The sequence below is a fragment of the Eublepharis macularius genome, chromosome 19 (genome assembly GCF_028583425.1).
Source record: "Eublepharis macularius isolate TG4126 chromosome 19, MPM_Emac_v1.0, whole genome shotgun sequence".
In the NCBI taxonomy this organism is placed as follows: domain Eukaryota; kingdom Metazoa; phylum Chordata; class Lepidosauria; order Squamata; family Eublepharidae; genus Eublepharis; species Eublepharis macularius.
In genome coordinates, this window is record NC_072808.1 from 14360358 (window position 1) to 14432241 (window position 71884).

General features: G+C 44.8%; 2 protein-coding genes across 2 annotated transcripts in view; one reads left to right on the plus strand and one right to left on the minus strand.

Annotated features, from left to right (window-relative positions):
• Positions 1-14650: 14650 nt before the first annotated feature.
• Positions 14651-35519, minus strand: MON1B (MON1 homolog B, secretory trafficking associated). The gene is made up of 6 exons (XM_055003915.1): positions 35475-35519; positions 31453-31578; positions 29433-29891; positions 23790-24588; positions 19138-19285; positions 14651-17101 (listed from the first exon to the last, which is right to left on the minus strand). The coding sequence occupies exons 2-6, from the start codon at positions 31556-31558 to the stop codon at positions 16883-16885; spliced, it is 1731 nt and encodes a 576-aa protein (XP_054859890.1). The 5' UTR covers positions 31559-31578; positions 35475-35519; the 3' UTR covers positions 14651-16882.
• A 7962-nt stretch (positions 35520-43481) lies between these two features.
• PTPN18 (protein tyrosine phosphatase non-receptor type 18) overlaps positions 43482-71884 on the plus strand; it is a 54569-nt gene continuing 26166 nt past the window's right edge. Inside the window, exons 1-7 of the mRNA XM_055003541.1 lie at positions 43482-43596; positions 58677-58785; positions 61422-61498; positions 63616-63711; positions 67481-67519; positions 67667-67735; positions 70679-70741. Of these exons, the coding sequence (XP_054859516.1) occupies positions 43504-43596; positions 58677-58785; positions 61422-61498; positions 63616-63711; positions 67481-67519; positions 67667-67735; positions 70679-70741 (546 nt within the window). The 5' untranslated portion in view covers positions 43482-43503. The remainder of the gene's footprint in view (positions 43597-58676; positions 58786-61421; positions 61499-63615; positions 63712-67480; positions 67520-67666; positions 67736-70678; positions 70742-71884) is intronic.

Consider the following 71884-nt stretch of genomic DNA (forward strand, 5'->3'; position numbering starts at 1 on the left):
GACAGTTAAAACTGGTTGCAAGCTTAGTAATGCAAAGGCTTTAACAAATTAGCCCAACAAATTCCACCCATTAAAAACTGGCCTCTCTCCTATTCTCCTCCTTTGAAATGAAAAAAAAGTCATCTGCAACCAGCTTGAAGGGAGAAAAAACCAGCCATGCTGATAGAATATTGGCCAACTGGCCCTCCTTTTTCACATGCATACCAAAAGTGGGGAAAGGTCTTAAAAGTGCTTTCAGTTACTCTCCTTCTTCTCCCTTGCTCTTCCTCCAGTCGCAGCCTTTCCAGAAGAGTAAATGGGGATTTAGTGGAAGTCTTTTTCTCCAAGAGAGTTGAGTACCCCATTTTGTGATTACTGGCCCTGGGACTATTTCTCTTCTTAAGAACATAAGAACATAAGCAAAGCCATGTTGGATCAGGCCAGTGGCCCATCCAGTCCAACATTCTGTCACACACAGTGGCTAGAAATCCAGTGCTCACAAATGCAGCCAGTGTGTATTCTGCTTCTGTGCATGCCAAATGAATTCATATTGGGATTTTGCCCAATTAGCCCAGCCAGAGTGACACTACTGGTAATATTCTTTTGGAATTCTTCAGGTAGATGGCCATGTTGGTCTGCAAGAGAAGAGCAAGATTTGAGTCTAGTAGCATCTTAAAGACCAACTAGATTTCCAGGGTATAAGCGTTGGAGAATCAAAGCTCTTTCTTCAGATAGGGGCCGTTTCCAGACGCCCCCCCCCCGCCTCGCGAAACGTCACGCGTCGTTGCGCAGAAAACGCAAAATATCGCGTTTTCTCACGCGAGTTTTGCGCGACGTCGCGCAAAACTCGCGCGAGAAAACGCGATATTTCGCGTTTTCTGCACAACGACGCGCGACGACGCGCGACGTTTCGCGAGGCGGGGGGCCGTCTGGAAACGGCCAGGGTATCTGAAGAAGGGAGTTTTCACTCTCAAAAGCTCATACGGCGGATATGCGATGCGTGAGCATATAATACTGGCACCGCATCAGCTGCCCCAGTGGAGTACCAAATCAGGGTCAAGGTTTTAGTATTAATTTATAAAGCCCTATGCAGACTGGGACCGGCGTATCTGCGGGACCACCTCTCCCCATATGAACCCCAGAGGACTCTCCGTTCTAGTGAGAAACATCTGTTAAAGGTCCGCCTCGCATCAACCAGGGCCAGGGCCTTTTCGATCCTGGCCCCAGCCTGGTGGAATGCTGTCTGAAGAGACTAAGGCCCGGCAAGATTTGTTATCCTTTCGCCGGGCCTGCAAGACAGAGCTGTTCTGCCAGGCATATGGGCAGTGCTATGCGGAGTCCCCCTGGCCGGTTGATAAGCGATTGGGCCCTCCCCACCACCAATACCCCCCCTTTTAAAAAAAAACAAAACTCTTGAATGCAGAGATGCTCTGAGGTTGTTTTAAATTTGATCAGTGGAACTCTGTGCTGCTATGTTGATATATATAATTGTATTTTAACTGTATAAATTGGATGTTTTTAGAATGGTTAATTATAACAACTGTTTTATATATTTTAACCTTTGTGTGTTTTGTAATCTGCCCTGAGCCTGCTGGAAATGTGGGGAGGGCGGAATCAAAACAGAAAATAAATAAATAAATATCTGTTTAGTATTTAAGATGATACTGGACCCAAAGTTTGTTCTTATGTATATAACCAGTGCAAGAGATAGTGGAAGCAGATTCAGAGAAATGGCATAAAATTCAATGGTGTCATAGGAGTGCTGCCATTAGGTAGAAAGGGTTCTGTTTTTTATTTATTTTATTTTCTTTTTTTGTCTTTGTTGTTTGTGCTATCCTCCAATTAAGAGAGTGCTAGTGGTGCTATTTCTAAATCTCCTAGTGGCAGAGTCTAATTTGGCTCTTTGTTCTCCTTTGGATTCCCATTGCACATGTGCTATGCCACCCTCCCCTTCCCAGCAGAGTTTCCTCATGTCACAGCGGGCAACATTTTCTCTGTGGTTTTGGCAGATCATGAGATCTCTTTCCCTCTAGGGTGGAATAATGAGGTTCAATTGTCTCTTTCATTAAAGATGGAGCAGAGCCAAAGATGGGATGATGCCGAGATGCTAAATGCACAGGATTAAAAGAGAAAGACCAGGAGTACCTACTATTGATTTTTTTTCCCACTTAAAGTACCCCAACGTCTCTCCTATATTCAGATAATCAAACCTTTGGCATCTCCCTGGGGCTGTACTGTCATCATTTCCTCTTCCTTGTTCTTAGTCCCGTATAATATTCTTTTTTCCAGCTATAGATAAAATGAGTGAGAAGCACTGGAAGGCAAATGAACACAGAGCGGAGAGGCAGAGGACAATAGAAAGATGTAGGTATTATCGGTAATGTGTGATGGAAATGGGGCTAGCAGGAAAGACGCTGTGAAGAATAAAAGGGATACTTTCTAAAACTAACTTGAATATGCTTCTTTTGTACCGGCTTGAGTTGTTTTTTTGAGTCCTGATTGGGAGATTCAATTGCAGTATGTAGCCACTGGCTAACTGGTGGCACAGTAATTGTTATAATCAAGGATTAGCTGGTGCCCTCTTTGGTTGGGCAATTTCCCAGGGAAGGGGGCCCCTACCTGTTCTTACATCTTCGTGGTGCCCTCCTCTCCACCTGTTCTAGAAAATCGTGGTGCCATCTAGTTAGCCATCTGTTTAGAGTAAGGTAAATTGTGAAGATATTTTATCTCAGATGATCTCAGATTTATCTCAGATCAAAAGTTTCCATACATTCTCACCCCACTGCCTAATGGGAGGCATATTAGGTTTTTACAGTATGAGGCAATCAGAAATTCTGCTGCCAGTATCAAAACCAGTTCCTTTTTTAAGATAGAGAGGTAGTGAAGTTTTCTAATAAGACAATTAAGGGTTCATAGGGGACTTCATATTGTATGACTAATTCCAACTCTTTAAAGATCTCATCCCAAAATAGATTTAACTTCAGACACAACCACCAGCAGTACAGAATTTTAGCTGGGGTACCACAGTCTTTCCAGCATAGACCTGAATGCCCTGATACGATATGATAAAGACAAAAGGGAGTGAGATACCATTGACTTATACATTTGTTGGCTGCTTCTTTAATTGTGTAGAAACGGATTTAAGAGAATACACCTTTCAGAGAGATGCCCAGACAGCTTTAGAGAGATTAGATAGGATTGTCTTCTGCCACTTCTTAGTATATGAGGGAACCAAAGGAGATTTATCTTGAAAAATGAAGTATCTTTTATAAAGCATCCCCCTACTGTTCTTCTTTGAACAGTAGGCATTGGAAGATATTCTGCAGAGAAATTATTCTGGTAATTCTTATGAACCATCTTTTTATTTTCACAGGTTGCTTTAAATGAACCTACATAATAAATGACTCCTAATAGTTCTGCCCAAGTTGTGCATTGCTCATGAGCCCCATCTGATGTCTTTTCAACTTTCCTCCCTTGTAATTTCCTGAAAGATGACGGAGAAACAGCTCTTTTCTTTTTCTTGCAGTGAAGGCCGAACACTTGAGGTTTGAGGAACGATTGAACGAGAAGATAGGTGACTATAAGAATGGGATTCCTATGAAATGAAATATAATTACCTTCGTTAATTATATAACCTGTTAGAATTTCTTTAATTCTGCTTAAGAAGTTAAAATGGATCTTCCAGGCATAGTGTAATGTCATCTGTAAACAACCAAATCTTGATTTCCTGTTATCCCTACAGCTGCCTCAATTCTTTTTGCCACCCTGAGCAGTGGAACTGTGGCATAGGAGGGGCATGTGTCCTCTCGTGCTTCCAGGGGACAGGTAGCATGAGTGAGGGAGGTGCATACCACATCCACTCATGTGTCCCTCCCTGGGTCCAAAGCAGGACCCAAAGAATCTTCACAGCTCATTGGAGCCAGGAGGGCACAGAGGAGGAGGGAGCATGCCCTTCCTCCGTACTTGGGCTGCCCTGGCTCCAATGGGCTGCAGAGACTCCTTTGAGATTGGCTGCAGGAGTCTCCCCTCTCTACTTGGAGACAGCATGTGCTTCCCTGCTATTCCAAGGTGACTCTCCATCTTGCCTTGGCCATGGTCTGGGAAATGTGAACAGATGCAAACCACACAAATTGTGCTGATGAAAGAGGACAATCCTGACATGTACCATGTTGTATAAGAATTTCCTTAGGAAAAAAACCTCTATTATGCCACTTTACTCTATCTTCTTTGTTAACAACTCATCTACTATTTATGATATCTTTCTTTAACTCCTATTTTTATTTAACACAGCATTTTGATAAGCTCTTTCGATGCTGTCAAAAACCTTTTTTGGCATCTAGCAATGCTAACATCTAAGGGTTTTTTATCATTCCCTTTATTTTTAAAACTCAAGGACTTTTCCCTTCAAAAAATAGAGTAGATTATTAAGGAGAAAATTAAAAACATTGCAGGCATGACACAAGCCCCTCCCCCACCATGTATTACACAGATATGGTGGGTTGTAGCTTAGGCCTGGATAAGGGCTAGATCTATCTTTTTTATCTCAATGGGGACAGAAAGACCTTTATTTTTACATGACTGCCTTTTAATTTATTCTCCATACAAAGGGTTAGTATTGAATAAAGAGTGTAAAGAAAGATCCGTAACTGGACACTCTAGGACCAAATTATCTTCCTGCATATCATCATCTGCCTTTCCTCCACAACTGCTAATTAAAAGACAAAAGGAAGAAATGTTTATGGTGGCAATGGGAGCTGCTGGTAATTCCTTCTGGGAGAGGGAGGGTAGGGAAGGCTGACCCACTTCCCTCTAGCCTCTCTCCCTTGTGTAAGTGACAATGTCAGAAAACTAGAGGGCATTTTTGTCATAAAATGCCATGTATAAAAAGTGTAACCCCCTAATGTTGTCATTGTAGCAGCCAAAGAGAATATGGAGGACCACTCGGAAGAGAGAGAAGTAATGCTGAAGAGGTCAGAATCATTATGAGTGGAAATACCAGAAGTTAAAAAGTAATGTAATACTGGGACATGCTGTGCACCTTCTCCCTTTGGTCAGAACTCTGAGGGCGGACTGATATGGGGGGGGGAATCAGGGAGTTAGCCAAAAATCAATATTTAATAACCAGAAACTTCATCTGCCATAGATCCAGAGGAGTTAGCCGTGTTAGTCAGCAGTAGCAAAATAGCAGAGCCCAGCAGCATCTTTAGGACTAACCAACTTAATTGTAGCATAAGCTTTCGAGAGCCACATCTGACAAAGACAGCTGTTTTGCTCTTTGTACTGTTTTGCTCTTTGCTATTTTTCATCTGCCATCACATTCACATTGCAAGAAACAGGCAACATTTCTGGATCTATGACTGCGCCATAGAACAGTGACTTCTGAGTGTTGTATACAAAAGGAACCTGTGTCAGATGTGTTGAACGGCTGAGAAGCAATGGCTACAGTGCCACCAAATTCAACACCCAGGTTGAAAACTGGTTAGTGGAAAGGAAGCATTAAAACGAGCGTGTAATTCTGAGCTTTAACTTTGCCCTGTTTATCAGTCTGCAGAAAGAGTTCCTGAAAGTGAAGCAGAGATTTGAGAAGTGCAAAGCCAATATTGAGAAGACTGAAGTGCTGATCAGGAAGGGCAGGTAGTTACAACTTCAAAGCCTTACTAATTAAGAGTTCTGTGTTGCGTATCTGATTTCAGTTCACGAATGTATTGATTTATGAAAAATGCAAAAACAGTCCGCAACTTCAAGTGACATCGCAGGTGCTCTCTTCCCCTGCCTGCCTGCTTAGTAAACTACTTCTAGTAGTATACAAGTCAGTGCTTTAGCGCAGCATTCGTTCTACTCTGCTGTGAACAGGGGACAAGATTTGATCCAAGTGTAAATACTTCGTTAAGTCACTTGCAGTGAAATCCTAAACAGAATTACTCCAGCCTAAGCCCATTGATTTCAGCGGGCTTAGACTGGAGTAACTCTGCTTAGGCAATACTTAGTTTTCAATCCTTCCCTACCTTGAATTGTGCTGCCGTCCACACTGACACAATTGTACCTATCCCACACCTGCCCTACTTTATTTTTTGGTGCTTTCAGAATGATGTTTGAGCAGTCGCTTGAGAAGGTGGTGGAGGCGCTCAAGAACTTCTGGGAATGCCTAGTAAGAACCACATCCTTGCCTTTGCATGAGACAGACTGGATCGTGCTGTTGTCACGTGGCTGATTTCCGGGATATTTATTTGCAAGTAACAATAAGTGAACAGAGCAACAATATTCATGTACCCCCCACTTTTGTCAGTCAGGTAGCCATGGTAGGAGGTTTCATTATTTCCTGGCCATCTTCTTAATGTGTTACTCTTGCCCTCGTTATAAACACACACCCTTTTAAACCGTTGTTCACAAGCATTTCTTTTCCCATCTGTTTGATGATTGCCCGTTTAATAAAGCAGTTTGTCTTGCTTTGTCTAGATCCTCATGCTTCAAGCTCAACCCATCACTTGACAACACCCTCACCAGTAGAGCGGTGCTGTTAGGAGAGGTGAAGGGAAAGGGGGGTGCTCTAACCCACCCCAGCTGAATTCACGGACTAGAGTGATGGCAGCCAGTAAAACCTTTGCCTGCTCCAGAGCTGGAGGGAGAGGGGTGTGTGTGTAGGGCTGAAGGACCCCTGGGAGGGGACATCCATAATAGACAGGCCCCCACATGAACACTCTTACCTTGAACAGAACCCGGTAACTGATGGGCAGTCAATGGAGCGATTGCAAAATGGGAGTAATGTGCATATTCCACTTAGCTCCTGATAATAATTGAGCTGCAATATTCTGCACCAGCTGGAGTCTCCAAGTTGACTTCAATGGGAGACGTATGTAGAATTGCATTGCAGTATTCTAGTCTCAATGTTACCGCAGCAGAGATCCAGTTGTCCAGGTTGGCCATGTCAATGTGTGGGGCCATCTTGCAGGTTAGACTGGAAGAGGTTTTTTTTTTCAGCCGCGTTAATTTGGTACCCCATCAGACTTTTGGGCTCCTAACTGAGTCAGCAAGGGTGAGCTGTATCTGAAAAGGGGAAGCACGGCATCCTTCGAGATCACTAACTTCCCAATCAGCATCGCTTCCATTTTGTCTGAATTCAGTTTCAGTTCACTTTCAGACACTGGACCACAGTAGTCAGTCGGGGGCTCAAGACCTCCACTGCATCACCAGGGGATCTGGACATAGACCTGAGTGTCACCTGCCTATTGGTGACATCCAATTCCACGCCTACAAATGATTTCTCTTACAGGCTTTACATAGAGGTTAAATAACAGAGTGGTGGTGGGGGAAGCCCAAAAGACAGCTGCTGCTCTGAAGATACCTGGTCTCCGACAGCAACCCGAGTCCAATCCTTGAGGGCCAATTTGAGCCACTCCAAGGAACATCCCCCTAACAGCCAAATAGTAGCTGATTTAGATTGGGGCTGTGCATCACAATGGAGGGAGCTTTTCCCCAATCTTAGCAGCTCCCCCCTCGCTCCCAAGCTGCACCAGCATGCTCAAATGGCCAGAATGCAGGACTAAGATCTGGGAGACCCAACTTTCCAATCCTTATGCTGCCACGGAAGTTTGCTAAGGGACCTTGGCCCAATCAAGGTAATCTCACGTGGTGGTTGTTGTGAGAATAAAATGGAGAAGAAGAATGTTGCAGGTGGCTTTGGGTTGCCATTAAGGAGAAAAGCGAGGTAAATATCAGAATTAATATTTGTCCTTTTGGAGCCAATACATGGGCAACATTCAGGGAACGCGTGACTTGTGTCAACACGATTCACGTGCCTTGCTAGTGAACGCTGCTTGCTTCCTTTTAGGAAAGTGAGAAACTGATGGCGGAGGCAGACAAAGAGCATTTGCTGAGTGAAGGTGAGTGACTGCAGCTCTTTGGCTGTCTTGTAACATAACTAAGGGTTACTCCAGGCAATGACGTTTGACAATCATTTTGCAGTTGTTACTTATTTGTGTGGAATCCATGCCCCTTTCTACATGGCTGTTGCTGTGAGATATTGAATGTTCTTAGCGCTTAAAATGGATGCTCTCGTTGCTGGAAAAGCCTGATTCCTGCCATCTAGCTGGAATGCCAATTTCACTTCTAAAAACATTACATAGTAGGGATTCAAAACAGTCTCTTGGAGACTAGTCCACACTCTAACCACTACACTACATTGGCTCTCTAATTTAACTTGGCAAGTTTGCCTAGTGGGGAAAAATATAAAGTCTATTACAAAGCTTATGGCCTGTTTTTCAATTCTTCCATTGTTCAGAAGTAACAGCAAAGCAGTAAAACACATCTGTTCATAAAGATACAAGAACAAGCTGTAGGACTTTAAACAGTCATAGCCTACCAACAGCTCCTCAGTTTCTCTAGACCTAAGGCTTATCTAAAAAGAAAGACCTCTACAGCTGTTTTGAAAAGCTCAATTATATGAAAGAGTCACACAGGTTGAGAGCTGCCATCAAAAAAGTTTTTTGTCCTGTCGCTCAAGTGTACCTAGGTTGCCAGGTCCCCGTAACCTCCCAGTGGGAGATAGACCTGGTACTACTGGCACGACAATCTTTGCATGCGCACACTCCTGGCACCAACGCAATGATGTCCTTTTGAAAAGTGACATCATGTGCTTTGCGCAGGAATGCTGCTGTGCGTCGCTGTTTCGGACCAAAATAGGGGACCTGCGAAGTGTGGGGGCACTCCCGTGAGAAGTGCAATGACCCCACTTCGGGTAGTGATGTTGTTGCACTCTGCCAGGAACTCTCCCACCGTGCACTTGCCAAGGTTGCCTGCCAGTGGGGGGAGATCGCCAGGCAGCTTGCAACCTCCCACCGATCACCAGCAATCGGCGGGCAAGGGGGCTAACCGCTGGGAGATTGCCCACCACCAGCGGGCACCTGGGGACGTTAATTGTACCTCTGACTGAAGTGGCAGCTTTCAAAAAATTGCATTGCCAAACTTCAAAGCATAGGGAGGTGTGTATGGGAGGAGATGCTCCTGTGTGCGCCTTGGCCAATCTTTTCTGCTTGGGACGATCAGGCGGACCACTGTGAGGCCATCCTCAATGCCTCCCTTTCATTCCAGGGTCATTTCAAGAGGAAAACATCAAAGCAAAAGAGCATCTGGAAACAACCTCCACGGAGGATTCTGATTTGCAAGAAAGATGCAGCAAGTGAGCAGGAAGCGGGGAGTATGCATAGCATGAGTGATTTTGAAGCCCCCCTGGAGTTTAGCTCTTGGGGCTGAAAAGTTCTAGGCCAGTGGGGTTGGATTCAGGACTCATGCCTTCGATCCCATCCCTGCAAAAAGATGCTTGTTCGATTGATTAGCCATTTTACAGAGAAATACTAGAATCCGTACTTTGATTGCTGTAAGGATTTGGGATCTTAAACTAATCCGATTTTGGCCAAATGCAGCATATCTCCTCAAGTGTTTGCTTTATTTTTATAGTTCTGTACTTGTAGACAGCTGTGAGCGGCTCCCAACATGTTTTGCCCCTTTCACCCTGGAGAAGTGATGGTAATGATGTTGCCATTCTGTGCTGCTATGCCCTATTGAAGGCGCCTCCATGGAGCCCAAACAGACTGCAGTGGGGAATTTATGAAGTTCTAAAGTAAAATGTCAGGAGACCCCCAAGTAGCCACAAAGGACAGCTGTTTTGATCAGGCAGTGATCCTGGGAGAAGGAGTCCCTCTTTTGCTATTTCCCTGATTTCAACTCTTCACCTCCTATTTGCTATTAATATTCCTGGGGGGGGGGAATACGAGAAAGATACAAGCACCTTATTTTTCCCTAGCTGGACTAATAGCCGGTGCAGGGGGAAGGGTTAAATGCCCACTCTTCCCCAGTGCTACTGCCTTGATCCGATTAACAGCGCCAGATGGCTGTTTTGAAATAAGGACATCCGATCATGTACATCCCGAGTCTCCTGTGGCTCTTGCCTTTTCTAGCAAAGCAAAGGAACTGATCCCATCCACGTTTTGCTCAGAATGATGGTAAGGTGGGGGCAAATCCTGTTGTCGCTGCAACCTTGCAGGCCTGTATTTGGATACACTTGACTGACAAGAAAAGATTAACAGAGGCACCACGTAATCTTAAGAAAGGTTCATGATTCTGCATAAAAGGTAAAGGTCCCCTGTGCAAGCACCGAGTCATTACTGACCCATGGGGGACGTCACATCATGACGTTTTCTTGGCAGACTTTTTACAGGGTGGTTTGCCATTGCCTTCCCCAGTCATCTACACTTTACCCCCAGGAAACTGGGTACTCATTTTACCGACCTCAGATGGATGGAAGGCTGAGTCAACCCTGAGCCGGCTACCTGAACCCGGCTTCCGCCAGGATCGAACTCAGGTCGTGAGCAGAGCTTGGGCTGCAGTACTGCCGCTTACCACTCTGTGCCATGGGGCTCCTATATGATTCTGCATAAGAACATGTAAAATTTCAGATAAAAGGAAAACCACCCTGAGGTGATACTATGGAAGGAGACATTTGACCTTTTTGAAGAAAGCTCATCTTTTTAACTTTGAAAAGGATAAATGACATTTGTATTCCTTGTCTATGTACAAATATGTCCACTCTCTTAGCTGCCAGCTTTGCTGTATTGCCACTACTCAATCTCTCTTTCAGACTAAGAGCAGAGCTGGAAAACCTAAGGGTACAGGACGGCGGCCCCGAGGAAGACTAATTTGGGGTTCTGAGTGCTGCCTCTGAGGACGGAGTACAGGTTAATTTTTATGCAGAATTCGTCAGGCCACATCAAGTGGTTTAAGACACCATCCCCGTTTGCTAAGGGTAGGAACAGCAAACAAACTGGGCACTCTGAAGATGACAAAGTGGGGAAATGGGTGGCAAATGGAAGAGAGAAAGAGCTGGGCAGATCAAGCGACTGTGGGGTACCAGACTGGACGAGTTAGCCGTGTTAGTCTATAGTTGCAAAATAGTAGAGTCCAGTAGCACCTTTAAGACTAACCAACTTTATTGTAGTATAAGCTTTCGAGAACCAGAGCTCTGTCAGATGCATCTGACGAAGAGAGCTGTGATTCTTGAAAGCGTATACTACAATAAAGTTGGTTAGACTAGAGAAGGGGGATGTTTGTGGTTTTAAGGAGCCAGGAAACTGATGGGAGGTAGAACAGGTTGTGGGGGTGTATGGGGGGGGGGTCCCAGTCCTGCCCTCCTGGTTCCTTTGCATGTGGGCTGCCATACACATGGCCTCAGGGGGAAAGGGGAGGGGACTTGAGAGCACCTGGTTCCTCCTGCCCTCCTGGAGAGAATGGGGAAGGCCCTCACTGGCCTCCTCCCCAACTCTTCGAAGGTATACCTCCTGGCAGGTCTCTACGTCTTGCTGTCCACATGAGAGTCAGCCTTGCATGTCTACAAACCTGTCCCTGGGAGACTATCAATCAGCTGTAGTGTAGGTGGGGACTTCTTAGTCGTCCCTGACCCTGTTGGAGGTAGCACCCAGTCAGGGCCTCCTCTCCTTCCACCACAGCTGTGCAATGCATATCAAACACTGGATTGGAAAAAAAGGAGGGAGGTCCCTTAGTACAACTGGACTGCAGAGAAAATGGCAATTCATGGCTCAGGCCAGATTTAGTGATAACTGCAACTTTTCTTCGTCACCGGGAGGGATGCAAATACTACAGGAATTCCGGAACTAACTTCAACATGTTGTTGCCTCCAAGTGTAGGTTCATGGGATCAATAAGCATGCTGGAAGCTCACGGAAAGTTGGTGCAAGTATAGGACAGCTATAATGTTGACTGAGAAGAGGAAACCCTGTTGTTGGCATCCAGAAAAATCCGTGTCCAAGTAGAAAGCTGGGGTCCTTGCGTCATTTTCAAATATGATCATTTGGGAGGAATTTATTATCCCTCTTAATAAAGCAGTTTCACTGATGCTTTCTAATTGGGCTGAGTATTACTTGATACAAAGAAGCTCACCATTAAAAGAAACTACAGATGAAAACTCAAATGTCATTTGAGAGTTAACACAGTTTTGCAAGCTTTTTTTACTAGCAGAGCTACACTCAGCTCAGGTTGGGGATCTCTGGGCAAAACTCAATGTTACAGCAGTCACAGGTTCAATGTCATTTTACAGAAGAATCTGATCAGTTTAAAAATGCGAGGGTGCAGGGGGTCAGAGGAGCTTAGATGGTCCTCTTCCCTATGTTATCCTCACAACTGCCCTACAAGGTAGGTTAGGTTGAAAGTGTGCAAATGGCCAAGTTCATGCAGGCAGAGAAAAGACGGCATGTGAAAGTGCACCTGCGCACACTCATTACTCTACATGGGGTTTTTTTTGCAACGAGTTATGAAATCTTGGCACTTCTCCAAAGCCACAGTCAAGCTGAGGGAGGAAGAGTAGACTACAAAAAGAGAGAATCACGGAAGGACGAACCTGGCAAAAAAAGCTCACAGAGCACTGTGAAAACTACAAAAATTCAATCAAGTGAAACAGTCTCAAGAATATAATATATACAATGAAATATAATTCAAGGTCCAAACATTGCTTCCTTCCGGAGTAGATCCCTCTTAACAAATTCCACATTTGTGGCTTTACTCACGTACAACACAGTAAACAACTTGTGGACTCATAAACTTGATACTGTGTCTCCTAAAGGGCTTAATGTAAATATCGATTTAACTTGTTTTTTGGCTTAATTGCTTTCTGTGGAGGTATGTGGTATGTTCTCTTTAATATACTTAATTGTTACTGTGGATTTCCACAGCTGTTGGTCTTTATAAGCAACTGACAAGACATTACATGCAGCTACCGCTGTTCTTACTGGAGAAGGAGAGGATATGTTCCGTAATTCGCATAGGAAATATTGCTGTAAGTTATTCAACTGTCTCTAAACCTTTAAGACATTGGTTGTTGTGGGTTTTCCGGGCTGTATTGCCGTGGTCTTGGCATTGTATTTCCTGACGTTCCTGACGTTTCGCCAGCAGCTGTGGCTGGCATCTTCAGAGGTGTAGCACCAAAAGACAGAGATCTCTCAGTGTCACAGTGTGGAAAAGATGTTGGCAGGTAATTTATATCTACTCAGGAAGGTGGGGTTGGGCTGAGTCATCCTTTTCCACACTGTGACACTGAGAGATCTCTGTCTTTTGGTGCTACACCTCTGAAGATGCCAGCCACAGCTGCTGGCGAAACTTCAGGAACTACAATGCCAAGACCACAGCAATACAGCCCAGAAAACCCACAACAACCATCGTTCTCCGGCCGTGAAAGCCTTCGACTTTAAGACATTGTCTATGATTTATTTCAATGTTATTTATTGTTGTATATAGCATGGTAACTGCCAGGAAGAAGAAAGACAGGAACGGGTGGACATACTGGTGCCTCCGTCGCAGTTACTCCTTGATGGATTGCTTCATGCATTTCTTCAGCTTTACTTGGGAACTTCCCTTGCAATGAAGATGATGTCTGTTGAACATCTCCTATTGATTGGGTTATAAATGCTTTGTTGCTCTAGGCATGGTCACTTTAAAACTTTGTATACTGTTATTTATTACTCTTTGCAATTTGCACTTTATGGTAAATTTCCTGTTGACGCTGTGCTTAGAAGCATTATCTGGCAGCCACCTTGTTTTGTATAGTTGTTTTGTATCTTAACTATGTTTGGACCTTGAATTATATTTCATTGTATATATTATATTCTTGAGACTGTTTCACTTGATTGATTTTTTGTAGTTAGTTTTCACGGTGCTCTGTGAGCTTTTTTTGCCGAGGGAGGAAGAGTAGGCAAGCCAATGGCCGCTATTCATTTGTTCAGATGGGGAAGCAGGAGCACCTGCCATCTCTGCTACATATCCACGTAATGTCACTCAAAACTACACCTGGGAGAAGACCTGCTTGGCAGCATCTTGCCAAAGATCTCCAAAACCTGCACTAAGAGCTTTTGTGTGTTATGCCGTCAAATCACCTCCGACCTATGGCGACCCTGTAAATGAAAGACCTCCAAAACATCTTATTATTCACAGACTTGCTCAGATCCTGCAAACTGGAGGATGTGGCTTCTTTGATTGAGTCCAGCCATCTTGTTTTAGGTCTTCCTCTTTTCCTACTTCCATTTTTCCTAGCATTATTGACTTTTCCAGAGAATCTTGTCTTCTCATGATGTGACCAAAGTACGATAGACTCAGTTTTGTCATTTCAGCTTCTAAGGAGAATTCAGGCTTGATTTGATCTAGTGCCCACTTATTTGTCTTTTTGGCTGTCCATGGTATCTGTAAATCTCTCCTCCAGCACCACATTTCAAATGAATCAAGAGTATTTCCCTCTCTTTGAAGCAATGCTGTCCGAGTTGTGCAAATATGTTTATGACACTCCTTACAGCACTTGTCAGGTTTTTCCAGTACAGATGACTGAGGCCCACTTTTCATATAACCAGTCTCAACTCAGCACTGATCCAAAGAAAACTCAATGTAGACAAGCCCCTAGGCTTATAAGCCCCTTCGTTTGGTCACCTGTGAGGAGTAAGAAGCTGGTCCGGCAACAAGTCGCTAGCAAGAGAATGTGTGAACGAAGGAGGGCTAGAACTGCACAGCTGCCACAGATTATTCCTGGGAACACAGTACAGCTGCTCCTGACAGTTTAACGGAAGCTTCTCTGACAACTAAACAGCAGACGGAGAAAAAAGGACACTTGCCAAGATGGAATCGACTTTGAAACGGGGTTTGTGTGTATTTAATAAGATGGTTCCAGTTCTCAGTACAACAGATTGGCCAGGAACATAAACCCCTGTTGTCAGTTAGCCACATGAGGCGTGGAATCACTGCTGTTCTCTTTACCAGGGCGGACAAAATGTCAGCCAGAAGCAAGATGAGCAAGCAGCAAGGGCCAGAGGAATCCAGTAGCCGCTGATAAAACCTGCAGTGCAGCCTGAGTTCTCCAATCACTGCAGCACTGGCAATCGGAGAAAAACCCAATTTACTGTTCAGTCCCATCAAAACTGGCAACAGCAAATCATTACATAAGCTTTCCAGGTTAAATCAAAGCTCCACACACGACCATGAGGCTCAGCACAGAGCGGCAAGAAAGCCTCGCTGGTGGAGAACAAGCTCATTCCTGCTACCCCGTGGACACAAAAAAAGGAGAGATCTTTTCAGCGAGCAGGAAGGACGGGGCACAGACCCAAGGGGCAGCAGCACATTTATTCAGAGTGCACATTTGCACAGTGGAGCAGCACTGAACCAGCAAGGGAAAGGAGGCTTGTGAGTTTTTCGAGTCTCCCTCTGAGAAGTGCAGACGTCCCATCTGAGAGTGCAGCCATGAGTTAACAAGCATGTGAGGAAGGCAGTTTAACACGGACCCTTATGCACTCTCCTAGCTCCAGGGCCACAAACTGACATGCAGCTGCTTAATTTTTTTAAAAAATGGTGGCATTCCAACAAAAGTAAACAACAGTGCTCACGGGAGCAGTGAAGCAGTGAGAAGCAGGAATTTCCTGCTGAATTTTTGTAAGCACCTGCTGCAACTGAAGATGGGACTTCATGTAAAACAACAACACGCCCCCCCCCCAAAAGAAGAACTGGGGAGGACATGAAAAGTGACGGACAACAGCACAGCCGTATTTCAAAGCCAGTTAGGTTCCAACAAACAACATTTAAACATTTGTCAAAATTCCATCTGGGTTCCATAAATACAAACTGAGCCATCATATATTCTAGGCAGTAGTTGAGAACTAAATCTGCAAATTGCAGAATACCCTTCAAACACAGTTAATCTTTTGTGGCTTCAGTACCAAGGACCGAAACAGCTCCCTTAGGGGAAAAAAAGTCCAAAAAGAAGGGAAGTCAATTCTGATAGCCCCGGGATATTGGATTCGTTGGAGCTGGGCCTCTTTACTTACATTGCTCTCCAGTGGCATAAAGCTAAACTAAGTCAGCCCCTCTTAAGGATATACTCAGCAGTTCTATGTTGATCGCATGCTGTTCAGCAATTCTAAGTTGATTGTGTGCTCTTGATCAACCTGCAACAGTTACTAGTGTGTCTGATGGGCACCCACACCCAGGCCACCTTCTAGCACACTGTAGATGAACATTATATGTTTATCAAGGGCCAAGAATCTTTTGACAGTACCACGATTATCCCAGATCACCTTTGTTACTTAAAAGCCATACTCTCTTCAAAAAACGCACAACAGCTACTAGAGGGAATCCCTAGGCACCTGTTTTGACAAGCCACCCTCAATCACAATGAACTACTACATGCTTATCAAGGGTCAAGTATTTTCAAGCAAGTTATCCCAAATCACCTCCGTTGCTCATCTCTGAGATATCCCACTCGGGCCCCGTTGTTTATCATTTTGAGCATAGAAATGAAGCTAGCAGGACTTCTTTCCTTCAGTTTCTGTACCGGTGATAGAAGTTGTTGACGAGGAAGAACGTGAAAAGAAAATGCCCAATCATACCAAGAATGCAAGTATCCATTACCTGAAAATGCTGGAGGAATCTGAAACAGGCATCAGTGTAAACCATACTTAAACAGAGCCCATATGAAAATCCTTCACCTGCCTGTTAGATGCTATTTCCACAACCACAAGAGCCTTCGTTACGGAGCCATGTTAAAAAGGTAAAGCGAAAGCCCCTCTAGCCAACTCCATAATTTACCAGAGGGTCTCTAATTCAGGTCAATGCCTCCTTACAGGTACAGCATTTAAGAACCTTATTTTTAAAAAATAAAGCAGACCAAGTTTGCTGAATTTGTCACACACACACAAAAACCCAACTTGGCCTGCACAGTTGGCTCTCCTTTCACAATGGCGGCAGATTGCTCGCAACTTGTGAAGGACAAAGTCATTAGCCCTTCCACTCTCAGAAGTTCCTCCATCGAGAGTCTTCTTTAAGAAGGAGCACGCAGAACACAATCCAAGCAGAGGAAAGTCCTAAGCCTAGAGGCCTCCGAAGAAACCATTCTCAGCACCATCAGTCCGTACCCCCTTGCTTCCTTTACCAGGGTTGGGAGTGGTGGAGTACTTGGGTGGGTAGCGGATGAAGAGTCGGTCTTCCTCTTTCTTTATCCAGCGCAGCAACTTCGTTAGGATGTTGATGGCACCGGCCTTGGTCACCAAGGGACTGAAGCAGGTGTATAATTCAAACTTACTGGTGACCTAGAGGAAAGAGGGGGTGGGGAAGAATTCAGAATATCAGCTCTAGGTACTCCAATCTGTATGACTCAGGATAAGAAAAAGTAAATGATTTGCGAAGACGCAAGCAGCATTTCATAATCTGTCTGCAACCGTCACAAAGGTCAAGCTGGATGACTCAAGCCAAGAGACTGCCCTTCAGTCAAAACACATCTATCGTTACCTTCAAATATGTAAAGAAGCATTTCACATTTGTATAAATACATCTGTTTATTTTCAAAGGGAATCTTCTCAACACAAGGGAAATTCTGACTGGGAAACTTCCCCTCGCCGTCATTAGATCTACAGCTCTGCCTTATCTACAACTGCATTTTAACAGACTCATCTGAAAAAAACTAGGGAGATTCCACCACCTCTGCACTGGCACGTTTGCCATGTAACTAAAGGACAGGTGCCCTGCTCTGGAATGAAGAGAGCTGCTATAGCAATCAAGTTTCATATTCAGCCACTTCAGCCTTATTTCTCTTGGGTTCCTGAGCACGACAGTTATCAACAGAGTGGCTAAAAGCATGATACCGAAGACCAAATCTTGATGCACAATATAGAACTTTGATAAACCAAGTGAGACGCTTCCGTTAGCAGTCCAAGAAAACTGGTACCATAAGGACTCTAGAACCAAGCAGACTACTTAGAAGTAATCACCAAGGAAGTTCTTTTGCTTGTGATTGAAGCAACGGTGATTTATCCTTTGGCCTCCTTTGCTTGTTTCCTCGACTCTGATCTTCCTGGCAGACCTTTACCCTCGGCTGCACTGTCATCTATAGTTCTGATGTGTTTGTGGCTGTCATCAGATGGCTATTGTTGTTTAATCTGGGGTTTTAGATTCAGTTTTATTGTGAATTTACATTATGATATTTATTTTTGCATTTTTAATGTTGCTGTAATCTGCCCCGAGCCTGCTTGCGGAGAGGGTGGGCTAAACATCGAATAAACTAAACTAACTCTTGTTGCAGAATAGGCTGCACGTGCCTAGCGTGTTACCCCTCCAAAAACTATCCAACTTTTAAAATATTTAGTTTCTGCAAAAGGAAGTTACCATCACAATCAAAGAAATGTGTCCCCAGGGGCTGGGTTGATGTTTAAAGGGCCCCGCCGCTGCTTGCGGCCCTGAAGCTTTCCGAAGCATTACGAATGCTTCGGAAAGCTTTGGTTCGGGATTTCTGAATCAAGGCCAGCATGCTGAATCAGAAACCGAAGCGCACATCCTTACTCAAAACTCACAAATCTTATAAGTGCACCGCAGGGCTCCCAACTGATACAGAATCGCTTCTAAAAGAGCCTGTTCAAAACCCTTCCGGTGCAGGAACAGCAGTCATGCAAATGCAACTTATCCTCTGCTCTGATCTGTGGCCCCATCCTTAACCTGTTCCCTCTTGCTGTTCTTCTTACTGCTATACTTGAGAAGATGATGGAATTTGAGAACTCCTTTCTAAACCAGAGTTCCAGAGGACTTAGCCGTGTTAGTCTGTAGTAGCAAAATAGTAAAAAGTCCAGTAGCACCTTAAGACTAACCAACTGTACTGTAGCATAAACTTTCGAGAACCACAGCTCTCTGACGCATCTGACGAAGAGAACTGTAGTTCTCAAAAGCTTATGCTACGGTAAAACTGGTTAGTCTTAAAGGTGCTAGTGGACTCTACTATTTTTCTAAACCAGCACAACTTTTTTTAAAAAAATGAAACCCCTCACTTTCTATCACTGATCATTGCTTTTTAACCCACCCACCCCCCTTTCCACTGCTGTTAAGTACTTCCCATACCCGCTGCCATTTTGGAATGCAGCTGAGGCATAAGTGATTCAAAGAAGCAATGGGGGAAGGCTTAGACTGAAGGACTGGAAGGGTAAAAATAAAGAATTCTCTGCTACCCACCTATTCCCCCCTTTCCTAGGACATACTGTTTTATATGGAAAGCACGGAATTAGGATCCTTGTACTTTCTGCACAACAAGTAATTCCTTCGTGGGACATGCATACAAAAAGACCTCGGAGTCATTCCTCACCCAAGCCAAGAGAGTTTCCTTTTCAGCTACGTGGTAGATGAGACGCAGAGGGCGCAAGGTGCTGTGGATACGGCTGTGAAGGTAGTGATAGAGGTCGAAGAGCCGGTGGCGTTCGCTCTCACTGCAATACGGCCCCTCCAGTTCCGGACTGTAGCAGGAAAAGAATGACACATCAGGCGATTAAAGTGGTCCAAGTTCACCTCTGTGGTTTCTTGCTATGGATGAGGCCGCAGGTGCCAAACATCAAGTGCGCTGTTTTGCATCCGCTGCTGGTCCATAGCATGGCTCAACGGGAGATTGTCTGGCTTGGAGGCAGAAGATCCAAGGATCAATCCCAAGCATCGCCAGCTAAAAGAGTCAGGTAGTCAGTAATGTAAATAACCCAAGACCTTGGCGAGCCAGAGAAGAAAACACTGATCAAGATAGACCCAGAGCCTGATTCGGTGCTAAGCAGTTTCATGCATTCTTTAGAGTGGATGAGCAAGAAAAACAGACAAACCAAGCTCAGCCACTGAAAGCTAGCTAAGCTAACACCACCGTACAATGTTCTGGAAGGGGTCCAGGGCTTATTTCCATTAGACCAGCGGGAGTCATGGAAAGAATCCTAAGAACCATGTAGCAGGCTGGCTCCCAAGTGCCCCGACGCCATGCACAGAGCCCAAATCCAGTGCAGATTAAATTTCAAGCATTTGCAGGGGCGTTCCAAAAGCGAATCCCCTTGTCTACGCTCACAGCAGGCTGGCCACAGCATGGGAGCTGGTGGTGGTGGAGAGTGCTCTCAAGTCATAGCTGACTCATGGCGATCCCTGGTGGGTTTTTCATGGCAAGAGACTGATAGAAGTGCTTTGCCATTGCCTGCCTCTGCAACCCTGGTCTTCGTTGGAGGTCTCCCATTCAATTACTAACCAAGGCCGACCCTGCTTAGCTTCTGTGATCTGACGAGATCAGGCTCACCTGGGCTATCACCTGGGAGCCAGCGTGTGCCAATTACCCTCCTTCCTGCTACCCCCCACAATGCAAATAAATGGACCCTCAAATCTTCGCAAATCTCAAAGGCAAGGGAGGTACGAGTTGAGCACATCTGTTAAAAGCAATTCCACAACAAGAAAAGCTGCCATCTGCAACCGGAATGGGAAACTTCGGGATATTTTTATCATGGACAAAATAGCTGACCACCTCCAATGCATTGATAACCCACAATATCAGTCAACGTTCTTTGAACAGTGGTTACCCTTTCTAAATTACATAAGCAATACTAAACAACTGAACATCTCTGACCTATATGTTTACAGTTTTATTGGTGTAACTTGAATAAGAATGCTATGTGTAGTAAAGATAGGGTTAGCCTTCAAGTTATGTAATTTGCTACCTCTTCTATGACATGTTCAACCTTTTTTTGGAAAAAAAATATTTACAAATAGGTTTTTTCCAAAACTTTTTTATAACAAAATACAATAGACCATTGTCTATTTGGAAAAAAGTTACCAAAATATATTTTTTTAAAAAATGCAATTCCACATCAGCATGTATTGAACTCTTCCAGATGTATGCAGAAAGAAACAGCATCAGAAAAGCAGGTAAAGAGTAGGTGCTTCAGTCAATGCAAAATTTCATCAATCGCCAAGGCTCATCCAGTATCCCCCCCCCAGCACTTCTCTGAAAATCTTCTACTTCCATTCAGGTTCTTGTCAGTAACGGGAGAAAAACTCCACATGATCTGCTCTATTTAAAACTGTAATTCAGTAAGGCTTCACTCTTTCCACCAGCACTGGCTGGGAACTGTGGAGAGGGGGAGGGGGAAGGAGGAGGCATGCCATCTGTCAAGAGGCTCATCTGCCTCAAAAGCCAAGTCTAGCTGCGACAAATTTAAAAGAAGATTAATCTAACGGGTGGCACTCCTATTGGGAGTAGGATTTGGAAGACAGAGAACATGTGGACAACAGACACCGCTCTTGCATCATCTGACTATTGCCATACCACCAAAGCATTTCACACATTCGGTGGCATCAGACGTGGATCTTCCACAAAACACTGAACAGGGAATGACAATCTAGTCTGACTCTCTAAGAGTCTCTCTACACGAGACATCTTATACAAGGATGCTCAAGTGTAATGTAATGTTAACATGTGTAACATTACACATTATGTGTAAGTGTAACATGTAATGTTAGCCGGGAAGCATTGTTTATAAAGATAGAGCCAAAGGCTCTGTCAATTTCACCTCTCTACACAGAGCTGGCAAAGATCACTCCTCAGAGGGTTTGTTAATTTCATCTTCACCTCCCTGGAGGCTCTGTCAATTTCACCTCCCCTTCAGGAGGCAAAGATAAACTTAACAAACCCTCTGAGGAGTGATCTCTTCCTGCTCTGCACAGAGAGGTGAAATTGACAGACCCTTTGGCTCTGACTTTTTAAACTATGTTTCCTGGCTAACATTGCGTCTCCCTACACTTGAGCATCCTCATGTAAGATGTCTCATGGAGAGAAACTCTAAGAAGCGTACCTGTATTGGTGTGTGTTAACAAACAGGTCTGAATAAGACATTCAGGGGCATACCTAAAAATGCCTCCCCAACACTAAGAGAAGAGATGAAATGTGTAAGTAGATACAGCAGATTCAAGCTGGATTCCTCGCTCACATAACCAAGATCATTCACACATTTTGCTTTTTTAATGAAAAAGCCCCATATTTGGTTCCAAGAAATGTCAACTCCCACACTCAAAATAAGCCTCACAAGCAAGCAACCATTTGCTTATTTTACAAGAATCCGCTCAATCTACATGACATATTCCAAGACAAACGTTCCAATTTCTCAAATCATTCAAAAGTTTCACTGCTGAGGAGTAGTGTGTTGGCAGAACTGAGGTATTGGTCAACAAAGAACCACAGTGACGTGTGATAAAAAGCAACTGAAAGACAGGTCATACCGCGGGAGGCAATCACCCCCTTTCCTGAAAAAGACCAGTGTTTGTGTTTTGAGAACTCATTTCCAAAAGAGAGGACAAGAACCGTTTTTTTACCGTTCCAGATGAACTCCAAGATTCAAGACGCCTTTTTGAGGCAGAACCCAGGCAACATCCTAAACATAATAAACACGTCCAACCGTATTTGCTAGAAATGCATTGCAATGCTATGCAGAATATTTTATTTCTGCTGGTTAATGTGGGTTTTTAAAAAATATGTTACTGTGGGTTTAAATGCAGGTTTTTGAGGAAAGAAGGAGAGGAGCTGGACAGGTGAACGGAGTGCAGTCTGATTGGACTGTAGCTGTACCCCAGGGGGCAGAATGAGCTGCAGTTTTTGTTTGAATGCTGAGGGAAAGTATTCATTCTGTCTAAGGGCCAAACTACAAGTGACGCCTGACACAGGTTGGACACTTGTCAGCTTCCCTCAAGTTTTGATGGGAAATGTAGGCAGCTTGGCGGAATGTTGGACAAGTGAGAGTTGAAAAGTCCACTGGACTTTGTTAAAGGAAAAGTTTAAAAACTAAGAAAACCATTACATGCATGGATACTTCATCTGACGGAGTGAGCATCAAGAGAACATTCAAGTGTGGCCCACCCAAGTGGAGTCTGCATAGACATTCAGATGAATAAGATAGACACACAATACAAAATAGCTTCAGAACCATCAATTTCTATCAGTGCCTTTCATATCTGCAGGACCGTCTTTATATGTTCCCCACAGGGTGCTCCATTCAGCCGACAAATAGCTGCTGGTCATTCCCGGCCCCAGAGATACTCACTTGGTGTTGACCAAGGCTAGGGCCTTTTCGGTCCTGGCACCAACCTATCTTTCCACTGGGCCTGTAAGACAGAGATGTTCTGCCAGGCATCTAGCTGAGGTTGAGGTACAGGCAGGCTTCCATGCTGGTCTCCTGTTAGGGGGGGGGGGATTGGTAAAAACCCCTCACCCCAGTTCCCACTGGAATATTAATCTATTCTGCCCGTTCCCACCTCATGGAATGTTTTTGGATGGGGGTTGAGCAACTTGGGTTGCCACCCAAATATATTGCTACTGTATTTTATTATTTTAATGCTGTTTTTATTGTAATGTATTTATCCATGTTGCAATCCGCTCTGAGCCCATTTACGGAGAGAGCGGTCAAAAACAGCCAATAAATAAAACAAAATAATAAACAAAACAACAAATAAAACAAAAACAATAAATAAAAAACAAAAACTCTACTCCCTATACCACTGAGCCCTCCTGATTCTAAGAACAACCAAGAGAAAATGCCAGTTGACTAGAAAGTGATCTTGGGAACATATCTGTCAGCGGAAGCCCATTTGGGCCAAGCTTCTCCCTTCCCCTCTACCAGTATTTAAGCATAGGAACAGCCAAAGGGTCTTCCAGTCTGGGAGGGAAACCTTGGGAACATGTCTGCCAGCAGAAGATCAGTTGGGTCGAGCTTTCTGCTACAGGTGTTGGCCGTATGAGCCAAATGGCTCCCTATTTATGGCCCTCAGCGAGCTGGCCCAATGGCTTCCACTCCAGCCCAAGAATTGGAGTCGATAATTTTGGTGGTGGTGGTAGTGGCAGTCTGTTGAAATTATATTTCTGTGTTTTCTTTAAGCTATCCTGAGTCCCCAGTGGAAGGGAAAGACAGTCATGTACACGTGAATAAACAGACAAACAAAACCCTTATTTACCTGGTGAACTGCGGGAGCTGCCGGTAATTATCAGGTATATCCAAGGGCTTGTAGATAAAGTGCCGGAGGTCCGGTGCACCAACCATCCCGACACTGTAGGATGGGCTTTTCAGGCCGCTGGAGAGTGCCTGAAGGTAATTCTGAGTCCTCATGCCTTCCTCGATGCGCTTCTTGCAGTCCGAAACGGAGTAGAACGACTCCTTGTCGGTGGAGAGGAGGATCAGGCAGACGGTACAGTCGGCATCCAAATAGGAAATGTACGCGTAAAAGTAACAGTCGGGGTTGAAGCGTGGCAAGCAAATAGGCGTCCAGATCTCCCCCGTTTGGAAGGCCGAGGTCGCCCCGATGAGGTTCAGCAACAAGTGCAAGTCGGTGGGTTCCAGCCGGCAATCGTCAATGACCGTTTTCTCCTGCACCGTGGTGACTAGCTGACTACGGGCCACTAGAATGGAGAAGACCAAATTAGGAGTGATCGCTTTCTGGAGCAGAGAACCTAGGGAGTCACGCAGAGGGGGCTGGAGGGGCAGGCAGCGCACCGCCCCCAGCAAGAAGCAAGGGTCCGACTCCACCAGGTTCAGGAGGCGGTCCAGGATCTTCTCCGAGCCGGTCAGCAGGCGCCGGAGGTCGTAGTTCTTTTTCCGCTCAAAAATGCGAGTGATGCTGGCTTGCGTGAGCATGCTGATGATCTGGTCGTAGACGTACAGAAGTTCTTGCCGCAGCTGCTGCTCTGACTGCAGGGTGCTTGACACGGACACCAGCACCAGCGGGCCCTGCTGCACAAAAACGAGTTTGCGATCGTCTGTAGTGGAAAGCCATAAGGAAAAGACCTGTAAGGAGGTACCACACACCAAGATCCCCACAAATATGATACAACTCGATTTTACCATTTACTCAAGTTTCTCTAGAAAGAACGAGGCTGTGTTTAAGATAAGGTTTTTCAGGAGCACAGAAGGTACGTATTTCAGCTTTGCAGAGAGTCTCATCTTTTATTTTTAAAGCTCTTACGATTACAACGGTACACTTAGACAGCAGAAAAAGCCTGTCCGGTGTAGCAGTCTTGAATTAGGATCTGGCAGACCCAGGTTCGATTCTCCACTCTGCCACAGAACCTTGTAGGATTATCTTGGGCCAGTCATGGACTGTCAGCCCAACCAACCTCACAGGGGTGTTGTAAGGGAGGAGAGGAGAATGTTGAAAGCTGCTTTGGGAGAAAGGCAGAGTATAAATGAAGTTTTTAAAAAGGCAGAGTCTGCTAGAAACGTTGCCAGACAAGAATTCCAACAGTCAATGGCAAGGCATAAAAAGTCCCACAGTAAATTCTCTTCCTTGACTAGCAAAAAAAATTTTTTTACACCAGAGGAAAGGAAACGTGCACTTTTCTCTTGTTTGCATAATGTTGCAGACGGGGCTTTCCTTGAAATATAAACGGTATTACCTTAGTAAAAATACAGATAAAAATTTTACAAGCAGGGAGAACACACGCCCTCGGAAAGAGGCCTGACAGAAAAGGACTTTTCATTTGAGACTGAACACAAGAGAGCACACTAGAGAACTTTAAAGTAACAAATTTATTGAGGCATAAGACTAGGTTAATTTAGTTGCTGCAAACTAGGACGGCCAGTCCTCCAGTGGGGACAGGAGATCCCCCGCTCCCAGCCTCTGCCCTCCACCACCGTTTACCTGGCCAGCGGGGGGGAAAGGCATGGGGAGGCAAGGAACCTCCTGGGAAAATGCATAGCAGATGCACTCGCTGGAGGGCACGACGACATCACTTCCTCAAGTGATGTCATTGTGCCCAGTGGAGGGCATGCTCCCATGCTTCCCAGGGGCCAATTTTTGCCCCCAAAGGGCTGAAATGGCCCTGCACAAAGTGCAGGAGTAATGCCATTGCCAGCCCTTCCAGGAAGTGACAGCATTGCATCATCGCTGGGCACATGCGCACATGATTTAGCCCCAAGGAAACTGCCCGGTCCCCCCTGCTCCTGCCAGGAGGGCACAGGAACCCAGCAACCCTACCACAGACTAACATAGCTATGCCTCTGGAATCTACATTTTATATTGCTACCGTACCCGGTTGCATACCCCAAAGGGAGTAAGAACAAGGGAACAACACATCCAAACCCCACAATTTCCTAGACATGACTTCAACTCCTGGATGTCTGTCTTTCCTCTTTAGAGGCAGCTATCCTTAAGATCTCCCCTTCCTTACACAGCATGAAACTCTGCTGAAAAGAGGTCTAGTGAGCAAACTTAGATTCCAATGCTAACACTTATTTTTAAAAGACTGTTAGGACTCCCCGCTGCTCTTCAAATGGTAATCCCATTGTTTTTCTCTAGGGGGGAAACCTAGGACACTGAAAATATCACACAGAGCATACTGTACAAGATGTGCGTGCTTAATGACATCTTTGATCAAAACTTTGCACCGAAGTAATCCGAACTCTGCTGCACGTGTTATTCAGATGTGCATGGTTTTCTTTGTACATTTTATAGGTTTTACTGCATTGAATAATCTTATTTTGTTCCTGCCGATCAGGCAGGCAGGCAGGAGGTAGGCAGGGCACCGAAGCCCCAATCTTCTAACTGCAAGGAAAATATTTTGCAACAAGAGATGTGAAGGCCAGGCGGGGAGTGGGGGTGGTGGGGAAAAAGTCAGCACATCCGTTCCCCCAGCCTCCTTTTCCCATTATAGCAATGAGAAATTTTTGAGAGCCCTAAAAAAACTCCTATGAAATGCTTTCTCTTTTGGAACGACTTAAATGCTCTTTATTAAGACAAAGGATTTACACACACAGCTATATAGCTCGAAAAATGTTAATTAAGGCAATGAACAGCAATAGAGAACAATTCCTCTGTGTAATATAGACATAAACATTCTTGGAAATACATTGGGTATTATTCAAACATGATTAATTTTGGTAACAATTAATATGCCATAATATGTTTAATGAGTGCAGCGTTTTCAATGTTATTAAATTTAATGTGATATTCAACATTCTGGTAGTCTTGCATAAGAATGCTGGCTGTCCAAATAAGGCATTCTTTTGTTTACTGCAAAATTTGTTTTTTGAGTTTCAATTTAAAAATTTTCTAGTTGTGTTGTCACATATTTTGAATATACTTTTCGGTTGTAGTTCAAATGCAGTGTTTGGAATTCTGTTTCTATGCACTATTGTCATTTCTATTTTTCTTTTCAAATAAAACATATAAAAAATAAACTCTCAAACTCTACCATGACAAAAAATACACACGTGCTAAAGAAGTATATCCCAACCAATGAGCAGTTTTACTTGTAGAAAACTAAGGCACATACTTTTAAATTCCAATAATATGTGAGTTAGTACAATTTTATATGTGCTATAAATTATGCATTTTACGTTGTTAGCACACTAACAGTGCAATTCTAAACAGTAAAGATGGGCACAAACCGGGGAAAAAAGATCCATGCGGTTCTTGGTTCGTTGCATTTCACGAACCACGAACCTTCATGAACCAGCCCCGGTTCATTTGGTTCGTGAAAACATCACTTCCGGGTCAGAAAATCATCACTTCCAGGTCAGCAGAAGGTCATTTCCGGGCCAGGAGAAGGCCACTTCCGGGTCAGCAGAATGTCTGCAGAAAGTCCATCCCCTGTTGCCTAGGTAACTGATTGATCAGCACCAGGCTGTCTGCAGTGACTAACCAAATAATGAACCAAACGAACCAGCCTAAAGTTTGTGGTGCTTCGTTAGAAATGGGCTCTGACGAACTGCCGGTTCGCAAAACACGAACCAGCCTGGTTCATGCTGAATTTTGGTTCATATTTCAGTTCATACCCATCTCTACTAAACAGATTTACTCCAGTCTAAGCCTACTGAAAACTTGATAGGCAAATACCTATTCCATTTACTTCAATTTCCCCCAATATATCCATTTTTCACATACACAAAAAGGTTTTTGTCCACAGCTAAAAATTTCCAGAAATTTAACTTCCGTATCTACAACCCATCATCTAGCATTACCCACAAACTTTCAAGCATATCTCTACAACCACATGTCCTAGAAGTTTGCTTTAAATTACAGATTCTCCAAACAGTGGATTTTGAAGCTAATACCTTATTTGCACTTTTCTATTGTTGTATGAAAATCACAACATATGCAGTTCAGTTTATTTGTGACAACCATAGATCAGCAATACATTGTCAGTTGTCACCATGAATACCATAACCTTAATCTACAGCCCATGAACCCCAACTCATTTGCACAGCCTATGCTTCTAACTATCAGTGAAAAATGCAACTGTCTAAGACAATTAGACACTGTTCATAGCCTTCAGAATTAGCCCAGTGAATGGTATAATATGTTTTTTAGATGGTATACTACTCCCAAAGACATTGTGAGAACCAGTAAGGGCTATAGTGGACAGTGTTGGAAATGTCAATGCATGGATGCAACATTTTATCATATGTGGTGGCAGGGCTCATTTCGAGGGGGAACGTGCCAGAACACAGTTCTGGCAGTTCCCCAAAGAGGTCACATGACAGGTGGCCCCGCCCACCTGACTCTCAGCCATTTTGGGCCCATTTCAGCCTGGATTGGGGCCGAAACAACCCAGATCGGGCCTCTGATGGGTGGTGGATCACTCTCCCACTCAGCAACAGCCCGATCCTGACCATTTTGGGCCCCTTTTCAGCCCCTTTTTGCCATTTTGGGCCCAATTTCAGCCCTGAACGGCCAGGATTGGGTCCAAAACAGCCAGGATAGGTGATGTCAGGGGGTGTGGCATAAGCAAATCAGTTATGCTAATGACATATTTCCAGTGATGTCCAGCGTGACATATGCTAATGAGTTCCTCCAGCTCTTTGTCTACAAAATGACCTCTGTGTGGTGGACATGTAAGAAAGCATGAAAATACTGGATAAAGATACACGAAGAGATGCAGAAGATTTTTAAGCTCAGGTTTGAGCTAAATCCAAAAAACATGCTATTAAACATTCTACCAAATAATGTTACAAAAAACACAGGGAGACTTTTTTTGTTACATGGTGACAGCAGCAAGAGTGCTATATGCAGCGAAATGGAAAACAGGTATGTGCCCTGATTTGTCAGAGTGGATAGATAAGATCTACGAATATGCATCAATGGCCAAATTAACTACTTATGTACATAACAGACCAACAGTTGAATTTTGGGAAAAATTGAAGGATTTCTTTGACTACTTAGGTTAAAATTAAGATTGATTAATTAATTAATTAAAATCAATTAACCTTACCTTTAAGGTAACTCAATATAAAGATAAAAAGATAAAACACAGATGAAATCATTAATTAAAATAGTTGATATTAAAGTTTGAGTATAAATAACTAAGGAGAGGCAATGAAAGCTACCGTACAACTAAGTTGTGTTGTTATATATTCTGATTGTATCTTTCTATTAGTTTAATCTAATTTCAAATGTAGCGCTTGCTTAAGTTTTCTATGCATTTTCTACTGTTATATTTTTTTCTTTTTAAATAAAATTTTCAAAAAATAAAAAAAGAATTAGCCCAGTTAAAAGGGGTCTAAAAATGTATACAATTAAATAATTCTAGGAAATTCTGTTTGAAGAAGGGAACAGCCCCCCCACACACAATTCCACTCCCCATTCTCCAATCTTTTACCCTACCGGAATAGATGGAGCGAATAGAATTATCCCCGCTCTGGATGAACGACACCAACGCCATCATGACACCCATGGTTGAACTGAGGGCCTCCTCGTTGCCGTAGCGGGAATAAATGGGCTTGCCAGCCTCACTCAAGACAAAGACATGTTTCCTGTGTGCCCGCCAGCTCTCAGCCGTCACATCCTCATCCCGATGCGTGGCAGGGCGCGGCTGTGCCGCGACCTCCTCCTCCTCCGAAGGACCACCGCCCATCACCAAGGGCCGGCTGAACTCACAAGAGTCCTCTAAGGTGTTGTCCGTGGAGGCGGAGTCCGACAGATCCTTCTCGCTAGACTCTTCCCGAGCCTCACTTAACTCCTCCTGCACGTCTACTTTGCCATCTGCCACACTCAAGGGTCCGTTATTTTGGGCAGCAGATAACTCCACCTGCTTATCCAAGGCAACAATGAGCTCATCTTCCCCTGGAAAAAAAATGTAATTAAAAAAAAATTATTTATTTATGTCAGTTATAGTCTGCCTTTCCCACTGAGACTCAAGGCGGATTACACAATCAGAATCACATACATTTCCATACAGTATCAAGGACAATTCCATAAACAATGCCATAGGATGAATAGATACAAGTTTACAGAGACATAGCATTAGCAAGGATCCAATACAGAGTAGAAAAAATACTGAAACTGAACTGTATCTTACACAGTTGCAAAATTTTGTGTGATCACAATTCTGTGCGGAATCACTTGACAAAGGAAATGTCAATTGCTGGGAAGTGAATTAATGAAGTGAGTTTTTCTGTTAGATATATATACATATATATGATTTTATCTTTTATGTATTTACCCATTTAAAGTATTTAAAAACTGCTCTTCTTATCTGTACTTTACTTGGCTGGTCTTGTGACCGTAAAAAACCTTTGATTGATTGACTGAAACAAAACATAATTCTAGGACTGACATTAGACCACATAAATAGGAGTACATATTTAAAGCAACAGATAATATGTAAGGCAACATAGTGGTAAAGTCTACGGTCCCCAACATCTAAGACACCCTCCCTACAATACAGCCCTCCTCATTTGAGTAAAAAGCCTTTTTTGAATAATTCAGTTTTACATTGTTGGCGGAAAGCCAGGAGAAAGGGGCTCTCCTGACCTCCTCAGGCAGGCCGTTCCACAGGGTAGGGGCCACCACAGAGAAGGCCCGTGTACAGGCTGCTGTTGATTTAGCTTATGTGCAAGGCGGCACATGCAAGAGACCCTGTTCAGATGCACGAAGCTGCCATAGAGGAACATAGGGAGGGAAGCAATCCCGTAGGTATGCCGGACTAAAGCCTTGCCGAGTTTCACATATAATAACCAATACTTTGAATTGAGCACGGTAACTGACAGGAAACCATCAGGAAAGAATTCAAGAGTCCTAGATAAGCTACTATGATCCGCAAGGAAATACAGGATATAATTAAATTCTTGTACTTCCTCCACCACTTTTAACTATTTGAGAAATTATTTTGCGGAGGGGAGCCTCCATGACTAAGCCTTAATGATCAACTCCCACAGTAGACCTTGCTGACATAAATGACATAATGCCACCTTATGTCACCTTAAATGACATAATGCAACATTCTTTGATGCCTCTCAGACATGGAGCTCCTTCCTAAGAAGATCTAGGAGGTGCCTGCTTTTTTTCCCCAAAGCCCTCACGTTTCTGCACAGCATGGAGATTAGCCGCCTACTTGTTCAAAATACGTACCTCTAGTTATCTTCTACCTCAACTCTCCTTTGAGTTGAAATTTAGACTGAAAGCTAAATTTATTACGTCACTCTGTAAAATCACACATCTATTGGAGCTGTTATGGTCCTAAGTAACTCCCCTACTTCCCCCCCCCCAGTAAAGAGACCACGGATTTAAAAGGGCCCATTCTCACCAAGCAAAACTCTTGCATCTGGTTATGGCTAGCAACGCATCCAAACACTCCAAAGGAAGAGGAAGCGAACTAGAATGACAAACGCTTCGAGCCACTCACCTGTCTCTGTACAGCCCGGGCTAATCTTCTGTTCAGGGGGATCCACCCCATCCTCTGGGAGATCCATCCCTCCCTTAGGGGGTAACCCAAGGTCTTCTGCCTCCATCTCTACATCTCGGATGAAACCTGCAAAGGCAAAAAGCAAGCATGAGAAAACGGAGCTTCAGATAAAAGCAAGAGGTAAGTGCTGCGCGATGCAATCACCGGACATACCACCTGTTCTTCAATCAGAGAGAGAATTTAGTATATTGCTTCTAATGCACTCTAAGACCTTCACGCTCAACGATAAGCTCTTACAGAATGCAGGAATCCATCTGTCAGACTTGCCTACCCTCCGACCTTTAATCTCAGTCACATGTCCAGGCAGGGAAGCCTCGGAGGAGACAGCAGGAAATGCCCTGGTTACTAATAACTGTCACACTCTCTTACTTTACACACACACACACACTTAGAGGATGAAATCAGAAAAATGGGCTGTCACATATCTCCTTGGTCTTCGCAGGGAGGGGCCTGAAGCAGGATGCGCTCCACTTTTAAGTTGGAACACACCGGTGGTAACCAGCACATTGCTTCTCTTGTGCGTGCATGTTTTAAAGGAGAAAGAGAAACCACGGGTGGGGCAACTGTATGATCAGATGCAAAGGAGGATAGAGCTTTTTTAACAGTTGTGCAGAAGAGAGAATTACAGCAGGCAAAGTTTGCTAGCCAGTGGCCTCCCAAAATTCCCTGTTCTGCATAATTGTTAAGGCATAGCGGCCGTGTCTCTCCTTTGCATATGGTTACACTAGAGCGGCATGCAGGAACAATATAATAAAAAGTTAAAAGTGAGCCCTGTGTCACAGGCGAAGTTAAAAGTGTGACTCATTTCTGAAACAACCAACAAGTGTTGACTGGTGGGAGGGAGAGCAGACGTAACACAGTTAGAGGCAATTCAGAAGCACGGATGCTGCAATCCATGCCATCCTAAAAGGGCAGGTTCAGGCAGAAAATTTTTCCCATCAAGCAACTGCAAAGCAAGGGGAATAAAGCCAACAAAGATGCCACTTGGCGCTCGCAAGATACTAAGAAGTTTGTCCAAAGGTCCCTTGAGTGGCATGAGGAATAACGGGCAAGCAGCTTTCTCTATTACCCTGTGACAGACACAGGGCTTTTTTGGGTAGCTATATTGACAAGTACTGGCTACCAGTTGTGGGGCTTTGTGGAGTATTTGTGGGGTATTTGTGAAAATCAGTGCAACCGTATATATGAGTACTGGCACTTTCTTTAAAAACAAAAAAGCACTGGCTAGACAGCACAGAGGACTTACATACAGTATACCAGGGCTTTTTTCAGCGGGAACGCAGTGGAAAGGAGTTCCGGCACCTCTTAAAAATGGTCACATGGCCGGTGGCCCCGCCCCCTGATCTCCAGACAGAGGAGAGTTTAGATTGCCCTCCGTGTCGCCAAGCGGCACAGAGGGCAATCTAAACTACCCTCTGTCTGGAGATCAGGGGGTGGGGCCACTGGCCATGTGACCATTTTCACTGAAGGCAATTTAAACAGATGACCCGAAGTGACATCATTGTGCAGTCTTGAGTTCCACCACCTCTTTTCCCAGAAAAAAAGCCCTGCATTATACCATAAAACATACTTTTCGGATACATGGGTCTGTTCTGATACAAGAGGCCACACATGTTCCATACAGGAGCAGCCATGCCAGTATAGTATGTTTCCACGGCAATTCATGCTACATGTCAACATCGGACGCTCACATCCACAACTCAAAGAAAGCAAAAAAAGCCAACTCGTCACAGCCATTCCAATTCACAAATACTTTTGTTGAATAACTTAGATTCACATTTAGGGACTAACTCAATGGTCTTTAGGGCCCTCGTGCAGGTCAGAAAGCTCGAGATGCTGAATGGTAAGCCTCATTGTGACAGATATTGACAGGATCCTGGGATCTGCAAAGGTCACCACTCGGGCCGATCCTTGCCCCCCTTGGCTGCTAAAATCACATACAGAATCACTTAAATGAGCATTTGATGTCTATCATAACTTAGTCACTAACTCAAGGAACGTTCCCTAAGCTGCTTGAAGAGGCAGTCACCCGTCCATTGTTTTAGAAAAAACATCCCTAGCCAAAAATGGCCCAGTCTCTTATCTACTCTTTCTAGGCAAAGTGATTGAGAGAGAAGCGGGGGTTTAACTGACCCTTGCTAATGGGTAAAGAGCCTAGGGGTTCTATTTATTTATTTATAGTCGGCTCTCCCTGCAAGCAAGCTCAGAGCGGATTCACAACATATAAATTACATTGGTAGCAATCATAAAATGCTGCTTAATTATACAGGATCCAACACTGCGGGCAGAAAAGCAAGTTAATGCAGCTGCAAAAAAAAAAATTCATTTTCCCAACTCGGGTCTAGCCTGTAAGATAGCTCCTACCTTGACAAGTCTAATCAGGCCACTTGCCATGGGAACATCAAGACTAGACTACTGTAATGCACTGTTAGAAAGGTCTCCCCATAAAATCAACTTGCAAACTCCAGTTGGTGCAGAACGCCAAAGCTTGGTTATTATCAGGAACTGGGGCAGCATGCATTTTACTCCCATTCTGCAGTCACTCCATTGGCTACATATCAGTTATGGGGTTCATTTCAAGGTACCGGCTATCATTTTCAAAGCCCTTCAAGGCCTTGTTCCCACATATCTACAGGACTGCCTCTCTCCTTCTGCACAGCAGCTTCGCTCATTTGTACAGGGCCTTCTACAGATGCCACCCTGCAAATGGGCAAAAATCAACACTGCCTGTACATGCTCCTTCTCTGCTGTGGCTTTATTGAATGGCCTGCCTGATAACTTTATCTCGTGGATTTCCACAAATTATGCAAAACGTAATTATTCAGGAGGACTTTCTCATGCAGGTAGAACGGCTGTGCCGTAATAATACGGTTCAAAGAAATGCTTTGGTAAAGGGACAGGTACTATGGACCTACTGGGTAGTTCTGCATCATTTCTTAAGTTAAATTGCTTATGCTTTGTGAGTTTCTGCATCATTTAATGTCATATTAAATTCCTTATGCTTTCTTTCAGCATTGTTTTTTTTTCAGTTCTGTGCCAGATTCTGCTTGTATTCAAATTTTTATAATCCCCACCCAATTGGACTGTGTTTTTTTAAAAAAAGTATCTGCTGATATGTGTAATATGCCTTGAATCTTAGTGAGAAAGGCAAACTATAAACTATATAAATAAATAAATATTGAGGAAGAGTGCCATAGCAGACTTATGGCAACCCCTGGCACGGTTTTCTTGGCAAGAAACTAACAGAGGTGGTTTGCCATTGCCTAACTCTGCAACCCTGACAAGATAAGGCTCTCCTGGGCTATACAGATTCAGGGCTAAATGAAATCCTGACCTCAAGTCATAGTTATGGTAACCCCTGGTGGGTTTTCAAGGCAAGAGACTAACAGAGGTGGTTTGCCATTACCTGCCTCTGCAACCCTGGTCTTCATTGGAGGTCTCCCATCCAATTACTAACCAAGGCTGATCCTGCTTAGCTTCTGGCTTGCCTGGACTATCCAGGTTAGGGAAAATAAATACTAGCAATGGCTGAATAAAACAGGTGTCCACTGGCCCCTAAAAGACAACTTCGGTCTTTAAAGCGCTTCAGAACTGCTGATCTTTAAGGCGACTCACAGGCCGGCCCATCTGGAATATTGATCACGGGTTGCTTTTGCCGCGATGCCTCAATGCAGCTTCTATGTGCACCCGATTATCGGGGCAAACGAGAGGAAGGCCCTGCTCTCGGGAGCATCTGCTTGGCCGCTGCCGGAAACAGAATCGAGGGGTGAGGTGAACACGTGTCGGGCCTTGGGAAGGCCATTCACACGTTCTTTCCAGTTCCGTGCGAATCCGAGGCCAGATCAAGGGGAATCGCCGTGCAAACTCCTCCCCATGCAAACTGCTCTCTCTCTGGGGGGGGGGGATCCCCGATGTCCGCGCCCACCCCTCCCTCCAGGTCCCGCTGACAGCCCCTCGCCCACCTCCGGCGCGGCAGCTCCTCGCCTCCTCCGCATCTCATCGCCGACTCCTCCAAACACACTTCCTGACCCGGAGAGGCAGAAGGGGAGGCACGTCCCGAGGGAGAACGGACAGGCGCTGGAGCCAATCCCCGAGCGAGCGGCGACGAGGGAGGCGTGACCCGGGAAGGGCGGCGGGCGAATCGTGGCGCGCGCAGCTCGAGCGTGGGAGCCGAAAGCCAATCGCCTCCCTGGCTGAGTAGGGAAAAGCCGGGAAGAGCGACGTAAGAACGGACGAATCAGAATGCCAGAGGCGGGACCCCTTGAACGCCCTCGCTGAATGCAAAGCGAAGGAAGGGCGAGATTATCCCGAAAAACAGCCAATCGTAAAAAAAAAGAGAAAAAAGTCTGTTCTCCCTCTACCAATCAGAGGCTGCGAATGGCTTCTGGTGTCCGCAGGTGTGAAGCCAGGGGATGACGTCATCGCCGGGCAAGCGCGTTCGATGCCAGTGACCTCATTCGCGCTGTCACGTGAGAGTCTATGAATCATTCCATGGACTTCCCAAATCTTGTTGGCCGTTCACGTGTCTCTGGATTCACATTGGCTCCTTGCGAGTCAGGGTCAGGCCGTTTCCCAGCGGACCCGTTTTATGCGCTGCTGCGTTCCTAGCGATGCTACGTTTTGGCACTGCGATACCCTCATCCCTTTCTCTGCTCTTGAACCGCTTTGCTTCGTATTAGCAGCAGCTGGCGAGCCGAAGCAGACGAGCGAGAGTAGGCAGCCCCTTAAAGACCCACTAGATTTCCATTGTTTATGACATTGTTTATGGAAATATTCTTGATATTGACTGTACTAATCTCACACTGTGTAGCCTCAGAGCCAAGCTACCAGTGACGAATTGCCTGGCAAGTGTCGTTCATCACTTGTAGCTTGGCTCTCAGTTGTCCGGTCCTTATTCTCCAATCCAACTGTACAATCATTGGTTGCATATAAACCAAATTATTCAAAAAGGCTTTTTACTCGGATAGGAGGACTGTATTGGAGGGTGGGGATCTCAGATGCTCCGCTAATGAGTTAGGCGAAAGATTTATGCGATCTGAAGAGAAACCAGAGTAGTGAGTTAGGGACCGTAGACCTCACCACTGTGTTGTATTGGGTTCCTGCTAATGCTATGTCTTTGAGCCAAGCTACAAGTGACGCCTGACACTAGTTGGACACTTGTCAGCTTCCCTCAAGTTTTGATGGGAAATATAGGCAGCTTGGACAAGTGACAGTTGAAAAGTCCATTGGACAGCAGTCGGCGAGCCAAGCCACAAGACCAGGACTCCTACATTTCCCATCAAAATTGAGGGAAGCTGACAAGTGTCCAACCTGTGTCAGGCGTCACTTATAGCTTGTACCTACTTACCCTATGACATTGTTTATGGAAATATTCTTGATATTGACTGTACTAATCTCACACTGTGTAATCCACCTTGAGTCTCAGTGAGAAAGGCGGACTATAAATGACATGAATGAATGAATGAATGAATGAATGAATGAATGAATGGTGCTGCTTATAGATTTGCCAGCCTCTAGGTGGTACATTAATAAATATTTTTGTATATATTTTTAAAAATATTTCTTGTTACGTAAAGTGCAAAGTGCTGAAATGTGCAACGTAATAATCGATGAATGGGAACACCTATACATATAATAATATAACTTTACATGAGAAGACTATGTAACCATCCTTCCTGTCATCACATACAATCAATATTACAATATTACAGTAAGTTAACACTGTGTATTTCTGTTCATTGTTTATTACATTGCACATTTCAGCACTTTACACTTTACATAACAAGAAATATTTTTTAAAATATATACAAAAATATTTATTAATGTACTATTGAAGAATCTCTATATTTTCCCCCTTCGGAGGAAGGTCTTTCCCCTTAATTGTTACTGGTTTTGCACCAAAGGAGCCCTCACATTGTTAGCCCCCAGGTGGTGGCTGGAGATCTCTTGGAATTACAGCTGATCTCCAGGCCACAGTGGTCCATTCCCCTGGAGAAAGCTTCAGATGGCAGATTCTTTTTTATTATTATTATTTTAAGTTGGAGGTTTTTTGGAAAATATAAAACAGAGCATTACATACGTTAACAAAGAATAATATGCTGAAATTTCAGTAGATTATATCCCATGAAACAAAATAATACTATCCATCTATCCAAGAATAAAGAATGTATAGAATATAGTGCACGATAGTTTTGAAAGTTTACAGAATAAAGGGGTTGAACGAATAGGGTTTAGCAGGTTTTATGCCCAAATAGTCCAGGCGAGCCTGATCTCGTCAGATCTCAAAAGCTAAGCCAGGTTGGCCTTGATTAGTAATTGGATGGGAGACCTTTCAGCGCAGACCAGGATTGCAGAGGCAGGCAGTGGCAAACCACCCCTGTTAGTCTCTTGCCATGAAAACCCCACCAGGGGTCGCCATAAGCCAGCTATGACTTGAGGGCACTCTCCTCTACCACCATGCCCAAATTAGCCATTTATTCCAAAACTGGAAACCAAACTTCTAAAAAACATGTATGATATAGATTTGAATTCAAATGGCAGTTTCGATGGCATTATATCCTGCTGAGGTCCTACTCATCCCCCAGCCCTGCCCTCTCCAGGCTCCACCTCTCAAATCTCCCAGCCTGAAGCTGGCACCCCTAGCTCCTCCCCCCAAAATAAGATTTTGCCTCCATCATACCATAAATCCCCAGACTCTGGTGACACCAATTTGGGAGCACCTACCACTAAAATCAGGCTTTATTTTGGTCTTGGAAACCAAGTACATCCCCTTGGACAGAGTCTGATGTACAGTTATGGGCAAAGAACATCTTATTTGGGGGTTATTTAATGTCATTTAAGTATCATCCACATTTGTGGTTGGATTGGCAAATAAGGAACTAGGGACAGGAAATAAGGAATAGAGAACAATCCTGGGAACTGCAGGATTGACCTCTGTCCCAAAGAAGAAACGCAAACAAATATTAAAGGCGTCAATCTGCAAGCATCTTACAGACAGCATGGTGATACGGGGAAACCAGCATGGATCTGTCACCAACAGATCTTGCCAGACCAATCTCATCTCCTTCTATGATCAAATGACCGACTTAGTGGATCATGCAAATACTGTCAATGTAGTTTATCTGAATTTCAGTAAAGCTTTTGACAAGGTTCCTCATGATGTTCAGATGGGCAAACTGGTGGACTGTGGACTGGACTCTAGGATGGTTAGATGGATAGGGAACTGGCTGGATAACTGCACCTGAAGAATAGTTGTCAATGACATCACGTCTGATTGGAGGGAGGTGCCCAGTAGAGTGCCTGGTGCTTTTCAATATTTTTATAAATGACCTGGATGAGGGTGTGAATGGATTACTCATTAAATTTGCAGATGACAACACGCACCGGGTGCACCCCCTGTGGGCACGATGATGTCACTTCTGGAAGGGACATTGTTGTGCCTGCTGGGAGCATGCACACGCTTTGCACGCATGCGGAGAGATGTCAGAGACTGCCAGCTTAGATCCCAAATCTCAATTATTATTGATTTTTTGTTTTTGTGACTTTGAATGTATTTTTTGAATGTTGTTAGCCGCCCTGAGCCCATCTGTGGGGAGGGCGGGGTATAAATCAAATCAAATAAATAAATAACGTCACTGCATGAGTCCAAAGATGTACGAGTTAAAGTTTTTAATAACTTAAGAGTTCAGTACAGAAAGACTTTCTCGATAGGAATAACTTTTCCTTCCCCCTACTAGGTATATTAAACTCTTCAAGCACCACCCACTCTACCCCCCCTTTTTTTGTTAGGTTCCCATCTATACAGAGAAAGAAAGTACAATGAGAGAAAGTAGAATTGTTATGATTAAAAGTCCTTGGCCATGCTGATAACTGCATTCCTCCTTAGCGTCACACAGCTTCTCAAGCTGCATCTCATAGAATCATAGAATCATAGCCAACACTCCTGAAGTATGTCAAAGATCCTAATAAGTGCCAGGTCCCCCCACTTCTGCCAGGGACCTGGCAACTCTGTGGTGCCCTGATGACAGAAACACTCTCAGCAGCTTCCATTTTACAAGCAGAAAAATAATGCCTGGGATATATGAAGTGACAAGGGGAAAAAAGAGGATGCCTCTGAGTATACGCATTATTCGTCTGTATAAGTAACTACAGTCAAGACCACGGCGATACAGCCTGGAAAATCCACAACAACCAACTACAGCCAATTCTCACATCGGAGATCAGGAGAAAATGATGTTTTCCTTTATCCAGGGTGCAAAGTTCGGGCTTCAACCATCTCACTTTAGAAGTTTAACAGAATGATATTAACCGAATGATATCTGGAAGTTAGTATTCCAGATATCATTCTGTTAATATTACCAGATATCTGGCATTCTCTGGCTTTGTTCTTAAATTGCAGTATTCTGATCAGCAGTGCCGCTAGGGAGAGTTTCCATACACAGTCACGGGCCTGTGATTTAATAATGGTAAGGGGAAAAAACACTTCCCAGTTCCAAGACAGCCTCAATATATATATTCCAACACAAGTGGCTGAGTCACAGGTCATCAAAAGATATTTTCTTTCATTCATATTGTATTTGGCAGATCAAAATTAATGTGTAGGGCAGAAGCAGGGAGTCTTTTCTAAGAAGGTCTGTAAACCTCTTTAAGAGCATCCTTAAAGCGCAATCCTAAACAGAGTTGAACCAATCTAAGCCCATTGAAATCATTGGGCTTAGACTGGAGTAACTCTATTTAGGATTGCTCTGTTAAAATAGGAAGCAAGAGCTCTAACAATTCCCAGGCAAATCCCTGGAGTTTTAGGCTTAATTGATTTCAGGAAGCAGGGTGTCTGTGTGCAACTTGACCTTACACATTTTTTTTTTCAGAATTAAGTCCCACTGACTCTAATGTTTCCAAAATTCTTACGGCTGCTGTCTTAATCTTTGGATATATTACAATGAATTAGGAAACATAAGCCAAACAGCCTGCTACTGTTTTGAAATCGGAGACGTGTGGAGTGAAGGGGAAAAGCCGGCAGCATTTGGTGAGTGGGCCTTCCCTTTAAGGATGTGTGGAAATGGTCTTACTATTACAGAACTTTTAAAATAACAATCAATAAGAGTGTGGCAAAAAATTATCACTCAATTTATATTCCCAGGTCATGCAGTGGGCTCTGGGATGGGAAGTTCAGCATCTGAGGCAGAAGGTAGGGCTGTATCCCATGGCAATTGGGTTGGTACAGAGTCCTATGCCGCCTCTTGCCTATCAAACAACGCTCCTAGAGGTGTCTCAGCTACCTCCTGTGGTGGTGTCAGGCGCACAACCCCCACACCACCTGTCTTAATCTTCAGTCTCTCCGCCTGACAGGAAGGAATCCATACTCTGGTCTATCACACTGTACTTTTAAAAACCCCATTCCTGGAGTTATACCGTCATGTGTCTCTCGTTGGAATGATGCGTGTGCATGCCACCAGCTCCCACCCTGGGCTCAGCCATCAGTTGTCACCAGGGCTTTTTTTCTAGGAAAGGAGGTGGTGGAACTCAGTGGGTTGCCCTCGGAGAAAATGGTCACATGGCTGGTGGCCCTGCCCCCTGATCTCCAGACAGAGGGGAGTTTAGATTGCCCTCCATGCCACTTGGCGGAGCGGAGGGCCATCTAAACTCCCCTCTGTCTGGAGATCAGGGGGCAGGGCCACCAGCCATGTGACCGTTTTCAAGAGGTTCCAGAACTCCGTTCCACCGCGTTCCAACTGAAAAAAAGCCCAGGTTGTCACCCTCCCCAATCCTGTACTTCCAAGATGCTGTGCCCCTTTTTATTTTTAAAAACATATCACCATTCAAACATTTGTCCATTTATTCACCCCCCTATTATTTATAAAACCGTTTTCTTTTAAAAGGACCAAATTACATTGAGTATTGTGGGAATAGTTTCTTGATGACATCATAGGGGTGAACAACCTATCCATACCATGCACAGCCTGCGTCTGCTTCTAACTTGCAAGGCCATGTATTTTTATTTTTCTTTCCAAGTCTCAAAAAAGAAAGGTACATGAACTCAATGTGGTAAGAGCGCTCTAAAAATGTTTCATCTATCTTTACCCTTTATTTCTCGCCTCTGGGAGGTAATTGTGGTTAAGCAAGAGAGGCTTCAGCAGTTTTTCAAGCAACGTGCTATTAAAAATTGTGCAAAGAGATTCATCATCTGAGAACGTGGCTATTTCTTACTGTTTTCCTCAAGGCCCTTCCATGCTTTTGACGTGCTGCATAAATTGTACTGAATGGGTGCACAGATGCAGTTACAGTTACCAACCTCAAGGTGAAGCTTGGACTTGTCTTGGAATTACATCTGATCTCCAGATTACAGAGATCAGTTCCCGTGGAGGTTCCCTGTAGTGGCAACTCCCAGGAGATACAGGGGAGGTAGATTCCTGAGGACCAAACTACAAGTGATGCCTGACACAGGTTGGACACTTGTCAGCTTCCCTCAAGTTCTGATGGGAAATGTAGGCAGCTTGACGGAATGTTGGGCAAGTGACAGTTGAAAAGTCCATTGGACAGCAGTCGGAGAGCCAAGCTGCAAGACCAGGACGCCTACATTTCCCATCAAAACTTGAGGGAAGCTGACAAGTGTCCAACCAGCGTCAGGTGTCACTTGTAGTTTGGCCCTCTGAGTCAGCATTGCACCAAGTCCAAGTCCTTTATTTCATGCTCACAGACCAACAGGTCATAAGCAGACAGGTTCAGTAATCCAAAATACAGAATGATACAATTCAATAAAATGGTTGACCAAATAACCAAAATGCTAAATACAAGGTATAAAATGCGTCGTTAGGAGAAAAAAAATCATTAAAAACCATAGATAAAACTTTTGCCACAGCAAGATTTACACTCAAGTCAGTATCAGTTAAAAGCTTTGTAACAATGTCTTCTTTCGAAATGCACCCCCACTTCTGGATGTGAACTGAGATCCCTTTATCTCTGGCAAGTACATCAGCATTGCCCTGATACTCTAACATCACTTTTGGCGCCATCCCTGTGCAATGTTCTAGGATTCACCCAAAATTCTATGGTTTAACTATTTCGGGACACCTGGATGCCCTACCTGGAGGAAATGGCAGATTTGGAGGGTGGGTTCTATGATGTCATATCCCTGCTGCACTCCTTCCGCAATCACCAGGAATTTCCCATGTTGGAATTGGCAACCTTAAATGTAATTGTGAAAGAGCACTGCTTAAAAAGAAAGACCCTACCATCATTTGTGGGAGGAATGAGAGAGAGCAAGAGAGAGAGAGAGTGTAGGAACTACATATATATATGTAGGAACTGAGAAATACTTGCACGGAAATGGAAAATTAGGAGGCCAGGTAAGTCTGATACCTGAGGCCAGTGCGAGCAACCAACCCAAGTGTTTGCTTGAGGCAACAGTGATTTAAAGGCACCAGAGAAGTAGTTTGTGATCTACGCCAGGCATCCTGGGCAGAGTTGCAGTACAAGTTACTCTTCAAATGCCCACAGTTGTGTTGTATACCTTTTTTGCACTCCAACATTCTTCTGATGCCTCTGGCGTCAGTCAGCGCAGCACAACACAACCACTTGGGGGAGCAAATTGTCTTTGGCAGGCCCAATTGGAATCCTGTGCTTGCTTACTTGGGAGTAAGCCTCACTGAATCCGATAGAGTCTTGCTTCTCAATGTTCTGTTTACATTTCGTGCCTCCTGAGCTACAGTGGTGGCCCTGAGAAACCTTGAATGTAGGATGAAAATCCCTCGCCAGAAGAAGAGCAGCACAGACTTCTGCTGATACCGCTTGGACTGCCTGGAATTCACACCCTGATTGTTGTGTGGCAAAGCCGCATTCCCTTTCCAGGAGAGGACAAAGCGTCAGTCAGGTCTGGGCCCATCCCTCCAGCTGCACCGGGGAGGCGTGGTACAGGGACCTGAACTTCCTCTTAGCCTTTCGCACTCCTCAGTTCCAATTCTGCATCGGTCGGTCCCTCTCTCCAACAGAGGGATGAGCCGTTGTGCAGAGAACCTGAGGGCCTTCCTAGCCCAAGTGGAGGCTAAAGCAGGGCAGGAGAAGGGGCAGCTGGCTGAGGAGTTCCAGGTGAGTGGCTCTCGCTGGGAGGGGAGAGGGTGGCTCAGCAATGACTTGGTTTTTCCCTGGCTTATGCCGGCCAGCTCCTACTTGTTTCTGTCTGCTGCAATTAGGGATTCTTGATTTCGACAGGAGCACGCAGCCGAGTTCCCCCCCCCACCCTGCCCTTTCTGGGTCTTCTTATGAGCAGCAGGGCAGGCAGAAACCCAACAGGTGCAGCTTTTTTTTTTTTACCACTGCAGCTCTCACTAAACTTCACATTTGTTGAATTTCTGCTTTCTCTGCCATCGGTAAAGGTACAGGTGCCGTCTAAGAAAATGGGCAACTGTTCTTTTAGAACTATCAAATTGAGAATGAGGTGCGGTGCTAATCCTTTTCCGGAGTGGGATTCGTGTCTGGACAGTAATCGAGGGAAGGGAAGATGGAACAGGTCCTGAGTTGCTAATCTGTGAGAATAAAAGACGGTTAGCGTTCTGAGAGGCAGTGTGGTATAGTGGATAGAGTATAATATTAAGATCTGGGAGAACTAGGTTTGAAACCCTACTCTGTCAGGGCAGCTTGCTGAGTGATCTTGGGCCAGTGACACCACACCCAGCCTAACCCACCTCACAGGGTTGTTGTGAGGAGGCGAGGAGACCGATGTAAGCCGTGCTGGGTCCCCATTGAAGTAAATAAATAAATATTGCAATTGCTAGAAGAGCACAAGACGTGCATGTCGTGCACACAGAATGTGCAATGGCACCGTAGCCGCTGCAGTGTCCTGTCACATCCCTCCCTTCTGGACACTGTTAAGTGACCAGGCAGAGGCTAAAGCAGTGTTCTTTGGCAGAGAGGAACCGCTGAGGGGAATCTCCTCGACGCTTGTGTCCATGGATGGGTGTCACATTCCTACAATTTGTGTGATCCGTTTCAACAAAAAGCAGGACTTGCATTCCCCGCCCCTTAGATTTCTGGGGAAAGAATAGAAGCAGCATCAGGGAAAGGTCTGTCTGATGGCCCTCCGGGGTAACTGGTTGGCCACTGTGTGGAACAGGATGCTGGACTAGATCGACCACTGATCAGATTCAGTTACATTCAGATTTTTAATTTACACCAGTATATAAGCCAGCGGCCCTGACCTGGATAGCCCAGGTGAACCTGATCTCATCAGATCTTGAAAGCTAAGCAGAGTTGGCCTTGGTTAGTAATTGGATGGGAGACCTCCAACGAAGACCAGGGTTGCAGAGGCAGGCGATGGCAAACCACCTCTGTCAGTCTCTTGCCATGAAAACCTCACCAGGGGTTGCCATAAGTCAGCTATGACTTGAGGGTACTCTCTACCACCCTATAAGCCAATGAGGTCTGTGATTCAAATCTCGCTTCAGTTGTGAACACACTAGGGGGCCCTTTGGAAAGAAACACTCTCTCACAATCCCCCACCCCATCTGGACCCACTTCACAAAGCTTTGTGAGAACTTACTGAGAAAATGGCTGCAAAAGTGCTTTGAATCGGTATAAAGGCAAAGTGCTCTTGTTACGATAGCACATTGAATCTGTTTTGTCTGTCACACCTCCTCTCAACAAATGGGTAGTGTTAGAGATCACTACCCATTTTACGGAATAACAGTTTCTGGGGCTTCTGGGTTGGGAGCCAGGACAACTAACCAGGTTTGAAACCGGCACACATTTGTAGCATGGACATGCCTAGTTGGTAAAGTATGCAAATTGTAATTTGTCACATTTGGGTCTGACCAAGAATTATAACCCAGGGCCAATTTATGCAGATGAAGGGCAGGCTTTATTTTCATGCTGGGATCACCAATAGTCGGAGCAGTTTTTTTCTCACATCCCACTAGTATCCCTAACTGTACCCCTTTTCCCATATAGATGACTGCAATTTGTTCCTAGGCAGAAAATTTCATTTCATTTTTATTTATTTATTTTCAATTTCTAGTCCGCCCTCCCCACAATGGCTGACTCAAAGCTCTGCAGTTGGGTATGCTAGTTTGGTGTAGTGGTTAGGAGCAGCAGGACTCTAATCTGGAGAGCCAGGTTTGATTCCCCACTCCTCCACTTGAAGCCGGCTGGGCGATCTTGGGTCAGTCACAGCTCTCTCAGCCTCACCTACCTCACAGGGTGATTGTGGCGGATAATAACAACACACTTTGTAAACCACTCTGAGTGGACATTAAGTTGTCCTGAAGGGCAGTATGTAAATTGAATGTTGTTGTTGTTTTGATGATGATGATGATGATGATGATGATGATGATGATGATGATGATGTGATGTGGGAAAAATCTAACCTCCCATTCCTGAAACTGGAGGCCAAACTTCATGATACATTATTTTGGTGAGTCGGGTCCGGATTTCCTGGACCTAACTTCTTTCCACACAGCTGCTGCACATGCAGCTCCAAATCGCCCATTTTGATTCAGGAAAAAAGCAGGGGGGCAGGAGACCCTCGTTCCCCCACACTGCAGTTTCAAGCTGAATCGGACTACTGACTCTTTTTAAAATGATGTTCCCCCCCCAGCTGCTGTGTGGTTGTGAAGAAAGTAAGAGCTAAGCTACAAGTGATGCCTGACACAGGTTGGACACTTGTCAGCTTCCCTCAAGTTTTGATGGGAAATGTAGGCATCCTGGTCTTGCAGCTGTAATGGAGAGCCAAGCTGTAAAACCAGGACGCCTACATTTCCCATCAAAACTTGAGGGAAGCTGACAAGTGTCCAACCTGTGTCAGGCATCACTTGTAGCTTGGCTCTAAGTCATGTCCGGGGAAGCTAGACCTGGCTCACCAAAAAATGTATCGTGTAGTTTGGCCATCAGTAACCTGATACCACATTCTGTTGGATGTGTATTCAATATGTTGCAGGGGCCATCAAACTATTATTTAATAAGAGCTGCTTCTGAGTGATAAAAACTATCCTCTACTCCCCACCCCATTTCCAAGTAGGGTTACCAATTTCAGGTTAGGACATTCCTGGAGATTTGGGGGCAGAGTCTGGGATGGGAGGGGTTTAGAGGAGGGGAAGGTCTTCAACGGAGCCTAATGCCATAGAATCCACTCTACAAAGCAGCCATCTCTTGTCCTCTAAAGATCAGTTGTAATTCTGGGAGGTAGCCAGGTCCTTCCTGGAGATTGGCAACCCTGCTGCCACCTTACCAAGTTTTATTCTTTCCTAAAACTAGAACATGGAAGAGCATCAGAAATATAGAAGTCAATTAAGCAGCACAGAGAATAACCCTATGAAATAAAAGCATTTTTAAAGTTTAGAGCAGATCTTTTCATGGGTCTTCTAGGGCGTGCACAAACTACCCCGCATCAGTCGCTGAACGTAGCTCTTGACCACCTTTTAGGTGGAGCCACAGAGATCTTTGAAAAACCTTGGGTTTGCCTGCTCCCGCTTGGGAAATTCATAGAGATATCAAGCATTGCCTGGAGAGGGGGCTCAACCTCAACAAACGGTGGTTTGGGAATTCAGAAATAACAACAAACAATATTTAGTACTAACTGTGGTTAATCAACCAGCTACAAACCCTAATTTGAAATGCCAGTGCTAACACTGGTGTTTGTTGGACTGCTGGTACTCTTATGCCATGACTAGCTGTGGTACCTTTTATTGGTGTTTTTGTAAATTGCTGGTCATTGACCGTGGAAAATAAACTACTACTTGATATTTAATCAAGCAATGGTTTATTATGACATCTGAAACCAGCCAACAGTGAGAAAAGTTGCAATTTTCTCAAGGAGAAGTGATTGAAGTTTGGTGTAGTGGTTAAGAGTGTGTGGCTCTTATCTGGAGAACTGGGTTTGATTCCCCACTCCTCCCCTGGGTGACCTTGGGTCAGTCACAGCTTCTTGGAGCTCTCTCAGCCCCACCCACCTCACAGGGTGTTTTGTTGTGGGGATAATAATAACATACTTTGTAAACCGCTCTGAGTAGGCATTAAGTTGTTCTGAAGGGCGGTATATAAATCAAATATTATTATTATTATTATTATTATTATTATTATTAATGCCAAGAGAACTTCAGCCCCTTCCTAATATACCTTAACATCCTAATGATGGGCATTTTGGTAGTCCTTGATAAGATATGTCAAAGTTTGACTTGATTATACAGTCACCTGTTTGTGAGGCAGCTGGTTTCCAACCAACTCGGTCGACACAGCTTTTCCACATCCTGCCAGACTGTTGAGGTGATGAGTCCTCACTCCTGAATCAGTCACTGCTTATCATGTGCCCAGATGTGCCAGAACAGGTCACATAGTAGATGACTCTGGATGGGCTTAGTTAGACGGGTTTGTTGGAACTCAGAGCTTCCTCAAAGATGGTGCTCTGTGTCAGGGAGTAGAGCATAGATTGTTCTACCCTTCTGAACAGTATACGCATTGATCCGTCTTCTCAAAAATTCTTTGGACTCTCTTTTTCCCTCCAAGGATCAGGGAAAGACAACACAAAGCCCAGTTTCAGCAACTCCACTGCCACCCCTTCAACAATTTGTTCCTTACTAATACTGTCTGTCCTTGTACTTCGTGGCCTAAGATATATTTTGGGGGATAAGTGAATTCTGCCATGAATGGGGTGGAGAAACCAAGCTGGCAAAGGGGATTGATTCAGATTAATTAATCAGATTAAATAATCAGCCACAGCCGGTGTTATGTAGCAGTTAAGAGTATTTGGCTATGTTGGGAGATTTTGGTTTAAATATCCATTTTTGTGGAGCGTATTGGTGACCAATCACGGTCCCTCACAGCCTAAACTACCTCAGTGGAGGAGAGGAGAATCAAGTATGACACCTTTATTTCCTTGGGGAAATGACAGGATAAAAATGTGCTAAATAAATAATCTGATGGTGATGAAACCAGCTTGCCTCTTCATCTTCATTTCATTCAGAGGTAGAATTATGTGCAACGTAGCACTACGGTTTAGGGCCTCAGATTATGGGAGGCCTCTAAATACAAAAAAAAAAAATCCCTCAAGGTACCAAATTGCCACTTTTTGGTAATGTTACAGAGCCTCTTAAACTTGACATTGGGGCCTCAGGTTGTCTTGATCTGGCCCTAATTTCAATGGAATGAAGAATCCTGCAAACCAGTTTAATTTGGCAAAGCAGAAAATACACATTGGGTTTCTTGGAAATCAAGCACAAGTGTGAGTCTGAATAAAATAGAGCAAAGACACGGGTGCTTTGGGTCTGTTGAACTCTGGAGCCAGGGCTGATTTTCATCTCAAGGCTAGCTCTTCCTACAGTTCTCCTCTTTTCTGGCACGTAAAGGTGTACATTATAAAAGAGGGTTGCCAACTTCTAGGTGGGGCCTGGAGATCCCCTGGAATTACAATTAATCTCTAGATCACAGATCCGTTCCCCTAGAACAAATGGCGGCTTTGGAGGGTAGACTTTATAGGATTATATGCTTCTGAGGTCCTTCCCCTCCCCAAAAGCTGCCATCCTCAAGCTCCAAGGGAGTCTCTACACGAGCCATCTTATGAGAACGCTCAAGCGTAGAGGCACAACGTTAGGAAGCGTAGTGTTAAAAGACAGCAAATGGGGAGGTGAAATTGACAGAGTCTTTGGGGAGGCCAAGAGGAAATTAACAAACCCTCTGAGGAGGGATCTTTTCCAGCTCTGTAGAGAGGTGAAATTGACAGAGCCTTCAGCGCTGCCTTTTTAAACTACACTTCCCAGCTAGCATTGTGTCTCCCTACACATGAGCATTCTCGTGTGAGATACCTCATGTAGAGAGACTGGACTTCAGAAATTTCCCAACCTGGAGCTGGCAACCCTAAAAAACAGTATTTCTGCACAGAAAGAAGACTTGTGTGCTTTCTTTTTCAGAACGAAACTGATCTTGAAATAGATCGAGATGGGTAGCCATGTTAGTTTGTCTGTAGCAGTAGAGAAGAGCAAGAGTCTAGTAGCACCTATAAGACTAACAAAACTTGTGGTATGGTATGAGCTTTCATGAGCCACAGCTCGCTTCTGTGGCTCACGAAAGCTCATAGCCTACCACAAATTGTATTAGTCTTATAGGTGCTACTGAACTCTTGATCTTGAAATAGCAGCTCTTAACTTTCCAGCGGGGAACAGACAGTAAATGTGATTGTTTCCCCAAGTCTACCAGGCTAGATACTGAAAAAGCAAACGGTCATTTTTGTTCTTTCTCAGCCACTTAAAGAAACAAAACACAAACTATACATATTACATCAACAGACCACATTGCCCTGGGCCATTATCTCTGGAATCCCCCCAAATGATTGCCTCCTCCAGGGCCATTTCCACACGGCTTACCTTATTATTCTGCAAAATAGCGAAATCTCGTGAGAAGATGCTGTTTATCGCGTCTTCTCATGCGATAACAGCGTCTTCTCGCGAGATTTCACTATTTTGCAGAATAAGGTAAGCCGTGTGGAAACAGCCCAGGTTCCTCACTGGTTGCTCTGGGCTCTACCCCACAATACAGTGTTCTGTCCCAGGCCCCACACAGGTTCCAGAATCCACCCCCTCCCCAAGCACACCTATCTAAAAGAGTCAGCCTGCATAATTAAAAGGCAAAAGAAACTGGGAAACTTTCCCTACATACTTTTGGCCAGGGAAGGATATGGTAAGGTGAACTTCCTGGTTTGCAACCACAAGGGTCAGAAACTGCCATAGCCTTTGGAAATAGGGAGAAAAAATCTTACTTTCCAGCCTTCCTAACAGTGCAATCCTAAGAAAAGTTACTCCAGTTTACACACTTGTGTTTGAATTGCTTGAGTTGTGTTCAAGAAGATACTGTATGGACACTGGTTACTTTACTTTGAAGGTTTATTCTGTATAAGTTTCTATTGGATTGATGTAAGCAGGTACTATGAACATTTGAATACACAAACTGTTGATTAAATATTCAAACTGTGCGTTAAATATTGTATATAGTATTGATTATAACCCCCGTGGGTTTTTTCCTTTTAGATTGCATTTGACAGACGTGCCAGCCAATTGAATGCTGATTCAATAATTTGTCTTGCCCCTTCCCCCTGCCCCTTTTTAGGCACGCTATTCATGTTTTTGCACTGTTTAAAGTGCTACACATGCATTTATTCAGTTAAAAGTTCATTCATTCCCTTCCCCGGTTAAAAAACAAAAGGAAACAGAGAATCTGTTTTTTAAAACGCTGAAAAACTACAGCAGGGAGAAGGGGAAATTGGTGTCCTTACATGTTCCCAGACAATCAGTGCTGTGCTCAATTGGCTTTTGTGGCAAACCTGAAGTGCAGGTTTCCCCTATACTCCAACCAAAGAATAATTCTTCTGAGGCCTTCCACTACAGGAGGTTCTTGTGGAGTAGGTGAGTATAAGGGTGGACCTGCCACCTCTCAACAGGGCTATACATAAATTTCCCTAACTGGTCAAATAGTAACTCCTCCCCCCACCCCAACCATTTCAGGTTGGGAAAACAGTGCTGGGGAGAAGCTTTATCCCCTTCTCCTTGCACACCGTGGTCCAAGTCTGAGAACCAAGCTACAAGTGACGCCTTACCCAGGTTGGACACTTGTCAGCTTCCCTCAAGTTTTGATGGGAAATGTAGGCGTCCTGGTTTTACAGCTTGGCTCTCCATTACAGCTGCAAGGCCAGGATGCCTACATTTCCCATCAAAACTTGAGGGAAGCTGACAAGTGTCCAACCTGTGTCAGGCGTCACTTGTAGCTTGGCTCTCAATCAGGCACCTGCATTTGAATTTGAGTTTTTATCCAGCAACTCTCCCAGCCTACGTCTGCTTGACAGTCCACGAGGCCAATCCAGGGCCAGCCCTGGGACCAAGACCTTTGATAACATGACCAGAATGGCTGTTTCCTCCTTCCCTCCCCTCCCCTTAAAGAGCCCCTCCCCCATGCGCTATTGGTAGGGGCAGATGGAAGGGACCACTATCTTGGGAATTGTGTTTTAGCATTTTACTGTATTTTATTACCACTATAATGATCTGGTCTTGTTATGTTTTAAATGTATTTATACCCTGTTGTGACCCGCCCTGAGCCTGCTCGTGGGAAGGGTGGGCTTAAAAGTCCAATGAACGAATGAGCGAGCGAACGAACAAACGAACGAACGATCAACCGAGTCCATGAGCTTTGTGGGTCCCTCCCTTTTTCTTCATTTCCACTGTTCTACACACACTGTCCTACACGCACTGTCATCATAAGACTGGAATTTTCACAATAGTGTTTTCGCTTAATATCTACAAAAGCCCTAACCGGCAGCTTGCTCCCCATTCAACAGGACAACAGTCCCTCTCTCAGCAAGTATAATCATGAATGTCTAGATGACTGCTATGCATTGCGTGTGCAATTTTGGGCATCCAGTTGCCATGTCCCCCCATCCTACCCCTCCACCCCCAAAATTCCAACAATAGTATTATTGGATACCACCTTTTCAGGACATTTGTCTACATCTATGGGCAGTTTCAAACTGGAATCAAAGAGATATCGGCTACGGGCGCAGTGATCCATACTCGGATCACTGTCATGCACTCTACATCGGGTTGCCTTTTCAAATTCAAATGTATTATTATTACAGTCAAATGACCAGCAAGAAAAAGATCACATAAACAAACCACAGTTCCTATCTACATAAAAAGAAAGGGAGAACAGGTTTAGTTCAAACTATTGTCATACTCTGCAGATAATAAATCCTGAAAAATAAAACTATCTTCAATCTCTCCTTTTGTTAAAAACTTCCGCTTGTTTATGACCAAAACCAATATTTCGCTGCTGTCAAGGATACAGTTTTCTTAGTATCTTCCAGCAAATATTTCAGTAGCACAGTATCTGCAGATTCCAAATAATTATCCAAAGATTTAAACTTGGAGAGTAATGGATTTACTAACTGCTGCCTCTCTTCGGAACACAACTTACAATGTAAGAGAATATGAGATTGGGTTCCCTTTGAAAACAGTTCAGAAACGTCAATTGGTCCAAAATGTGGCAGCCAGTCTATGGTCAGGAGTTGGATACAGGGATCATATCACCGTGTGCTGAATATGTGCATTTGTTACCCATCTGTTTCTGGGCATGATTTTTGGTTCTTGGTGCTGGTTATTTGTAAGGCCCTAAAGGGCTGGGACCAGGTTACCTGAAGGACTGTCTCCGTCCTGTCATACTATCCAGCCCACCAGTTAAGATCTGCATCTCAAGCCCTGCTCTCTGTGCCCTCACCTTCAGAGGTGAAACAGGTGGCAACTGGAGACAGGACATTTTCTGTGGTGGCCACAGAACTCTGGAACTAGGGTTATGAGTTCCCCTTACCCCTCCCAGCAGGATGGGGTACCCAGTGCTTACCTTTTCATCACTCCTATTGTGTTCTTTGCACATGCACGTGCCTGTGTGATGATATCACTTCTGGTAATGTCACATCTAGATATCATCGCACAGGAGGCTGGAAGTGACGTCATCATGCTGCCCAGGCCGGGTGCGTACCCAGGAGGCGCGTTCCCATGCCTTTCCCCCTGCCCGCCAACCAGGTGCGTGGTGGTGGAGGGTGGGAGTAAGGGATTTCCCTCTCCCACCCAGGGATTGGTAATCCTATCTGGAACACTCTCCCCATTGAGACTTGTCTGCCACCTACTTTACTTTCTGTAGGCCCAAGGCCAGAGGGAAGGCGGCACGGAATAGCCCAGGGCCAAGCTAAAAGTGACGAATGACACTTGAACAGCAAGTGGATCAAGTGGAAAGCAAGTGGAGGGCAAGTGAACTGGGAAGAATACACTTGCTGTTCAAGTGTCATTTGTCACTTGTAGTTTGGCCCCCAGTCTCATCAGATCTCAGAAGCTAAGCAGGGTCAGTACTTGGATGGATGACCACCAAGGAAGACTATGCGGAGGAAGGCACTAGCAAACCATCTCTGCTTCTCACTTGCCATGACATGCCCGAACTGGGTGACGGCATATATACACACAAGCATCCGGCCAAAAGACATATTGTTACCCAAGCTTTTATCTTAGCGGCTTTTTAAGAGACTGCTTGTGTTGTACTATTGATATTTGTGCTATGCTATTGATAGTCAGTGATATGATTTTAATGGCTTGTTTTTATGTTGCAACGTTTTTAATTGTAAGTCACCTCGAGCAGGATTCTGAAGAGGAGGCATAGAAATATCCTAAATAAATAAATAATACATCCAAGTATATCCGGGAAGGACCTTCTAGGTGCTGGGAGAAATAGGAAAAAAGTATGTTTGATAGAACGACTATGAGAGATCCTAGGCCTAAAATGATGAACAAAGAAAAAACAAAACAGGAAATAAAGCTGTTCCTTTAATATGATTTTGATCTGCAGCAATTATCAGGAAATATTATTTCAATTCCTGCCTTGAAAAGCTTCAACTGCCCATTTCCATTTATTAAACTTCTATGCAGGGCTTTTTTCTGGGAAAAGAAGTGGTGGAACTCAGTGGGTTGCCCTCGGAGAAAATCGTCATATGGCTGGTGGCCCCGCCCCCTGATCTCCAGACAGAGGGGAGTTTAGATTGCCCTCCGTGCCGCTGAGTGGCGCGGAGGGCAATCTCAACTCCCCTCTGTCTGGAGATCAGGGGGGCGGGGCCACCAGCCATGTGACTATTTTCAAGAGGTTCCAGAACTCCGTTCCACCACGTTCCGGCTGAAAAAAAGCCCTGCTTCTATCAAAGGAACAAGACTCCCCCCCCCCCCCGGCCCGGCCGGTTGGCAATGTTACTTGTGCAATGTGTAGTATGGTTCTCCGAGTGACATGATACCAACCGCTCCTAAGGTACATCTTGCCTCGAGGGCAGACTCATGTGTTACATAACACCCCACCTGACCTGGTGAAACTTTGGGTGGAGATCGGTCCTAGACAGAAATCTGTTAGTGTCTCAACCAATTGGGGATGAGAGACAGGCATTATACTGGGAGAACCTGCTCTGGAGCTCCCAACAAGGTCAAACGAAGCTTCTGTGTTCTAAAAATAAATTCGGCAGAAGCTTGTGAGATTTCATAAAAATGTCAAGGATCTAGGTAGCGCTTGCAGGGTTACTGGAGGGCATTTGCTAGTGTTTACTAGCAGAGCTGAAGGGCCGTTTCTGTTCTGCAAACGAAGTGTTCCATCAGTCCTTATAATTATAAATGAAGGAGCTATGTGGTCTCCTAGACTGCTAAAACTGTAGGCGTGTTTCCTATAAGACTGTCTGGACTTCTACAAGAATTTAACCATCATTTCGGTTCTAAGCAACCACAATAAACAGCAGGATTTGTCAGGGCAACCACATCAATCTATCTAGCACTGAGGGCCAAGCTACAAGTGACGAATAACACTTGAACGGCAAGTGTATTTCTCTCTGTTCACTTGCCCTCCACGTGCGCTCCACTCAATCCACTTGCCATTCAAGTGTCATTCGTCACTTGTAGCTTGGCCCTTAGTATCAGCTCCTCTTAACCAGAGCACCAGGGACTGAATTTGGGACTGGAGCTGTGTATTTGGGTGCCCCCAAGCTGAAAATACACCCCAAAATCACTGCTTTGGGTCAGTTTAGGTATACCAGAAATAACTTAGAACATTCCCTGAATTCCAGGACCAACGTTCATTAATCCCCTGTAATCTGGGGAATGTTTCAGGTTTTGGGGTGGGGCGGGAGAAAAGAGGAAGCTTGCCCAGCAAACAGCTGTTTGGTGGTACCTGGTCCCTTTAAATTTTAAAAGTTTATAATTTTCATAGAAAATAACCCTTTCAGATTTAAAGCGGTGCTGCCAAGCAGCTATTCTGGTACTCCAAAAAAGTGGACCCCAAAAGAAAACCAGAATTGGACTCCTGAACTGGTAAAGGCACCCTCCCAATTCAGAACAACAAAGCAGATGATCTGTGTTTATCCAGATGTGAAACTACTGGATTTTTTTTTTAAGTTCACACCCCTACTTGAGACCTTAGGTGTGTCAAGCAGGTGCTGTACCACTGACCTATGGCTCCTCCTTGAACCAAATGACAGCCAAAGGTTTGCAAGGAGAAGGAATCTTACAAAAGATTGGGAAGCCCTATGGCTGTGCTGTTTTTTAAGATGGCCAGGGGAAAGAGGGAAAGGAGGATTTGCTGCTCCAGCTTCCAGACAGAGAGAGAGGAAAAGTAGGAAGGAGGAGATGGTGATAGAGGCCTTGGGCAGCAAAGCACCTTGAGTCAGGGCCAAGCTACAAGTGACGAATGACACTTGAACGGCAAGTGGATTGAGTGGAGGGCAAGTGAACAGGGAGAAATACACTTGCCGTTCAAGTGTCATTCGTCATGTGTAGCTTGGCCCTCAGTCTCGATCATTAAGAACCCAGAGGACTAAAGGAAATCCTAAAAGTAATGATTTTTGCGAATTAAAGCCAAGCTTCCACATCTATGCATTTTTTGTCCAAGCAGCTTCAATTTGTCTAATAGGCTGAGAAGGATCGAGTAGGTAAGGTTGCTATCCTTTTCAGACGTTCAGTTTTGGCACTGCAACTGTGTGCAATGGGAGCATGTCCTGTTCCAATGTGTGCCATCACCTTTTTGCATGTCGTTTCCACGCATGTACAGCTTGAGTACCTGTGAATGGAATCCCAGATTTTTTCAGATAATGTGTTCATGCATACCAGAGACATAGGCACATGGAAAATACATGCCTTGCTTCATGCATAAAAAATGGTGACCATGAATATCAGGAGGATGGTGCGTAGCATGTGCTCCCATTATGCATAGCTGTGTGTGTGTTATGTGCCGTCAAGTCGTCTCCAACCTATGGTGACCCTATGAATGAAAGACCTCGAAAACATCCTATCTTTAACAGACTTGCTCAGATCCTGCAAACTGGAGGACGTGGCTTCTTTGATTGAGTCAAGCCATCTCCTTTTAGGGCTTCCTCTTTTCGTGCTGCCTTCCACTTTTAATGCATAGCTGGATTACCAAAACTGAACGTTTGGAAGAAGCAAAGGTATTTTGTCATCCCAATCAAGGTGCACCCATTGCCTCGTTCTAACTGCTGCTGGCCCGAATCAAGCCAAGCTCTTGCTACCCTGCCACATAGGGCTTAATATGGGACCCTGCCGGGGCAACATGGATCCAGGAAGCAATATCAGTTGCCTTTTGCATCCCCTCAATGTCTGGTAGTGAGCCGAGCCACTGTAGCACATTGATGGCTCTCTTAAAGAGGCCATGTGTTGGCCCGGATCCTGGCAATTATGTAATCTCATTGGCATCTGAAGTGAGGAACAGAAGGTAGATATTGGCTTCCTTGGAAGATTTAAACTATTGGTTCCCGGGGGGCCACATTTGGCAGGGAGAGGGATTCCTCCACATCAGAACGAGCTGTCTTATCGCCTCCACATTCAGTGATATCTGACAGTGCCATGCTAAGCAGAGTTACACTGTTCTAAGCCCATTGACTTGATTGGCATTCAAACTCACCACCCACGTGTGGATATATGATATCCGTATCTTCTGAATCGATGCCTAGATCCATCTGAGCCATGACAGTAGATCAGGGAACGAGGTGTCCTCACCTCCCAACTGAAATGAAAAACGATTAAGCAAGACCCGTTTAAAGAAGGTTGCATCACAGTGTAGGATGCAGGGAGCGACGTCATTGGACAGCACAGTTTAAGAGGGATACCAAAACTTGGGAAGAACACAGGTAACATCACTTCCTGTATAGTATGTGTAAGGCACCATGGGTCTCGACGTGGGTGGTGCTTGCACCTCCTGCCTTACTGAAATGCTTTTCAGACTTTTGCCCATGTGCATGCTCTGGGCTTTTTTACAGCTGGAACGCGGGGGAACGGAGTTCCGGAACCTCTTGAAAATGGTCACATGGCTGATGGCCCCGCCCCCTGATCTCCAGACAGAGGAGAGTTTAGATTGCCCTATGTGCCGCTCAGCGGCAGAAAAAAAGCCCTGTGCATGCTTATCTGTGAACAGTTCCTGTGCTGCTCAGAGAACACTTAACCCTATGGATACAACTCAATCGCAAAGCCTTTCCTTTCACTCCGCCAGTGTCATCTGGAAAGGGTAGAACCATGTTATCACAGCAGCAGCACAAGATCAGTGTATATCAAAAAACCTCTTTGTAAAAGGCACCACAATACATTTTGAGACAGGGTGGCCTTCATAACAGCTGCTGCTTGAGAGCTGCTGTGGTACAGCGGTTAGATGGTTTGGCTACGAATCAACACTCTACTGGTTCGAATCCCACTACTGCCATGAGCTCAGTAGGTGGCCTTGGGTAAGCCACTCCTCTCAGCCCCAGCTCCCCAGCTGTATTGTGAAGATAAGTTTGGTGTAGGACAGCCAGTTTGGTGTAGTGGTTAAGAGAGCGGGACTCTAATCTGGAGAGCCAGTTTCGATTCTCCACTCCTCCGCTTGAAGCCAGCTGTGTGTCCTTGGGTCAGTCACAGCTCTCTCAGAGCTCTCTCAGCCCCACCCATCTCACAAGGTGTTTGTTGTTGTGGGGATAATAATAACATAGTTTGTAAACTGCTCTGAGTGGGTGTTAAGTCGTCCTGAAGGGCGGTATATAAATTGAATGTTGTTATTGTTGTTGTTATAACACTAATTTGTTCACCACTCTGGGTGAGGCACAAATCAGTATATAAGCACTATCATTATTAGTAGCAGCAGCAATAGTCGTTACTTGTTAATTTTATCTTGTCAAACATTTATCTTGTCAAACGTTTATCTCACTTATCTTGTCAAACGTTCTGAGGTTCTCTTCAAGGCTCTATGGTTGTTAGGAAGTCTGCAATATTGATCCTCCTTAAAATTGTATGGTAAAACAAATGTTCTCAGGAAAAAAACCTAGCCCGGGAGGAGGGAAAGGGTTTGAACCTTTTCCCCTGACATGCTAGCTTTTTTATTTGGATGCCTTTTAAAAACATGGTGGAGCATTACAAATAGGGTATCCACAATCTCCAGTCTGAAGTGGTACAGTCCACTTCTAGCTCAGTCAGGACTCTACCACCTTGTTGTGCTGCAATGAATGTTTTTGAGCCAGTCAGATTGTGAATCAGGAACAGAGTTGGGGGGGGGAAGGGGTTACTGTCTACTACGACTTCCCCCTTCTTGACTCAAGGTAACCCTCTCCTGCCGCACTGGATTTTCACGTTCCTGTTTCTCGGCAGGAAATCAAAGCCCGGGCTGCCGCGTTTCGGCAACAGCAGAGCATTTCAACAGAGGCCGGGGGCAGCAAGGAGAATCTCAAGAAGAACCGTTACAAAGACATACTGCCATGTGAGTTGGAAGGCCATCGCACAGAAATAGAAGTTTCCCTTCCCTGGCTTTAATCTTTGTGCCCTGCCTATGGGCAGTTCTGCACCTCTCAGTACTCCTCCTCCACAGAGAAAGTGGTGCTACCACGTTCTTCCCTCGTCTTGCACCCCTCCACCCTATGGCTGACTTACAGCTAGCGACAAAATAGCCAGAATGGAATGAACTCAACAGACAGGAAAGCTGGGCTATTTAACTGGAGTAGGTGGAGGAACGGTGAACAGTGGTGGCTACTGGCTCTACCGCTTTCCAGGTTTCCGAGTCTGGTTGGACTGTCCTTAGATGTGGACCCGGACTTTACAAATACGTGGAAGCCTTCCTCCACCCTCTGAAGGGATGGCGCCTGGGATGAAGACATTGTTTGTCTAACGGGCAGGCTTATCCTATATTCTCTGGGGAAGACTAATGGCTTGAGCAATATTCTCAGTGTAAAGTGTTGTGGCACAAAAGTGCATGAGGTATGAAGAAAATACGAAGCTGCTTTAGTCAGACCATTGGCCCGTCCAGTTCATTCTTGCCTAATCTTTCAGCTTGGAGAAAGATCTTTTTCAATACATTGAACCTCAAAAAAAATTTTTTTTAAGGAGATGTATGGATTTAAATTTGGGACCTTTTACGTGTTCTCCTCTGGTTTCTCTGCTAGTCTCATAGTTGAATATGAAGGGTTGTCAGCTCCAGCTTTGGAAGTTCCTGGAGATTTGAGGGCGGTGCCTGGGTTGGTGAAACTTCGGCATGGGAGAGGGAAGTGATGTCATGAAGCCTACACTCCAAAGCTTCTCTTTCCTCCAGATTAACTGATCTCTGTAGTCTGGAGATCATTTGTAATGCTGGAAGAACTCCAGGTGCCATCTTGAGGTAGATAAATCTAAATATGACATGCCTAAAGCCTAGGCCCTCTGTTGACTATGGAGGAAGGTGAATCCCATTTACCCACTCTGATAATTCCTGATGAGCCATATTTATAGAAGAGATGTTTTGCTGACTATCTCATGGGAAGTTGGGGGTATATTTGTTCAGGTGCAAGCTCTGAACTTAGAGCCAAGCTACAAGTGACGCCTGACACAGGTTGGACACTTGTCAGCTTCCCTCAAGTTTTGATGGGAAATGTAGGCATCCTCGTCTTGCAGCTGTAATGGAGAGCCAAGTTGTAAAACCAGGACGCCTACATTTCCCATCAAAACCTGAGGGAAGCTGACAAGTGCCCAACCTGTGTAAGGCGTCACTTGCAGCTTGGCTCTGAGGCACATCTAGGCACCTAACTACACATTACATTTTCCTCAGGTCCTTCCTTGGTCCACACAATCAGATGTGTGTTGAGAGTTCTGTGGAGGGAACTAGGCACACATGCTGATTTAGATTAGGACCGCGACATGCAGGGAGAGAATGCTTAAGCCTCTCCTCCTGCCATTTTCCTGTCCTAAAATGGCCCCTGGGAGCTGTTAACCATTTGAGGAAACTTACATGCAGTTCATCAATACTTGTGCGTTTTCCTAGTGGGACAAACAGGAACCCTCCAGGACCATTTCAGGTTAGGAAAATAGCATGGGGGGGAGGGAGCATAAGCCCCTTTCTCCCCATGTGCTGTGGTCCGGATCTGAATCAGCCTACACATGACTGGGAGTTCCCAGCCCAGAACTCTCAATACGTGTCTGAGGGCCAAACTACACATGACGAATGACACTTGAACGGCAAGTGTATTTCTCCCTTTTCACTTGCCCTCCACTCAATCCACTTGCCGTTCAAGTGTCATTCGTCATGTGTAGCTTGGCCCTGAGTGCATAATCAAGGAAGACAGGAGCAAAGTGTGATTTGTAGTTAAGCCTGAAGTCAAGGATCTTCAACATGGTGCCCGTGGGCACCATGGAACCTGCCAATGCTTTTCCTGGTGTCCACCAAGTGTTTTTAGAAAATGGGTGAAGCCGTGTAGTGTTCTTGCCAGCAGCGCCTCTGATTAACCACTGGAGATCTGATTAGCTGTGCAGAATAAAATAACACTGTTTCAGCTGCAGCTTTCACAACAGCACTCATTTTGTTTTCTCTCACTCTTCTTTCTAGTGTATTTTTAAAGTTATCCATGCACTTGGACTTCCTATGTGTGTGTGGCTCTGCCTCCTGCAGCAGCTATTTTATCATTGGCTCCACCTCCTGGGGCGGCCATTTTGTAGTTGCATCCATCACCCATTGTTAGAATCCCAAAGATGCCTACAGGCTTATAAAGGTTGGAGATCACTGTCCTAAGTGACTGGATTCCAGCAGTATAACTGGCCCAGCAAATGTCAGAAGGAAGGAAGGAAGAAGGAAGAAGGAAGAGTTAGTGGTACACATGCGAGTAGTTGTCTTTGTTGGATTTAGAACAGTGTTGACTTTGAGACTTCCTTTGCCGTGTGAATTATGATTTAACAGGGGTTAAACCACCTTGCAATCTTGCCTCCCTGCATTAAGTAGCTGGAGGAATTATGATGACCTACCAGGTTTCCAAGATGGTTGAACAGGAAGAACTGTCTCTTCTGTTTCCTACTGTCTTGGAAACCTCAACAAGCAAACTTCATTCAGAATGCACATCTCCACAACATTAACTTTAAAATTTCTGCCTCCCACAGATGACCAGACCAGAGTTGTTCTGAACTTATTGACAGAAGAAGGACAGACGGATTATATCAATGCCAACTTCATCCAGGTAATAAACATCTCCAGGGGTCATTTCGTCGAAGAAGAGCTGGAGGAACTCATTAGCATAACACATTAGCATAACTCATAAGCATATGCCATGCCCCTTGCTATCACCGGAAGTGTGTCATCAGCATAACTGATTTGCATATGCCACACCCCCTGACATCACCTATCTTGGCTGTTTTGGACTCAATCCTGGCCATTCATGGTCGAAATTGGGCCCAAAATGGCAAAAAGAGGCTGAAAATGGCCCAAAAGGGGCCCAAAATGGTCAGGATCGGGCCACTGCTGAGCAGGAGAGTGATCCACCACCCATCAGTGGATCACTCTCAACCTTTCAAGGGCCGCTTCAGGGCCATTTCCACAACATTAACTTTAAAATTTCAGAGGCTCGATCCAGGCCATTTCAGCCCCAATCCAGGCTGAAATGGGCCCCAAATGGCCAAGAGTCGGGTGGACAGGGCCACCTGACATGTGACCTCTTTGGGGAACTGCTGGAACTGTGTTCCTACGCGTTCCCCCTCAAAATGAGCCCTGAACATCTCACTTCAAGCAAAGATCTAGGTCACTAAAACTGTGATCCTCGAACTTCTGATAGCTGAGGCACACTGTGTTGTTCTCAGTTCACGCTAGAGGTAACCTCGCTCTTAATAGCCAAAAGATTTAAACCCTGTTCACACGTTACAGTGAATGCACATTGTTTACACGTATGTACATACATCTGTTTGTAAGACAGAATCAATGTGTGTTCACTTTATAAATGAAACTGGGGACCAGCCCCTGGACAAATGTGGGATTTCAATTACACATTCAACTGTACGTGCATAGAATGTAGCACGAGAATTACTCAACGCATGTATAAAGATCAATCAAATGTATGTTGTAACTATACAGATTGTATATACATTCACTTTAACTAGTGAACAATACTCTACTAAAGCAGAGTCAATCAACCTTTCAAGGGCCACTTCAGGGCCATTTCCCCACATCTCAGAAAATTGCACGACACTCAAGGAATGCTGGGGGCTTCATGGCGCAATTTCCCACGTCATTGTGCCACAAAACCAGAATCCTCACTGCCTGATGCCTGAAATCACACCATGAAGCTGCCAGCGTTCCATGAGTGTCCCACCCCAGGGCCATTTCCACACGGCTTACCTTCTTCTGTCATTGTGCGAAATTGCGCGAGATCTTCCGTGATAACAGTCTCTTCTCGCGTGATTTCACGCAGTAACAGCGTCTTCCTGGCGCAATTTCACACTTAAAGACGCTGTTTTTCAGAAGTTTTCGGAAGAAGGTAAGCCGTGTGGAAACAGCCTGTCTTCTCTAAATTAAGATTTTGTGTCAATAACAAGATCAGTGCTTTTTTAAAATGCCTAAGAAGATTAATATAATATAATATAATATAATATAATATAATATAATATAATATAATATAATATAATATAATATAATATAATATAATATAATATAATATAATATAATATCCAAATGCTACCTGTTTATCATGTGTGAGCCTTACTTGGTTCTGCCTCCACCCCTCGATATGCCCTGGGGAAATGGGAGGAAGATGTGCACTTCACTGCTGAAGGTGTTGTGTCACTTCCAGGAACATCCAGCCGGGCTGTCATTGTGTTAGAGCTGTGAGGCGCATCACCTAGTCCTTTCTGCTGTGCAGCACTGAACATTCAAAAATCGGGTGTCTGTACATGGTGCTGCAGCCACAGCTGGCCATGCTGGAGTAAGCAATACCTGGTGAACAAAAGAAGAGAAGAATATTCTATGGGGGTAGCAAGGGGTAGTTAGATAGGAATGTGATGTCAGTACCTTCTTTTCTGATAAGTGCCTTTCCTTGTCTTTCTCCTGATTGCTACTCTCAGAGCAGTATCCTGCTGCTTGGAACTCTCCAGAACTCTCAACTAGCAAGGCAGCTAGCTTTATTTCTTCTCTTTCCTATCTAGTTCGTTAGTTCTATTAATAAAGCCTTTGTTACTTTTAATCAGTTCAGTGTCCTGCCTGCTGCGTAGGTACTCTGCCAACAGTCCAAAGGCTTCTGGCTCATGCAAATGCTGAATAATTTGCCCAGGTGCTGTTTGATGTTTGCCTTTTCCTTCCTCTTTGCAGGGTGTGGATAACAAGAGATGTTACATTGCAACACAAGGGCCTCTTCAGCACACAGTGCTCGACTTCTGGTGTATGGTTTGGCAGTACAGGGTCAAGGTGAGTTGAGTAGTTGGATGGCAGGTGGAACCTTGGGTTTTTAAGCAAGCCCTGAGAAGTTGGGCTCAGTTAGGGTTAGGAAATTCCTAGAGATTTGGAAGCAGATACTGAGAAGGGCGGAGGAGGGACCTTAGAGGGGTACAATGCCATAGAATCCACCTTCCAAAGCAGCCGTTTTCTCCAGCAGAACTGATCTCTGTTGTCTGAAGATCCATTGTAATTCCAAGGGACAAGACAGAACCTTAGAGCCCCCCCCCCATAGGCCAGAGGCCAAGTAGCAGAGCAGCGTGCTTGTGTTATGTGCCGTCAAGTCGTCTCCAACCTATGGAGACCCTATGAATGAAAGATCTCCAAAACATTCTATCTCTAACAGACCTACTCAGATCCTACAAACTGGAGGACGTGGTTTCTTTTATTGAGTCAAGCCATCTCGTTTTGGGTCTTCCTCTTTTCCTACTGCCTTCCACTTTTCCCAGCATTATTGACTTTTCCAGAGAATCTTGTCTTCTCACGATGTGACCAAAGTACGATAGCCTCAGTTTTGTCATTTTAGCTTCTAAGGAGAATTCAGGCTTGCTTTGATCTAGTACCCACATTTGTCTTTTTGGCTGTCCATGGTATCTGCAAAACTCTCCTCCAGCACCACTTTTCAAATGAATCAATTTTTTCCCTATCAGCTTTCTTTACCGACCAACTTTCACATCCATACATGGCAATGGGGAATACCATCGTTTGGATTCTCTTGATCTTGGTTCCCAGAGAGACATCTTTATCTTTAAGGATCGTATCTAGCTCCCTCACAGCTCACAGCTGCTCTTCCTGATACCACACTCTGAGAGCCAAGCTACAAGTGACGCCTTACCCAGGATGGACACTTGTCAGCTTCCCTCAAGTTTTGATGGGAAATGTAGGCATCCTGGCCTTGCAGCTGTAACGGAGAGCCAAGCTGTAAAACCAGGACGCCTACATTTCCCATCAAAACTTGAGGGAAGCTGACAAGTGTCCAACCTGGGTAAGGTGTCACTTGTAGCTTGGCTCTGAAACTTACCCTCGTGGTAGGATTGGAACTACTGCAGGACAGGGCCTCCCTGTCCCAAAAGATAGTCCAGAAGGACACTATTTTCAATGGTACCAAAAGCTCCTGAGAGGTCCAGGAGAATTAACCGGGTTGCACTCTCCCTGGCCATCTTCTGGCCCATGTTATCCACAAGGCTGTTGTAGTCCCATATTTTCCATTTAATAATGGAAACACCGCTGCATCGCAGTTTGGTGACTTTTCAAAAATCATTCATGTTCCTATCAGGTGGAAGTTCAAGGTGTGGGTGTTCACCTTTAAGGCCCTTAACAGACTGGGACCTGCATATCTTCGGGACCATCTTTCCCTGTATGTTCCCCAGAGGGCATCACACTCACAGCCTCGCTACAAGTGACGTTTTACACGTGAAGGGCACTTGATCATTTTTGCAAGTCTTTCTGGGAACTGAAGTCCCTCTCCCCCACCCCTTTTCCTTCTGTTCCTTCCCCTCTCTGTTAAAATCGCTGCCTGAAAAGTCAGAGAAAGCCTGCGGCAACAGCATCTTTTGCAAATCGTTCCTCCAGTCACAAGCCTGCTCTCAACGATCTTTGGGGGCGAGCAGCTGCAACTTTCTCAGCTTTCTCCAGAGCATCCCTCCCCCCACCCCCAGCAAGACGATTTGCAAAAGCTGCTGTTGCCGTAGGCTTTCTCTGTCTCTTCAGGCAGCCATTCTAACAGAGAGGGGAAGGAACAGAAGGAAAAGGGGTGGGGAGAGGGACTTCAGTTCCCAGAAAGACTTGCGAAAATGATCAAGTGCCCTTCACGTGTAAAATGTCACTTGTAGCGAGGCTCTCAGTAGATCAACATCTGCTGGTGGCCCCTGGACCCACGGATGTTCGCTTGGCCTCAACCAGGGCCTTTTCAACTCTGGCTCCAGCCTGATGGAACGTTCTCCCAGGTGAGACCCAGGCCCTGCAGGACTTATTACACTTCCGCCGGGCCTGTAAAACGGAGATGTTCCGCCAGGCGTATGAGAGAGGTTGAGGAGCTGGCGAACTATCCTGCTTGTTCCTTGCTGTTTTCCACTCCATTTTTGAAATGAGATTTGTGGATTTTATTTTGTTATGATTTTAACTATTTATTGTATTTTAAATTGTGGTTTTTATGATATTGTGACCTGCCCTGAGCTCGCTTGTGTTGCACAAAACTGTGCCCCTTTGCTCCGACCCAATTTGAAACGAAGGAATGAGACGAAACAAGGGCTGGAAAAGTCGATTTATATATTGCAATATAGAGAACACGACCTCAAAGCAGGCCTCCATGTGTTCTAGTACGACATAGAAATACCTGATCTTTTATACCTTTTGCGTACATCAGTAAGAGCGTCACTTTACAGTGGTTAATGATTGGTTTTCACAGACACTTGACCACCTATATACCCACTGATCGGTTTTGTTCAATTCGCACAATTATTCTCGTGAGATTTCTGCAAGCATTGTGTAGCCTATCATATTGCTAAATTGCATCTTTTGCCTTATTTGGTTTAACACCCACCCCTTTTCCAACACCATGACCTACACAGTAGCAAACACGTGTCTTTCAAAAGAGGAGAGGGTGTTTGCTCATCTCTTATCACTTCTGGAGAGAGCGTCAACCTTGGAATGTTTTTAACTGCTCCGCTATGTGGCAAAATAGAAAACCTTCTATTGTAGCCATGAAAGAAGCTGGAAGGAAGAGGGTGGAAGGGTGGAAGGATGATTTCTTTTATGCTCGTTCCACACTTGCAGGGAGGGTGGGATATAAATCCAACAAAATGAATAAATAAATTGATAACAACTCTGCTGCATCACAGTTTGGTGACTTCTGAAAAATCATTCATGTTCCTATTAAAATATGGCTGGAACCTCTCTTACTTGTATATGTCACATGGGCAGTTGAGCTCTCACCAGCCCATCAGCACCAGATGTTGCTGGTTCAAGGCTGAAAACGCCTGGGTCCATGAGAGAAGGGCTTGTCTGAACTGGAGAAGAAGCCTGAGGAAGCATTTCTTCCTTTCCCTTTTGCATAAGCGTGTTAGATGCCTGTACAATGAAGACAGATACTTCCAGATGAGTTTCTGAGCTAGCTCAGTTCAGGACCAAGCTACACATGACGAATGACACTTGAACGGCAAGTGTATTTCTCCCTGTTCACTTGCCCTCCACTCAATCCACTTGCCGTTCAAGTGTCATTCGTCATGTGTAGCTTGGCCCACAGATACTCATTCTGTAGGCATGCAAGAAAATATTTTTAAACGATATGTTAATTTTGAAAGGCATCCGGTTAAACAGAGCTTCTGTCTGAAATGCTGAAGAGCTACTATCAGAATTATGCACAACTTCACTCTGTGGGCCAAGCTACACGTGACGAATGACACTTGAATGGCAAGTGTATTTCTCCCTGTTCACTTGCCCTCCACTCAATCCACTTGCCGTTCAAGTGTCATTCGTCATGTGTAGCTTGGCCCTCTGTCATTTTGTGCTTGGCCCCGCCTCCTGGGGCAGCCATTTTGTGGTTGGCTCCACCTCCCAAGACAGCCATTTTGTGGTTGTGCCAGCCACCCTCTGTCAGAATTCCAAATGTGCCTGAAGGCTCAAAAAGGTTGAGGACCCCTGGGCTAGAGCAATGTTGTCTCATCCAAGGCTCTTTGTCGTGTTGTCTAACACATCTCGCCCTGTGAGGACTTTTCCGTCATGGTGTGTTCTCTCTTTCCAGGTGATCGTCATGGCATGCCGCGAAGTGGAAATGGGCAAGGTGAGACTTTGGACAGGAGGGGTGGTTTCGAGGAAGTAGAAAAGCCACGTGGTGTGTACCTCACACTCCAGGACTTGTGCTTTCAACAGGAAGACGTGGCTGCTTTCCCAGACACTCAGCTAACCTCCTTTGCTTTCCTGTCTCTAGAAAAAATGTGAGCGTTACTGGCCTTTGGCAGAGGAGACTTTGCACTTTGGACCCTTCTCCGTAACACAGGTGAGGTGATTCCACATGCATAGGCAGCTAAGTTGTCTCTTTCAGCATCTTTGTGCAACTGACTGCATTGCCCCTTAAATGGGGTACCAGGATTAAAAACCTGAGGGCCAAGCTAGATGTGCAGGTTTTTAAAGTTCCCTGCCGCTACACAGCAGCTTTGGGGATAGGGTTGCCAGATCCAGGTCAGGAAATTCCTGGAGATTTTGGGGGTGGAGCCTAGAGAGGGTGGGGTTTGGGGAGGAGCCCCTGCAGGGTATATTGCCATAGAGTTCATCATTCAAAGCAGCCATGTTCTCCAGGGGAACTGATCTCTATGACCTGGAAATCCATTGTAATTCCAGGAGATCTCCAGCTACTACCTGGAGGCTGGCAACCCTATTTGGGGAACAGCTGTTAAAAAATAAAGGAGACATCAAATGGCCATAGAATGCCTCCGTGGGAGGTGGAGGGGCTCCTCCCTCCCCCTCAATCCATTTCCCCCTGTCAGAATAACACAGGAGGACGGTTTTGTCCCTGTTTTTTTCTGCTCCACTTGGAGTATTCTGTCCATGTGAGCAGTAAAAACGGGGCGGGGGGGGGATTCCTCCTGTGCTATTTTGACATGGGAAACAGCTTGAGGTGGAAGGAGGAGCCCTTCCTCCCCACCACAGAGGCATTCTGAGGCTCTTCTTTATTTTTTTAACATCCATTTACCTTTTTAACTGCTGCATGGCTGCAGAAACCCAGACGCAACTCTTTAAAAACTGGCATGTCTAACGTAGCCCTGAGTTTCTCAGAGCCAAACTACAAGTGATGCCTGACACAGGTTGGACCCTTGTCAGCTTCCCTCAAGTTTTGGCGGGAAATGTAGGCCGCTTGGCGGAATGTTGGACAAGTGACAGTTGAAAAGTCCGTTGGACAGCAGTCGGAGAGCCAAGCTACAAGACCAGGACGCCTACATTTCCCATCAAAACTTGAGGGAAGCTGACAAGTGTCCAACTTGTGTCAGGCGTCACTTGTAGCTTGGCTCTCAGTAAGCATGGGGGGCAGCATAACTAAGAACGTAAGAGTTTTCTTTCTGGATCAGTATCCCAGAATTCTGATTCCAGCAGAAGTTAACCAGAAGCCTAGGACTAAAACTCACAAGCAGATCATGAAAATGGTAGCCATCGTTGGTCCTTGTCCCCAATATTTGCAATGTTTATTGCCTCTGAACCTTTAGTTCTCATAGGTAATTAGTTGTTGATGGCTCCATCCTCCATGAATTCATGTACTCCTTTTGGAGGACTGTCTAAGTAAAAACTACTGCAACATCTTGCATCGGTGAATTCCACAGGATGTGTTGTGTGATTAAGTATTTATTTATTTTGGGAGGTTTTTATGCCACCTCGTCAGAGTCCGGCTTGAGGCAGCTTGCAATTAAAATAATAATTTACCAATGTAAAAACAATCAAACCATTAAACAAGTTCAGAGACATCAAACAGCATAAAAATATCCAAAAATATCCATAAAACAGACCACAGAACAGATGGAAATACGTTTCCTTTTAGTGTGATCTGAATTACTGTCAGAAGGGAAACTTCAGCCCATTATAACCTCTCCAGGTCCAAGCTCAGCTCTGGAAGGCAGCTCCAGCCCATTTCTATTCCTCACTGCTCTCTGGTTGCCATCCCACGCAGTTTTAGACTGGAGAGGTAAAACTGACAGAGCCTTCCGGAGGCGAAGATGAAATTAACAAACACTCTAAGGAGCAATCTCTGCCGGCTCTGTCTTTTTAAACTACACTTCCCAGATAACATTGTGTCACCCTACACTTGACAAACATGCACCAAGGCGTCTCATATAGAGAGACTGAGTCAGAGGGTTAAGGAGCAGCTCTTGTTACAGGGGTCAAAGAATAATAGAAACAAAAAAACCTTTGTTTTACTTGATGCAGAGGAAGAGGCATCGGAATTAAGCCTCTGGATTTGCTTATGAACGGGGAAGGGCCTGAGGTGAGGCCTGTTTGGGCGGGGCTGTCAAATGGGAACTCTTTCCAGGTAAGGGCAGCAGGAACTAGAGACGGTGAGGGCATGTGTTGGAATAGCTGCCTTGGCTGTAATCACCGCAGGTTCTTTTTGCTAGGCAAGACAGACACAAGATAACAGGATATTATGACCAACAACATCTTGACTGGACAGAAATGTTTAGAATAATAATCATAAAGCTGACCCTGACAGGCTGAGTCATTTCTCTCCGGGCTGTTCCTTTTCCACTGCTGAGCTAGCCGGCTATTGCACTTCATGATTTAAATTTAATCATGCAAAGTAGTTGGTGCTGTCTGTTCTTCCAGCTAATTTATCCTCCTTCGTCTTGCCCATAAAACCTCCACCTGAAGCTCCCCTGACTCTTTCAGAAACAGCTCGTATTCATTGGCTGGCCATTCCTTTCTGAGATTGGAGGGAGAAGTGGGTGGGCTACAGAGACTCATATGAACAACATGGAGCCAGAATAGTCATGGCAACACAGCTTAGCACCAAACTAAATATCTGCATGTAGAAGCATGACAGCTGGGCCACATGAGAGGCTAGACAGATGGCAGCCTGAGAAAGGGCCTGCTTGGTCTTGGCACCAAAACTTTGGAACCAAGGAGATTTGTCTGTCTTCCTCTATGATTGCCTTCCACCAGTAGGTGAATTTTTTTTGTTATGTTTGGCATCCCCTAAATAACCTTTATTAGCTTCCTCCTGGGTTTTTAGTGTTATGTCTTTATGTTTTTATTGTTATATATATATATGTTTTCAATGTTGAAATGTTTTTCATGTTTTAGGTTCACCACCTTGGGGACTCTATTTTGGTGGGAAAGTGGCATAGGAATGTTTTTAATGGAAGGAAGGAAGGAAGGAAGGAAGGAAGGATGTATCTTGCACATTTAAGTTATAAGGTGATTTTAAGTCTCCTAATGACTTGTTTTCTTGTCTCAGGCTAAAGAAGAGGAACTCAATCCAGATGTCGTTCTGCGGATGCTTAATCTGACTTTCCAGGCAGTAAGGATGCCGTATTTTTCATGGCCGTAGGGGACTGTATCCAAGTTCAGATCTGGAGGCTGGACTCACCTGGGCCGTTGTCACACGGGCCCTTATTTCATCAGTTTTGCACTAGAAATCGTTTCTTCTGTTATCGTTATCAGAACGTATTCTCCCATCTTTTGATGACTGCTTGTACTTCCAGTCAGTCACATTAAAAGGGGAAAGCACAATTCGATGGTCAGTCAAAGTGCCTCTGGAAATGGGGTCCTAAAAATCCCGCCCCTTTAAAAAAAATTTTTTTTTGCATATTTGCGCTATATCGCTCTTCTGTTATACCAGTGTTGTGCTGGGCCAACCCAAAAGCCAACTGTGATAGGTAGCAGGTTTTCCGCCCATGGCAGAATATCGCTATAGCGCTATAGCGCTATAAGGCTGACGTTTTTTTAAAAAAAATTACTTTGAGGCTTAATTATGGGTTGCACTGGGGCTTGTGGGAGTGTAGGGCAGGAGAATCAGTGTTAAGTGAGACAGATGATCGGGGAGAGTGAGCGTTTTGGTGTTGCAAAGCGTTCATAGTCGATCCAGGGCATTCACATGGAAGTGGATAAAGACGACATAAAAAGTCACAAAGCGTGAATTGGGGAGAATGGCGAAATCGCAAGAGAGCCGGAATAAGGTGAGCATTCAACGGGAGATGGTGCTAGTTTGGTGCTAAATTTATGGCCGTGTGACAACGGCCCAGTTCAGCAACGGTCAGCTGAGCTGAGAACTGGAAGAACGGGAAGCAGTTTGCACTGCTTTGTTGATCAAGGACAGACGAAAGGCTGGGCTTCTAACTGGCTTGCCAGATTGACCGCCATGGTAGACAATCTCCGGTCTCAACCCATGGACCCTGCTGCTATTCTTCACTCAGGGCTCCTCCGACTAAATGCTACGCAACAGAAGGAAAAACCTCGAAGATCTACGGAAATAATTATATGTAAATTTTGTAATTTTTATAGAGTTTTTTGTAATGTTTATAAAGTTCAGTGCATAATACAAAGCGCTAAAGTGCTGATAAATAATATACCATTCAATAATTCAATAAATATCCAATAAACAATTAAATATATCCTGATCAAAAAGTCCAGCCAGTATAGTTTCTCCAATCAGATGTTGTAT

What these genes read in the sequence shown, in the direction of transcription:
- MON1B (XM_055003915.1), bottom strand. Translation starts at nt 31,558, where the DNA reads ATGGAGGCAGAAGACCTTGGGTTACCCCCTAAGGGAGGGATGGATCTC. An exon ending in CCCGGGCTGTACAGAGACAG is followed by an intron (nt 29,892 to 31,452) that starts GTGAGTGGCTCG and finishes TTTTTTTTCCAG; the next exon opens with GGGAAGATGAGCTCATTGTT. An exon ending in TATTCGCTCCATCTATTCCG is followed by an intron (nt 24,589 to 29,432) that starts GTAGGGTAAAAG and finishes TTTCCACTACAG; the next exon opens with ACGATCGCAAACTCGTTTTT.